Source organism: Hesperophylax consimilis, chromosome 16 (assembly GCF_061612785.1).
Source record: "Hesperophylax consimilis isolate HC1 chromosome 16, BYU_Hcon_1.0, whole genome shotgun sequence".
Lineage (NCBI taxonomy): Eukaryota > Metazoa > Arthropoda > Insecta > Trichoptera > Limnephilidae > Hesperophylax > Hesperophylax consimilis.
In genome coordinates this window covers 25112167-25165450 of record NC_142851.1, presented here as the reverse complement: position 1 = coordinate 25165450, position 53284 = coordinate 25112167, and the positions used below count along the sequence as shown (strand labels likewise).

The 53284-nt window shown below is 32.5% G+C and overlaps 2 protein-coding genes across 2 annotated transcripts; one reads left to right on the top strand and one right to left on the bottom strand.

Annotated features, from left to right (window-relative positions):
* Positions 1-647: 647 nt before the first annotated feature.
* On the bottom strand, positions 648-47135 carry LOC149416930 (1,5-anhydro-D-fructose reductase). Its single transcript, XM_089640691.1, has 6 exons — positions 46935-47135; positions 6856-7036; positions 4975-5162; positions 3046-3293; positions 2153-2303; positions 648-2002 (listed from the first exon to the last, which is right to left on the bottom strand). The coding sequence occupies exons 1-6, from the start codon at positions 47001-47003 to the stop codon at positions 1865-1867; spliced, it is 975 nt and encodes a 324-aa protein (XP_089496817.1). The 5' UTR covers positions 47004-47135; the 3' UTR covers positions 648-1864.
* On the top strand, positions 20367-21264 carry LOC149416931 (rhythmically expressed gene 2 protein-like). The gene has a single exon (XM_089640690.1). The coding sequence runs from the start codon at positions 20483-20485 to the stop codon at positions 21209-21211; it is 729 nt and encodes a 242-aa protein (XP_089496816.1). The 5' UTR covers positions 20367-20482; the 3' UTR covers positions 21212-21264.
* Positions 47136-53284: the final 6149 nt, after the last annotated feature.

Below are 53284 nucleotides of genomic sequence, written 5' to 3'. Positions count from 1 at the left end.
CAGTGAGAAATTTTTATTATTTCTAGTTTATACAACAGATAAACAACCCCTTTGACTTGATAAGCAATGTATATACCTATCTTATGTGTCGTTCGAAAAAATATTTTACCTTTTAATTAGTAAGTTTTTCGTGTACACGGTAGTTAATCAATTGAAAAAAAATTCACCCCGTTTTTTAGCAAGACCGTTAGTGTGAAAGTTATTAGAGACATCCATTTTCACAGTCAACTGAAGGAAATAATCAATTATAATATGTGATGATAACTTCAATGCAATGAACCACTCGAGCTATATATATATATATATATATATATATATACGAGTATATATACATTTGTCATATTATTTAATTAATACTATTCGTCGAAACATGAATTTGGAAACAAATGAAATCTGCTTAAAGCCAACGAAGCCAAAAATCGCTCCATTGGTAACCAAAACGCATAGTTACATTCAGTCAAAATCAAACAGTCATCCAAGGTCCGACTCTTGATATGATGACTGCAGGTCGGCAAAACAATTATTTATTAGAAAATTTGAGAAGCATTACAAAAGATTTCCTTCTGGCCTTCTGGTAAGAATCGTTGAAAATGTTTAAAGTGTCAAGGGTTTTATTAAAATAAAATTAAATGATTTTCCATATTTTTATTTTGCCACGTTTTTTTTCTTACCTAGTTTTTTTGTTCCACTATTGCGTGTAAATCAATTTATACTTAAAAATCACTGGTGGATTATAAGACATTTTATTTTCTGACAATAATTCAATTCAATGAATACTTTTTTTACACTTTTGAGAGAGGTAAAACATTGTGCGTACAATTATTGATAATCAAATAGACTACACAAAAATATGATTAAATCCACAATTCAAGAAAGTTCAACAATTGAAAAATGTGTAACTCCTTTTGGGTCGCACTTACTACTATTTAAATAGGTTTTATACATTCATAATACACATAACTACAAAATAAGAAATTATTCCTTTCTTCCTTAGGCCAAGTTGACAAGTTAAATTAATATTTCACACTCCACAGTTCATGATGGATTTTACAGTGCAACATAGTAGCGTTGACCTTAAAAAGTCCAGACAAAAAAAAACACAGTTTTAATAACACTAGAGCTCACAATTAGAGAATTACTTTGGGGAACATAAAGAACTTTTCTGCTTATATGGGTAGAGTCGGTGAATGTTTTATGTAAAACAAATAAAAGTGTTGTCGTTGACAAGTAAAACCACAATCTAATAATATCAGATTTGATATGAAAACACCTATTAACACACCAACTAAATGACTGTAATTAACAGTTATTTGTTTGGGATTTATGGTTTTAAACAATAAAATCAAGGAACATTTTTTTTTCACTGAAGACATGTGGAGTTAAAATAATCCAGAGAAGCTAGCTATCGGTTATTAGTCGACTTCCGCTAGCATAATTGAAAACTGATAAACATTATTCCTCAAATTTTACATGGAGTTAAAAATATTGGAATTTTTATGATTGGAAACAGATTATAACCTGATGAAACGAAGTTTCGGCAATTATTCAGCTATTGAATGAAAATCAATCAATTTTGCCATAAATAATTCATAAAATACGTTTTGATAATCAAATTCCATCATTGATTTTCACGATTCTAAACGACAAACAACACTTTTTTAGCCATCTATAAAATGTGACAGTGTTTCCTTGTATTTTATATCTTAGTGTATTGCATTGAGTCTGCTTAATTGTCAACGTGGCCATCCTAGACCTTCGAGTATTTATGCAAGTTTGTTTGTGGACGGTGTAAAGAAAATGATATTTTATAATGATTTGTTAGATAATATTGTTATTGGAAAGCGGGTGGATTGCTTTGGGGTGTTTAGAAGGGGAACTCGGGGTGCTTGTCCAGCCCCTTGAAGAAAGCGAAGTCGCACACGCGCCCATTTTCTCCTTGATCCAGGTTATCAATCTTCTCCATATCCTCGGGGGAAATTTCAAAATCAAATATTTCGATGTTCTGGAAAAATAAACAATCGTGTTAGTGTATTGTATCTTGTATCGTGATTACTTTATCATCTGCTTGGGATGAGTGGGACTACGGCATCCCTTGTGAAGCTGGAGGTAGTAGGAAATGGGACGAGATAATAAAGACAGTATTTTCGGTTACCTGTTTAATTCTATCAGCATTAGTACTTTTGGGGATCGCTGCGATCCCTCTCTGGATTGTGTGACGCAGGAGGATCTGTGCCGGTGTCTTCTCGTACTTCTTGCTCATGTCCAGAATCACCGCGTTGTTGTGGAGATCGGGAAGCTCGCGTCTAGAATACACAATATTACATTCATATTCGCAAAAAATATATTATAGTGATATTAATCATTGGTTAAACTGATTATTATGTGAAGGCCTCTGAGTTTGGCCGATTCTCAGTCGCACACAATAGGTTAGATACTTTAAACCTGACTGGCAAGACCTTGAGTACCAGGATGACGGTCCAGATTATTCACTGTTGCGATAGCTACCCAAATTTGGGTAGAGGATAGAAATCGAAATAGAAATCGATAATAATAGATGTCACTAAATTTCCTCTAGTGGAATAATTTCCAGTAAAACAAGACAACATGCATAAATAGTAATATTCAATATTGTCCAAAATAAATGAAAAAAACAATGAAATATAAATGGATTCATTGGCTTTGCCACAGAATCAGTGTATATATTTCCATATTAATATTCGGAGTTATGATTTTTAGGAATGATCGCAGCCGGATCCCAAAGAATCCCTTCTTTTAATATATTATCGGTCGTGTGGGTATGACGTAATTTGGTCACCAAAAATGTTTCACAATTTGTACGATTAAATGTTGCACACCGGCTGACCAAAATTTTAAGTACTACGTCCTTTCTCGCCCCAAAGTGGTTTCATATGTGTATCCGATTACGCCATAACGTAAGGTTATGGGAGGGAGACTCTATTAACATGGACTTTATATCACTTTACAGGACAAGACAACTGTGCATCACTGAACACTTATAATATTGTGCTTCAAATAGTTGCTTACTCGAACCCGAGCTTCTTCATGAAGGAGCCGAGCCCCCGGGAGCCCAGCGGGCTGTAGGCGGTGACGGTGATGTTGTGCTGCCGGCAGAAGTCGATCAGAGGCCTTTGCTGGAAGTACGCGTGCACCTCCACCTGCAGGTTGGCTGGCTTCACGCGGGAATTGTCGTGCACGCGCTTGATCTGCCGTTCGTTGAAGTTCGACAGGCCAATGGCTTTTGCCAAACCCTCGTCTGCGAGCTTCTCCATTTCCTAAAAATGTTATTATTTCTTGAATACAGTCAACTAGTGAACTTTATTATTCATTGACCGGTCAAATTGCACACACCACTTTGGAACTACGCTGGAAAATGGATGATACAAAAATATATATTTTTTTACAATAGCTTCAAACAGGAGGCCCTAGGGAAAATAATGGCTCATGCTATCTTTGGGGAAGCTATGTAGAGGGTCTTTTTAAGGAAATAAAGGAGAGGAAGTTCTGGGAAGGAAACAGGTATGAGACACATTTCAACACGTTTCTCCCAGGCGGTGCAAGGCGATGAGTCGATAAAGTCCTATTGGAGAGGTCAAAAGATCTCCCTCAACCAATCTCTCCGATTCAGCCCGCCACGCAGTAGGTGGGCAAATGCATCCATCGACAAGACCTACAAAAACTTCACCCCATGAACCCAAATGAAAATGATATCATTGTAAGGTTTTGTAGGTCCCAAAGAATGCCAGATGACAAAATTTATTAAAAAAATGACCAAGTGCCTCAGTGGAAGCAAACCCAGAGACAGGCTGTAAAAGAGATGGATTAGCTGCGTTAAAGAGGACCGGAGGCGAATGGCGATGGACCGCAGCAAGTGGAGATCATAAATATGTAGTGGAAGCCAAATCCTACCCAATGGGATGTAGGTACCTGATATGTAAAGTTTTTAGTGCACATTTGACTACAAATAATTTTTCTTAGCCCTTGGCTGCAACGCACGAAAAAAACGGTGACCGGATAAATCATCAAAATGATAATTCATCACATCTTTAAAAAGTTATATAATGTCATGGAAAATGTTGAAAAAAAAACTTTTAACTGGGTTAAGTAGGTTAGGTTATGTTAGGTTAAGTTAGGTTTAAATTTTATTTTTTTTCATCTTTCTATATCACTTTTTAAAGGTGTGTTGAATTGTCGATTTTTTTATTTTTATTTATCATGGAACCGAAAAAACACTTTGTTGGCTTGCGCCAAAGATATTAGAAGAACGAGATGTGCTATGCGCAGTTCGTACTGAGTGGAATTGTTTTGCCGAGTGTCGCCGGTTTTGTTCACCAATACTACTGCACACCTTCGCTTGCGCTAAGGTATCCGCACTAATAAATAGAACAGATTTCTGTGCGTACACGTCCCGATACCGTTCAAAGTACCCTAATTAGGTAGTACTCCGGCTACGGTCCGGCGGCCAACATAGCATATCTCGTTCTTCTAATATCTTTGGCTTGCGCGGATGCACATATCTACATAACTTTTTTTACCTTTTATCAATCATTAATTAATATATCTTTTTATATAAATTTATCTAAGAATATAAATAAGATTTATGTAGCGGCCGGCGGGCGGGTTTTTTTTATATATATTTTTAATAATGGGATTTTAACGTGCCCCGGCAAGGAAAGGGTCCTGGGTTATATATCTTTTTCTGATTTTTTGTTTCAGATTTTCGTTTAGGAACCGCTAATAATGTCTTCAATAATTAAATATTACAAATCTACAGTTTTATTCCGAGATTGATGAAATTTTGCAGATTTGACCTTCATAAACCAAAAGATCACTGTCTGAGTCTGATTTTGAAATGTTGGACATCAGCTAGTTCTAGCAAGTGAGGAACACTCAGTTTTTTTGTTTTCCATTATCTCTATGTTAATGATACCTAATAAACAGACTATACAATATTACCCTCCAGATGGCAATGTGGTCCGTGTTGGGGTCGATGAGGAACTCCCCGTCCTCGTTGGTGGGGTGCAGGTTGCCCTCGGTGTACTTGAAGGCCCAGGGGGTGTGCACCAGGTACAGGTCCAGGTACTCCAGCTGCAGGTCCGTAAGGGACTGCAGGAAGAACTTGCGCACCAGAGAAGGGTGGTTACCTGCAAACATCATTAAGTAGTTATCGACAATACTACAAAGAGGAAAATACCTACCCATGAAATAGACGGCCAGCGACCTAGCGACCATGGCCACACCAACAACTAAGCAGAATCTATACGACAAAGTAAACGGCTTAGCCATAAATATATAGATATAGCCAGCACGGCTGGCATTAATTCCTAAATAGATAAATTGTCAATATTAACAATGTCGGGGGGAAAAAACCTATACACCGACACATTTTAAAGTTGTTTGTTGTTTCGTAAAAAAATTATCATTTAATTAAAAATAATTATAGTAGGATCCGAACAGTCTCGATAAATAAGCAGATTTTAGTCGATGTGAGCTAAAAAACCTTTAACTTGAACTTGCTATTAATTCTAAGTACCTACTACGTCCCCAGGGGGTCTTGCACAAGATAACAATATTTGATCGATAGGCGTAACTACAAATGATTTTATACAGATTTTCCGAGCACGGTCGCAGTGTTGATGTCGAGACCGATTTTGATAACGCAATAAATCAGAAATCGATATAAGCTGGCAGCACTGCCGCATCTCTGGCTATGCCATACGTAGTAATGCAAAATCATGTGTTTTTGGTTTGAAAATTTGGTCGCCTAGAAATATTTCAGATGCTTTAAATAAATACCGCAAGTATAATACATCTTGGCCTTTGAAAAAATCGAGTATTTTTTAGATAAGTCTTTTTATAAGCCCAGAAAAAAATAACGTAAAGGCCTTTGAAAACTACTTTAAAGTTCAAAATCTCCTACTTACGAACCCATTTAGGTTATGGTTTTATTGTATAATGTGGCAAATTAAGTTATTTATAAAATGATCGGAAAACATTTAAACATTTATGCCTGAACATCCACAAAATAAAATAAAAGGCACTTTTTGGCCATGTTTTTTTCTTGCATAAATCAAAACAGGCGGATGGTGTTAAGCGGGAATTTAAACCTTATCGCCATCTACGTAAGGGTTGTTATTGATAGCGGCTCAATTTAATAATATTACACGACGTAGTGCATCGCCTTAAATTGACATTCTTAAATGTCAGACAGCTACGTAAAAGTTGAAAATACTAATAAATTGACAATTTCGAATTGAAATGTTAACTTTAATAAACATTGACAGTCCGCATGTACTTTTTGACAGTAAAAATCAAGTTAATTAGTCCATGACGTCACTAGTCATGTCATCACTAACAACTTTTAGTTTCTCTATCTTTAAAAAGCCAGATATTATATTTCATAACGAACGACATTATCCAAAAAGTTGGGCGTATTGAAAACCACACCTTCACACTTTGGAGACTGCGCTAAAGGCAAAGACGTTTGTTTCCCGACTATCAGAATCGTATTCATTACGTGCTCGCAAATATCACTAACTGACCATAGATGACGGATTTCATTTATGTCATAACGATATTGCATTTTATTGATCTACCGTCTAGATGGGTCATCAACCACTGTCACGACATAAATAATAAATTAGACCATGGAAATCGATACTAAAATATATTTGTGCTAAGATAACAGATTTACATTTATGCCTTTTGGTAATTTGTATCTTAGATCCGCGGTATAATCTTAGAAATGATAAGACATGATAAAAAAGTATTAAGGATTTAGACGCAAATATGGAGTGGAGAGCATCAGTGGCTACAAAATACAGTTTTGGTACTGACCTCCCGGAGGTAACTTAGTGACAATGAAGAGGTCCTCTCTCTTGACCTTTCCGGAGTCCAGCCACTTCTTGAGGACCTTCCCGATGGTGGCCTCATTCTCGTAAACGAGAGCCGTGTCAATGTGGCGGTATCCAGCTTCTAGCGCCTTTTCCAGGGCGGCTTCCAGCTCTTCATCCGTTGCCTGGAAATATCAAAAACACATATTTGTTTATGATCTATGATTGTACAGTCCTATCTTGTTATTTAGAAGGTGGTCAAAAGAAGAACTAAATACGCTATATTTTATTACCATCAATCCATTATTTGGCTGTTAAAAAAATTCATTTTGGTTTTTTTTCAAACATAATAATTTTTGTTTTTTTATAATATAAATCTCAAGGCTTTATCAATCATGGACCCGTTCATGGGGAAAAATTTTGGCTTTTTTTAGATATGTTTTTATGTAAATTTTACTTAGCTTTAAAACATTACATTTTCAATTTCCTATAAGTCTTAACTTGGTCTCGCAATACTCAATGTGTACTTAACAGTATTTTAATTCATTGCATTTTGATATTGTAATCAAAATTATTACTTTTAAAACATATAAATTTAAATATTTAAAGACAAAAAAGGGTAGGTATATAAATTAGGGGGCATCACTACCGTGTGAATATAGTGCAAAAGTGTGTTGTTTATATGTGCATACGCGCAGCACAAGAGTCCCAACAGCCCGCCAGTGGAACTGTGATATCCCTATTAATTGGGGTACGTGGAGTTTTAAAGCTGAAGGGAGTAGAGAGCGGAAAAATATTGTAGAGTAAAAGCGTAAAGGTTTTGTAAAAAGTAAATTGGCGACACCAGTTTTCATTCAAATCGGTAAAGATAACACTAACGGGTTAGTGCTAAATATATACAGTAGCGACGCCCCCGACTGCAAAGATAAGATCTGTTAGCGTTTTATCATTGTGTTCTGCTCTATTTATGATTAATGCAATAGGGATATTGAAATATCCAATTTTAAAACATTCCGATATACGAGGCCAATAATTAGTTGTTTTATTAATGAGTGTGGGTATTATTATCAATGTAATCAATTATTGAAGCGTGTATTATGCGAATGCTTCAGTTTTCAAGGTTTTCCGGGCAGGTGCTTAACCAAACGATCAAAAAAGTACGCACCTGTTGACATAAACTAGATTAAACTGGTAAATCCTAGGAAACTCACTACACCAAATAGGCACTGATATTTAAAACTTCAATTTATTGGCATAAATTATCGATGTTTATTCATTGTAATCATTCAAAAGGATGATATGAATGAAAACATCGAAAATAAAGAGATAAGTAAGGCTTACTAATAATGCCGTAGTATTTTATTTTCTCTGTCATCTGTTTTACATTTTCATTGTGGGTTGGTTGTTGATATTATCTTCTTCAATGAATAGAATTTGTCAATAATCGCAAATGCACTTGGTGGCATCATTTTAATTTTGAATAAAATATACATTTTTTATACACATTATTATTAAATAGTGATATTAATTCAAGTTACAATATCGACCCTCGATCGCAACGGAATCATTTTCAATTAATGTTATTTCTTCTCTTCTTTAAAAATGATTCATCTTTTTTCATTAATTTTTCTAACTAATAAATGCGAAAGTGTGTTTGTTTATTTGTTTGTCCTTCTTTCACGTAGCAACGGAGCGATCGATCAACGTGATTTTTTGCATGGCCACTGGAAAGTGACATAGGCTACTTTTCATTCCGGAAAAACAATTCGTTCTCGTGGGAAAATTCTTTGTACAGTAATTTCTATCAAATACTATGCTAGCGATGCAGCGGGTAAAAGCTAAGTACCATAATAAGCTATCATAACTTTTGTAAAATTATGGAATTCGATAATGGAGTTGTCAGATGCATGACTCGCAGTTAGAATAGGGGACTTAAGTTCCATTCTCAGATTTTTTTTCTATTTATTCTTTTATTTCATATTGTTTGAAATTACTCAGTTTTCTTTCAAATTGTAGCTAACAATTCTATTTATTTTTTGTTGAGTGATACACAAAATAAATGTACGTTTTCTGCGATGGCCAACACTATTTCAAAGAAAACATAGCAAATAAAAAATTTCTGCGATACGATGGCAGACACTATTAGCGATATTGGCCAAGTCGAGCGTTGAAGGTTGGTTCATTTTGTTTACAGTTTAAGCATGAACAAGGGCGAAAACTGAAAAAATTAAATTAATAATGATTCATAAAAGAGAAACTCGGTGCATGGTCGTTTTCTTGCCGGTGTACCCGGCAGAGTAACTGTATAAGTAGGTACACCTATAAAATGTGCACGCCATTAAGAATAGGTACTTAAAAAAACTCATGTTCATAACCAGTAGAAAAAATATAAGTGTAATTAGATATTTTCAATACTATAGCAACACCGATTTTAGAACAATAGTAGTGCAGTTACCTTCATAGTTCATTTCGAAGTGCGGTTATGAGAATTGAAATTAAGAGGAAGATTGTTAACCCTTAAATGCATACTGTTGCAAAACTGCAACATACCGTTCAAACCACCTTTAACTCTTTGGTGTATACTTAATGCATGCCGTCTTAGAATTATCAAGTTCACGGTAATATATTTTATCGAGTGGCATCACCTTTTTTTTCTTTCGCGAATGTCAAATGTCACTTTTTCTTTAACAAAGTTAAGATTCTCGAAAATTGGTTGGAGTTTAGAATTACAGTTTTGTTTTGCTGTTATTATTTAGATTTTCTTAGGTAAGTAGATACAATAATACAATACTTATATGTAAATAACTCGTATTTTTCCGGTACACTAATTAGTTTTGAGAATTTTTTTTTGCGTTTTTATTTTTTTTTTCATACGTAAATTATTGTTGAATGAATTAAATGGTGTTGTAAACCTGCAAAATTTTTTTTTAATCAAATATCATTAAAAAATTACAAAAAAATAAAATTCTTTATATTTCCTTGCATATGCATGTAAATATCTACAAAATATATTTTTTTCCAGAAAAATAAATAAATCATGCATTTAAGGGATAAGTGCGTTGCTATTCAGATCGAATAACTAAACACGGCTAAAGCCACTTCAAGCAACCAATAGTTTCTATTATGAATGGCGATATTTCATCAGGGCGAGCATACCACTTATTTTTATCAAGAATAAAAAAAACTTATTTCCTGGAAAAAAATATGTATATTTGGACGGGTTCTTTCAGAGATTTTTAATAATTCATCAAATTTCAAAGTCAATTTTCAAGTTCTGTGAAAGTTATTTCAAAGTTCTGTTACTATTTCACTTTTTTCAAGTAACTGTCCTGTAGTGATATAAAAACAGAACTTGAATAGGACATCCACAGAACTAGCAAATGAACGTTGAAATTTGATGAATTTTTCAAATTCTATGAAAGTTAGATTTGTAACGAGTTTCAACGTCACGTGCAAAATACAGAGGATAAGAGAAGAAATTTTTGAAAAAAAAATCACAGCATTTCCTGACAATTTTTTATGATTAAAGAACCTTTGTTCATAAATTCGACCCCATGCGAATTTTCCTTAAACCTCGGTAACTTTTATTGCTTTGTTTCCCAGAGAAAATTAGCGAAGCCTGTGCTATAAAATGAAGTATTAAAATCACACGGTATTGCGTCTGTCTGTTCCGAGTGCACGCCTGCACTCAATGCAATGGCGAAATTACTGGGAATAATTATACTTGTGCATTGTTTGCGGTAACGTTCAGAAATCGATGAAAACTTTCCGTTAAACCAACACTAATATTCTTCTACTTCGCGTCTTCTTGGCTCCAAAACGAGAAGTAGCGGGTTCGAAACCCGGCTGCGCCAAATCAAATCAAATTTTAATTTCTCGTTTTATTATTATTAAATATGTAATGATAGTTACAGTATTATAATGTACTTAATACACCTTTACCTCGTTCCAGAGCGGTAGATATGTATACTCGAAAATAGAGATGCTAGTTACTAGACTGATGATAGTGATATTTTTAAATGCCAGGTGTTGAACCTCTCCCTCATGAATCCTTTCAGTCTCAAAAATATCGAAATGGATATATGATAATATATATCCGCAGGTTCTGGTGCAGTTGGGACTCGTGTGCAGTGATCCCATAAACCACAAAATAATTTATTTTTTGTGGCAAAATAGAAATTTTAAAAAAATTCCAGAAAATTAGAATTAATGACATTTTTTTATTACAGCATAACTAAAATTAATTAAAAAATACTATACGCAGTTGTGTGTCTGTAACTCTAGAACTGAGAATGAATTCTATAACTCGGATTTACTTTGAATTTAAGTGTCATCATTATGAAAATTGGAAAGTGTTTGTAGAATTCAGACAAGCGATAAAATACCTACCCATAATATTATATTTTTAACATGAAAATATTTTAATTTCCATTTTCAATATTGGAACTGACTTGACAAAGATTAAGGACGGGTTGTTTCGGAGAATCTGAACAATTCATCAAATTTCAACGTTCATTTTCAAGTTCTGTGAAAGATTTTTTCAAGTTCTGTTTTTATTTCAGTTTTGTCAAGCAACTAGCCTACAATGATATAAAAACAGAACTTGAATAAGTCTTTCACAGAACTCGAAAATGAACGTTGAAATATGATGAATTGTTCAGATTCTCCGAAACAACCCGCCCTTAGTATTCACATGCTCCCATTTAGTCTGCGCTAGTAATTTATAAAAGGCAGTAAACTTTTCATAAAAATTGATCGGCGAAAGTCTCAATTTGCCAGTGGCCTAAAATGATTATTTGCACAATGTAAAGAAAGTTACGAAACGACATTTGAACACAATGGGGATTGGAATTGTATTCGGCCTTGGATTAAAAAGCTATAATACTAACGCCCAAGGACCCTGATACCTGAATAATAAAATATAAATTGTGTCAGGTCATGACTATATATATTTCCACGATCAAACGCTATAATTATTTATAATAATTGATTGCGTCCAGTTTACACGAGCACGGGATAATAAATATAATCTTGATAGTGTACATAATATTTTTAATATTAAACATATTACGTTGTAGTAACTAATAGTGTAAAAGAAAAACGAAAGTTTTCTAGAAAAGATTAATGGTTGTGTTTGAACAGACGCGAATATAAATTTTAAACTAAATAGATACCAAAATAATCGAGCTTATTTTTTACAGACATTTAGCCAAATAATATTCTAGCACTGAACCGTAAAAATTAGAGGATATTATAATTTTAGGATTTGCGAAGCTGAAAGTATTTAAAAGTATCTAAAAATTTAAATAAAATAAATACATATTTCAAATATTGAATTACGTATTAATTTGATACTTACTTTATCGCTAGTCTGAATTGTTCCCACAGTCAATTGTAATTATGAACACTCGGATCAAATCCCAGTTCTATTGTTAATTAATCCCGAGTTACACAGAGACACACCACCGAAATTATTATTTTTTTTTTATTTGACCTATCTACCGACCTACATCTAAGCATTCTATAAAAATTAACTAGTATAGGACGTTATACATACAGGGTGTATCGGCGCTAACCCGACAAACTTTAACCAGCTATTCCTTAGCACATTTGGAGTAAAAAATGTTATGGGCACTTTGCTGTCCGGTAGCATATTTTTTTTCAATTAAAAACCACAAAATTAGAAATTTCCACACTACATCACTGTCATTAGCATTGCTTTTCGTGTTCAACAGCTGTTATAAGCAAGTATGTCGAAAAGCGTCTTTGCTCTTTCGCACACACTAAATAATAATAATTAAAAATGAGACGAATGGTGCCGTGCCATTTCGTTGTGATTGTAAAAGCGCGCCAATATAGGTACACACGTACATTATTCAACGGAATTCGAATAAAATATTGCCAGATGGGTTTTCAAACTTTGACAAAGGATTAAACAGTGGTGACATGTGGTGAAAATATGAATAGTAATTTTGCCGATACACCCTGTATATGAAGTAGATGTAAGGGCAAGGAGAAAAAATGACTGATTTATTAAAATATTGTTAAGAACGTGATTGCAAACCTGTTCCTAGTAAAATATTGGTCTATTCAGAATATATCGGAACACGTGTTCAACCAGGTGCGCTTTTCTTGCTAAATATAATGACGACATGCCACAGGTTTATAATTTTTATGAACACGTGTTCTGACATCCTAATAACGTATTCATATTTTACCGACAGTTTATTAGGAAACCTGTCAATTCATGAAAATGTTTAGGTTAAAGTCCTGCAATCCTGTTTATAACAGGTATTCTTCATGCACTAATAGCGAAAACGGATTGATTAAACATAATCAATTCGAACCCCAATTGTAACTTTATGAAAAGACACCTTTAAAAATATCATCAACACATCTGTAAAATTATAAAAAGTACAACATTTGACACATAAGCTTTGCATTAGTACAAGCAACTAGCTATACAATTTTTTCCCCTCGTGGTGTATAGATACGTGACATACAAGGTACATAATGTAAACAGATTTAACAGATACATAGTACATATACATTACGGTCTTAATAAAAAACATGGTGTTTTTTTTTCAATTTATAAACGACCGTATATGTGAAATAAAACTTATATATATACATTGCTTATCCAGTCACAGGGGGTTGTTTGTCCGTTGTATAAATTTGAAATAATAATAATTTCTTATCGAATTTCGGAATTTCTGAATTTCTCCAAGGTGTTTTAAACGTTTAATTTATATTAAGGATGTTGTAAAAACGAATACCATTTTATAAACTAGATAAAATGACCTGCAAGAAAATTGTCACCTCACTTTTGCTCTCGTTCATAAAAAAAAATAATTTAAAAAAATTGAACTTGCTCTTAATTTTCTGAAAACAACATAAAAAAAAACTGAAATGTTTAACGCATTGCCTGCAAATTTTAAAAGGTTTATTTCTTCGATACCTGGTTACCAACACGTGCATTAGGCATTAAAATTATAATTTTAAAAAGTTCTTGTAAAATATAGACCATAAAATTCAATTTGAATTTCAATTAGCATACTACGACTAAAAATAACATAAACCAGTTGTAAATATGTTAAATTACACGAATATAATAGTAAATTGATTATTTTAAGGACAATACACGATCTGTGAAGATATTTCAAGAAGAAATAAAAACAGCTGTCAACCGCGGCTTCAGACGCAAAAAACATTGTCGCCAAATTTAAAAAACGGAGTTAAAACATTTTTTTATTGGTACCAATTCGAATCTTAACCTTCACATTCTTTATACAATGTGTAACAAAACACCGTTTAACGAATGTGAAGTGGTTTTTCTTTAGTAAGGCTGATAGTATTATTAAACACTTTTATGACATGTAAGCCATTTAATTAAACTTCCTTATCTGCAGACGTAACTACCTACTTACTTAGTTTTTTGCTTTACAAACTAACTATACATAAAAGAGGTAGGTACTATATTGTATTAATTTAACAGAGCTATTGATTTGATTTCCCTACTCTAAATAAAGGAGGTACCTACTAGGTATATTGTATAGGTTTAATAGAATTATTGATTTGATACCTACGAGTAAGTTCCAAATATAAATAAAGGAGGTACCTACTAGGTATATTGTATTAGTTTAATAGAGTTATTGATTTAATACCTACGAGTGTGTGCCTACTATTGAATCTAAATATTGGAGGTATATTTTATTAGCTAAGAGAGTTTTGTCAGTGGTATCTGTCTTATGTTTGTCTTTTGTCATTTTATTTACATTTCACCGATCTGATTAAAAAATAGGTCCACCGATTTTATCGATGGACCTATTTTTTAATCAGATTATTCTTCAATTATTATTTAAATAATTTTTATGTATTTTTTCACATTTATTGTAAAAAATATGCGGAATGGTTTATGCAACTCAGTAAATATGTCATTTGTAAAAAATATCTATAATACAAAATCTAAGTTAGGTAGTCAAATAATGGATAACGAGTAAAGTATAAAATGTAAACGATAATTTAATAGATCAAGTAAGTGTAAATACTTTACAGAGTGTTTGAATTAAAAATAATTCAGAGGTCAGTGTCACCCAAGACCGGTTTTATTAAAAATGGTGGAATGCGACTACTTATTTACTACTTGTTTAGAATCACTACCAAAAACTTAGCAAGGCAAAACCTGTTTTTAAAGCGGGATCCATCGTTGTTTTGTTGTTTATTTTCATAGTAATAAGAATGTACCTAATTAATAAATAATAAACGGACTAATATTATTGATGATGACTAATATCGTTTTTTTCGTGTCAGGATTAAATATTCAATATTTAATTTTTTTTAATAAAAGATAATTTTAATTAATTTAAGATTTTTTTCAATTTATATTTGTGTTTCAAGCAAATAATTATTGCTTATGCTAATTTGTTATAATTATTTATTGAAGTATTCCGTGCCCTCTAATTGGAAAAACTATGTTTTAACAGAAATAATTTTCTTTTAGAGTTAATTATTTGTCTTTCATAAAAATAACATTGTAGAATTGAATTGCGAGTGAGAATTTAAACCGATAGATATACGTCGCTACGTACCCAGTATCTTTTGGAATTTTCGGGGTAAGAGGGGACTGCGGGCGGTTGCTCAATTTTTATTTTATTTATTTTTAGTTTTGATGTGCACAAATACATTCAAATGTGTCCTTTTAAAAATGATTTGCATGTACCTACCTACCAATTCGTCGAAAGCATTTACTTTGTGGTTTGCGATAAAAATAGTAAAATATTGTTTCTATAAAGTTTTGTCATTTGTGTAGAATCATTAAATATTATTTCATTGGTGGGGCGAGAAGTGTAAAATTATTAATATTAATTAAAGCAATTTAAATGAATGCAGTGACTTAATTTTTTCTGCTTTTATTATTCTTTTAGACCAGAGGTTCCCAAACTTTTTTGTGTCGTAGACCCCTTGCCATGTTTTTCTGTTTTTGGTAGACCCCCTACTTACCTGATATTGATTTTTTGTAAATTTCTAACTGTAGTGAAGTTTAGTGTTAAAAACTTAAAGTAAAAACACATGTTCAGTTTTATACATTTATTAATTGAATTTAAATTAAAACTACTCAAAATAAAATTTTGTATCTGTTATATAAAATAAACTAAGCAATAAGTAAATGTTTTTAGTGGGAAGGATGAACCTGATGCTTTAATAATAAATTATCAACATTTGGCGTCAATTTTGTAAGGTTTAATCTTAAGTCTCCTCGGCTAATGATGTCCAGTCTGTTTCTTTTTTTCGTTAGGAGATTGGTAACAGCGCTGAACCCCCTTTCCACTAGGTATGACGATGGAAAGGAAATTAAAAATTTCCTCGCTATATTCCATAATACGGGATAAGTAACGAGTATGTTTTTTTGCAGCCAGAAGTGCTGATATCCGTGCTTAAACTGAACCTTAAGTTCTTCGTTTGTACTTATTTCAGTCAGTTCCTCTTGTTTTATGACATTCGTTTCTTCTATGTCACCATATGGGTTAATTATCCACGGTGGTATTACCATAGTCAAAACATCCTCAAACCTAGTTTCAAAATCTGAATAGAGGGCATTTAAATGTTGAACGTAAGTTGAAACGTCGTCTTCCTGGCAGTTTGTCTGTGACAAATTGGGGAACTGGTAAAATTCGCCTCGTCCAATATTTTGCTTCATTAGTTTAACTCTGGCAAGAAACGCTGATAAGATGGACTTTGTTTTAATCAAATTTAGACTGTCGCCTTGTAACTGCAAATTAACCATATTAAATTTTGTAAACAAATTTGTTAAATAGGCGATGTCTGTTTTCCACTTCATTAAATTGTCTTTTAAAATTTTATCTTTAGTATCCAGAAATTCTAAAATAGTCTCAAAAAGTGCAAAAAATCTTGTCAAACATAAGCCTTTCGACAGCCAGCGTACTTCAGTGTGAAGGAGTAATTGATGAAAGTGTTTGTCATTTTCTTCACACAACTGCGCAAATAACCGCGTATTCAACGCGTTGCTTCGGATGCGGTTTACTGCATCAATGACTAATTGAAGAGATTCATGTAATCTAACACTCAAATTTTTAGCAACTAAATGTTGTCGATGGATGACACAATGTATTGCTAACACCCCTGGGACATTTTGTTTTAAATAGCTTATAAATCCACGATAACGTCCAACCATGGCAGGTGCTCCATCTGTAGCTACTGACATTATATTTGATAAAGGGATTGCTTTTTCAATGAAGTAATCCTTCAAAACATGAAATATTGATTCACCTTTAGTGTCGGTTAAGTGTAAGTAAATAGGTACTATCAGTGTATGTTGAGATCCACTATCGTGGACCCCCATTTTCATTTCATGGACCCCCAATTTTTTTTTTCGCTGACGTAGACCCCTTGCAGGTTGTCATAGACCCCTGGGGGTCGATATAGACCACTTTGGGAATCACTGTTTTAGACTTTAGGTATGTACTTTATAGTTATTGTTTTAATTTTTGAATGCCATAAATCTTGGATTTGATACCAGGCGAGTAAAAGTGTGTCCATGAAGTGGACTTTTCAAAAGCTTTACATAAAATCAACCTTCGAATTGCCCGGTACACCGATCGTTTTTCGCCAATGAACAATATTTCCAAGAAATAATGTTGTTTATAGTGATATGAAAGAAACCTGACCTGCTTCACCTGCTTGCATCAAACCTTTTGACACTTATGGCCCCGTAGTAAGCGTTCCAAGATGGTTTGAAAAGGAAATTTGTATGTGAGAATGTTAGATGGAGCGCGCTAATGTTAAATACGATAATAATTAAGCGAAAATGGTGAAAATATTTAATTATACGCGACTCGTTTGAAATAAAGCAAACATCTTTAGTCAAACGCTTTAGCTGCATTTAAAGATACACTGTGAATTTTTTCATTCATAAAATTTTATAAAATGAAACATCGTAAAAAGATATTTTTATTTCATCTACGATAATTTTTTGTTTGCAAAAGTAAATCGGTCTTGTAATTTAAGTTAAAACCCATCAAAACGCTTTTTATTTTTTTTATTTGTTTCATAATATTTACAAAGATTTTTTTTTAATAATAATCTCACAAATAATTATCAAAACTCCTTATAAAATAATAAAAAATCGATTTCTTTAATGGCCTACGATATATAATTTAATAAGTAAACAAATAATTTAAATAGCTCGCACAGGTACTAGATGTTTTCTATACCTTTTGATTATTTAATTATTATAAAACATTGATATTGAAAAATATATGTATTCAGGTTGGTCGAGTATTTTAGCCTCAAATTCAAAGTTGTATATGAAAAAAGTCGCGCAGCCGTTCCTCTTAAGCTCACGATTGATTATCTATCTATCTATCTATATAGGCAAGAGCTAGTCTGTGATAGATGTTTGATTAATTTTACCAGAAGTAAGGAAAAATTGAGCTTACTTCGGACGCACAACGCACTTCTATTGGTTTATCTCTTCATTGAATGAAACAAGTGGCAAGGCTGACCACATTGTGGTGTAGGGCTGTCTGACAATCGAACCGTGAAATGATTATAACATTACAAGGTCGGACCTTCCGCAAAAAATCGATTCGAGGCATGATAGACATTCTCGCGTAAATGCGTTCAGAAATTTACCACGCGGTAACAACAAAGGCAAAGTAAACAAGTGTTTATTATAAAATGATTAACTTAGGAAATAAACTCATTAGCGGCCATTGGAAGGGACCCCACCACGTTACTAACGGCGTTATAAGGAAACCTATGGTTTATTACTCATTAGGGACCAGTACTTCAGTTTCTTCTATGGCTAGCTTTAGACTTGTAAGTTTTTTCGTAAATTTACAAGTCTAAAGCTAGCCTATGAGAAATCTTAACGTCCGTGATGTTGCTCTATGGTAGGGAAACCTGACAAGATAAACCGACTGACAATTCCCGCGTATACGGTATATTTATTTTATTTTTTATTTTAGTTATTCAAAACAGTAACTTGGCAAAAGGGGGTGTTTTAGTTACACATTTTATAAAGACTATACGATTTGGTACTAATAAAAAAAATCTTTATCTCTATTTGAATAATCCGGCAACGTTGCATTCAGCATCAGATCTGGCAACGATCTCCTATGCATGCACATTTTTGTTTGTTTCTTTCGCCAAAATTAGCAAAATGCGTTGTAAAATTGAGAGTTACAGCTTTTATAATGTCTTCTGTAATATTCAAATCGTGTCTTTGTTTATAAAATCATCAGTTAACATAAAATTCGTATAAATCACTTATTTGTGTTATTTTCCGTCAGTTGTATTCAAATAATTATACAATATTGTTATGTTGTAAATTATAGTTTCGTTTTATCTCAAAAAGTGGGGTTATACGGTTATTCCAATGGCATGTAATATTCAAATTGAATTTTATAAGAATTTCATGAATGTGATGGTTTTTTTATAACATACCTAGATACCTAATGCCATTTCTTGGTAAACGAGTAGGTATCCAAGAAATAAACGTTTTAAAATGTGCAAACAAAGCTTTCAAAATGTTAATTATTTGGTTTTTTTTTCTGAGAATTGAAAGCAACTTCAAAATAAAAATTATATGACATAATATAATGAACGACATATAAAGAGAAGCGACTGTTCTCTTGGAAATTCCTTAAATAAAAGGTATGGGTTATTTTTTTTCTGTTTTAGTCAAAATGTTTGTGGCAATCTTTTTTCAATTTTATAAGTCAATTTATATGTCAGAATACCTATATTTATATTTTCAATTTGTCGAATCCAGTTATAATGGATTTAAGAACTGAATGCATTCCCAAAGTAGATACTGAAAGATATTGCAGGTAGGTATGCATAATATTTACAATTTTCAAACTGTTTTTGGATTTTATTTTCTACGGTTTAATGAAAGCAAATAATAAAGGTTTCCACATTCTATAAGTTTTGGACTATGGGCAGTCATCTCGGTAATTTTTAGTAATGGTATCAGTTGCCTTATATATTATTATCTTGGCAAAGTTTCTACCAGAGAGCAACAGTATCTCTCTAATTTAATGTATTTCGGTAGTTTTTCGAGTTCGGCTTGAGAGATATTTTCGTCCCCGATAGTAACGTGATGAAGTAAATATCTCAAGCCTAAAAAAGCTACTGAAATACCGGCTCATAGCGAACATAAAGAGCGGAAATTCCGAACTTAGGTATACAAAACCCATTTCAGACTGTCAGTTGAAAAGAGTTGGTACTTGGGTAATGATAAGTACCTATGCAACCTTGGAGGAAATAATAAGCTATCAACAAAGATGAAAAATTAAAAACGGCGGTATTTCAAAAAATGAAAGAATGCGCTTTCAATTAATATGAAGTAGTAAATAGTACCAACCTACGTAAATAAAATGAGTTCTAAAAAACTCCGCCAACAACTGATATTATGTCATACATTTCGACCTGACAAGTTTGAAAACTATTGACTTGGGTGATTGCTGTGGTTGGTAGCGCGTGCGCGTACGCGTATGTTTCTGTCAAAGTGAAGGTTGACTGGTTTTTGATAAGAGTATTTATTTTTTTGTCATTCATAATCTCACTACATCCCCGTATATAATATATAGTTGTAAAAATCGATCAAAATGTTCCATAAGACAATTCGCCTCGTGACATTTGACGTAACTAACACACTGCTGCGTTTTCGAGTGACGCCGGGACAACAATACACTGAAGTTGCAGCGGACTGTGGAGTGCGGCTGGACGGGGAAGCGATGGCGCGAAAATTCGTAAACAACTACAAAGCAATGAACTCTCAACACCCCAATTTCGGCAAGAAATCCAACATGAACTGGGACGAATGGTGGAGAAAAGTCGTCCATAACACTTTAGCTACGCATGTCGATGATTCTAAAACACTGGAGAAGATAACAACACATCTTATAGAGTCTTATAAAACTAAAGAATACTGGCTTGTGAACGATGGAAGCGTAGACATTTTGATGTTTTTGAAAGAGCGCGGAGTAACTTTAGGCGTAATTTCAAACTTTGATCCTAGATTACATCAAGTTTTAGCTAATGTCGGATTGCGTAAATATTTTGATTTTGTGGTGATATCGTACGAGTCTGGGTTCCCCAAACCAGCTAAGGAGATATTTGAGAAAGCTTTGAAGGAGTCCAAAGTGAGCAAGATAGCGCCTTGTTCCGCCCTTCATGTTGGAGACAACGAGGAGCTAGATTACCGCGGGGCCCTGGCTGCAGGTTGGCAGGCTGCTTTGGTTCACTCCAAATCCTCGGTAAATCCCAACTCTTTCGCTGATCTTAAGCACTTGCATGACGCTCTTCTTGATAGTAAGGATATCTTTTCTTATTAATTTATAATATTTTTATAGTACGTACTTGTTTGTTATGTTAAAATATTTTTTTAATTATAAGAACTAAATACTTTTTAGAATAAACGACTTGATTAAAAATTCTTTTACATTATTTTTGTAACCTATGATCTATTTTTATCCGCAAGTGTCTAGGAGAAGGTACCTGCAATAGATTATTATGTAGATGATAGTTTTTCCCCAAAAATTGCTCTAATGCAATATAATTTACTTTTACTATGTAAAAGCCCTCTGGGCGTTAAATAAATAAATAAAATAATACTAATGAAACCATGTACGAGCTTAGATAGGAAGAACTGTTTCCACATTAGTGGCTTAGTGTGAGGGATTTAAATTTTACTTTGTTAGTTTGAAATATTTCTACCCGTTTAGGCATAAATGGCCGTAAAGATTGATATAAACATTGAGTTATATATACCTCAATGGATGCAAACATTGAGTTGTATATACCTCAAAGGATAAAAACCTATTTTCTAAAGTTTTTTGCATAAAGTTCCATTTTTCCGATCTGACTAGATATTACATTCAATAATAATTAATTACCCAATTGGATTCCAAGATAAAACATTTTAAAGTGGATGATTTCTAAGAGGATCACAAATTCCTACGAGCATATCAGCAGAATGAAACCTAGATGTTAAATAATCATCTTATGTAAGATACTAGTGTGTGTACTAGTTGTAAGCAGAGATGTGCAAAATGGGTACCCAAAACCATTTGAAATGCAAAATGGAAATGGGTCAAAACTTTTCCATTTGAAAATGCAAAATGCAAAATAGTTTTTAGAAAAGCATTTCAAATGCAAAATGCAAAATACCTATTTTCAAAATGCATTAAAAATGCAAAATGGTTTCTCAGGTCAAACAATTAAAATAATTAAAGAATTTAACAGTTTTGTCGATTAATAATGGACATCAATGTAGAACAAACAAATTACATGATGGTAAATCAAAAAATGCCACAACTACAGATTATGAACCACAAAAAATTTGCGCGGGACAAATGTTGCAAACTTAAAAACATAGAAACTGCAATCTAACATTTAATATTACAGCGTCATGGCCCCATGTTCAGTATTTGAATCAGTATTTTTTGTAATGGTATCACTCAATTGCCAGGGCTCCTACCAGGGAGCAACTTGACAAATGTAAATTATCTCTCATAGCGAGGTTGAGGACCGACTGATATTTGGGGCTTATGAAAAAAAGATGAGTAGGAAGAATTTTGCAAAAAAGCATTTAAAATGGAAAATTCATTGAGAAAAGCATTTAAAATGCAAAATGGAAAATACCCATTTTGCATTTTGCATTTCCATTTGAAATGGATTTATTTGAAATAAAGCACATCTCTGGTTGTAAGACAACCTACAAGATAATTAAACTAATGGATGTATTATTATACACGGTGTCCGAAAACTTGTAGTACATATAGATAATCAAAAAAATCGATCGAGGCATTTACACAATTTAAAAAAAATTACTTAAAATAAAACCTTAAATTTCGGACTCAATTTTCTCGAAAACGAAAGCTCTAATCAAAAAAAATTATTCTACAAAATCGGCTGCAAATGTATGTAGATTCATTAATTTCCCACATATACTACCAGTTTCCAAACACCGTGTATGAAGTGCCCGTGGAACGTGACATGTCCTGAATGTTTAACCTTGAATCATGCATAATACTTTTTATTTCATACTTCAACTAATCTAGGGATGAAAGGACTCGATATGCGATCAACGCAACTATCAAACAGCATTGTCGATCACAGATGCTCGGACGGGCTAGCTAACATCGACTAATCATCGATAATGTTGATAGCAACCTTACCTACGTTGACAATGCTAGTTCGTGCTAGTCCTGTACCTGCTATCTACGATTAGCTGCATTAACTCTCAATTGTTTTAGATGTAACTAAATAATTAATTATTCTGATAAACAAGTCCTTCTATTGTTGTGTTGCGCTTAGCCTATTTGCATTCAACGGCATTAATAATGTCATATTTGTGAAAAATCACGTCAAGGGCGATTTTATTACCATACCACTTTATATTAAGCGGTGGAGGTTGCGGTTTCGGCTACCGCAGTTTTGTGTGCAAATAAATATGTCTCAGCAAGAAGCCCATTGGCTTAGGACTCAGAGGTCGGGCTTCTTAACCAAATGGATTGTATGAGTAATTTCGTGTGCAATTTATTAACAGTAAGTCATGGACTATATAAAAAATGTTCTTCCTGATGAAAGAACACTGTTCAGTATCGAAGCATCGCTCGAAATGGCTTTAGCCGTGTTTAGTGATTGGATCTGAAAAGCCGAAAGTGAGAATTATCGTTTTCGGCGAGTTTAAGTTCCCAAGTAATTAACCTTATGTAATTACCTAATTACTTTTTTCTTATAGAACATTTTTAAAACATGAATATGGCAAGGCGCATACAAATATTAAATGTAAGTACATTTCAACAGTGGTGCACTGGTGCCGGAACACACCGGAACGCAAAAGTATGTAAACCATGTACGGTCCCGTACTGCTTTTGGGAGAGATAAAAATTGTCCTCTCATATGCTCTTCATTTTTCTGCAACACGTACACAAAAGTCACACTCACTAACCAATAGGATGCTTAATTTGGGCAACAAGTTTGGGGGTTGATATATTTACAGACTCCATTTATAGAATTATGCGTAATCTATACCTATAACAGCACTTTAAGCCTACAATCAATTGTACAAAGTCTAATTATAAAAATAATATTGAAAAAACCAAGAGATTATCCAACACACCTAATTTTTGAATAATTTAAAGTATTAAAATTTAATGATCTTGTCCAAAAAACATAATAACTCAAATAATAAAAGAAAAAGAAAATCACAGCTTTTTAACTGAAAGTCATACTCGTCAAAAATATATATTTCCAACCACAGACATAGGAATTAATAGACGAGAAGATAAAGGCGAGGGGTAAAATCAACTGTTGAAGAACGAAGGGAGTGAAGATGACTGTGATTCGTCAATAAATCAATCTGACAGTAAATAGGCATCTCGCATTATAATATCACCATTTACTTCTTAAAAGTAAAATCTGCTTTGAATGAATAGACATTTTTACATGGGAGCGCAAATTACTCGCCACGTTATGAACAAATTTGCGAAGTCCAAATTCGGCAAAGTAAGGCAGCTTCTATATTCAGAGTCGTAGTTAGTTCAGAGTATTTAGTTAAGACACTTTTATAAATGTTCATAATTTACTTCCCAGCAACCAACCAGCTTTGTGTTTCGCGTCCAGACGTTTCTCGATGTGATAGTAACAACTGATTCATATTATACGATGTGAATATGCTTAAAATAAAATAAAATAATGCTTATATATGGAATGTAATACGACAATTGGGTTTATTCTCTTTTTTCGCATCTATTTTTACCAGTTTTCATAGTACAAGTAAACATTTTGCCGTGTTATTTCGTAAAATGAACCGATGATGCCTCGACCATAGTTCGCACAAGAATGATGACGTCACGTTTTCAAATATCACTTGAGGCCGTACGCGAGCCCAGCCGGCTCAATGGAACCGGTATGGGAGTGGGGATAATACGCTTTTAATCACTTAGGGCAGGTCTACTAATATTCATATGTCTATGTTTCCAACACAAAAATGTAACACCACTTTTGCTCAACATCATTACATATATCTAAAAATACTTCAACAACCTACCCGAAAATATCAGAACAATAGAAAACGATAAACACCTACTAAAAGCAATTAAAGAGAAGTTCAATGTAAAAATACCAAAATGATGAAACTATCTTTGTAATTAATTATAAATTTTAATATTCATAATTACAAACACTAAATATTCTTCATCTTGATACTCACCACTCTTCTAGACACAAGCGCCAGCTTCTATAAAAGAGGAATATTAAAAATCAAACAAATTGTAGTAGAGTAGGTAATGTGGTTTTAGTTATTTGACATATAGTATCGTTTTAGTTTCTATCTTATTTTGTGTTACTGTTCCATTTTAATAACATTGTTTCATAATATTTAGTTTATCAAATTTACATTACTTCATATTACATTGCGTGTCCTTGTTAAAATCTGTAAAGCATTTTAACGGTGAGTTGGGAAGAGGAGGCGAGAAAGTGGACTTTAATGTTATACTAGCGGAGCCCGCAATTCTTCGCTACGCTAATGTATTTCTCGGGCGTCTTCGACTTCTTCCACCATTCACAACTGTATACTACAATGTTACTGTTTAAAATCTACATTACGTCCACTTTAAGACGATCTCATATTCCAGATGTCCTTCGAATTCGGAAGGGGCGCGGCCTATTGGCATGGGTTATAAAAAACTTGAGAACCAATAAAAGAAAGCCGAACCCCAGACTTAGGGGAAGGGAGGGCAAGATGGAAGGAGCGGGCAAGATGGAAACTATCTTCCTATCGCCAACCACGCGACAAAGTGCCCGTTTCTCTACGCACACAGATATAAGCGGCCATGTTGTATTTATGTCCGGTGACTCGGTTCGGCTCGCGCCACCAAGCGACTTGCACGCGGGTTTTGTATTTTCGCGACGAATTATTACAAAATCAGTGGACTTTAAAAGTGTGATTACTCATACAAAGTAAGTAATACTACAATTTTGTTTTTATAAACACTAACTATAAGGAATAGATTGTATGAATTGATATTTAAAGAGGAAAAAAATCAAAGGTTTTCCAAGAAATTGATATTATTATTGGCAGTTAGCTTGTGGGCAAGATGGAAAATTGCATTTTAGGGCAAGATGGAATAGTTTCCATTTTGCCCTCGTGCAATTATTTTGATTTCTGTTTTAATTTTTTTCAACTAATTGAGAATGATTCTCTTTATAGATGGTTAATTATATTAATGATTCCCTTTATGAAGTATATTACAATGAGAAACATAGGATCTTGAACTGAAGAAACAATGCAGATAGTGATGGACGAAGCTGTAACTACTACAATACGCGCAGCTTACAGCTACAAATATTTATTGAGAAAACAAGACCAACAGCAGATAGACCTATTTAATTAATTCCAGATAATCATGTTACTCATCAAAATCTAGAAGCTTTAAATTTAGCTCGAGAAAAATATATATTCATGGTCAGTATTCCCTCCCATCAAGCCACAAGCTGCAACCATTGGACGTCTCGGTTTACCGTTCATTCAAGCCCTAGACACTTTTCAAAAGAATCATCCTGGAAGAAGATTAAATCAGTTTGATATAGCTAGGCTAGTATGCATCGCCTATGAACAAAAGTGCTACTGTGCAAAATGCCACTAGTGTGTTCAGAAAGGCTGGCATCTTCCCATAATATAGAAATTTGCTTACAGATTTAGACATTGCACCGGCCACTGTTTATGAAAACGCTCCAGTAATTGAAGGCGAACAAAATTTCATTGTGACTGATGAAGGAGACAAAAATACCGACACAAATGATTATTCGTCAATATTGTAGACAATATTACCAATGAAACATCTACTGTCCATGATGGTTATGAAAAAAAAAACAGGATGAAGAAGTGTAACTTAATTTTGATAATACACAGAATACGATGTCAGAAGACAGTAAATTTAAAACAAGTTTAGGTGTTATTGATAGGAGTTTGGAACATCCATCCACCTTGTACTAAATTTCTCCAATTAAAATACTTCCATCACCAAAAGTTACTCCTACCATAAAGAAGCGAAAATTGAGATGTAAAAAATCAGAAATCATAAATAGTTCTTCATTCCAAGAAACTATTGAAAAAATAAGGAGCTGAAAGCGAAACCAAAATTAGTCCTTAATCCGGTCATCAACGGCAAGGAAAACAAAGGAAAGGGCAAAGGAAAGGGTAAGAGAAAGGGGAAAAGGACAGAAAAAGATGAGAACATACTACAACATGCGGAGCAGTCAACACAAGACGATTATTGTGACGTGTGTATTATGTGGAAAAGCATATGTGGAACCGCCCACAGAGAACTGGGTACAGTGTCCATAGTGTTGTGGTTGGGCACATGAACTATGTTCAGACATAGAAAACGGTTGTCTTTTATGTGTCAACTGTAAAATGTAAGGATATCCTATTCATTCCATCTTGCCCTTATAAGCTTTCCATCCTGCCCTCAGGGTTAGGGCAAGATGGAATTTTTCCTGTTTTTCTTTTATGAGTCCTAACAGATTTTATAGTCAATTTTAATTATTTTTAATAACTCAATTTTATAAGCATGTAAGATCTCTCTGAAGACTTGTTGAAATAAATGATTGATATTATGTTGTTATATTTTTTTTTACATCTTAAAGTTAAGCCTTCCATCCTGCCCTCCCTTCCCCTATATTTAACCAATTACGCCCATAAACGCACACTGGTAAAATTTGTCAAAAATCCGGTATAATATAATATCGGCATAATGCATAACTCTTCCATTTATCATATAAGGAGATGCACTACGTCGTGTCATATTTTAAATTGAGCCGCTACCAATAACAACCCTTACTTAGGTGGCGATAAGGTTTAAATTCCCGCTTAACACCATCCGCCTGTTTTGATTTATGCAAGAAAAAAACATGGCCAAAAAGTGCCTTTTATTTTATTTTGTGGATGTTCAGGCATAAATATTTGATTTTTTAAAATCATTTTATAAATAACTTCATTTGCCACATTATACAATAAAATCATGTACAAAAATAAGTTCGTAAGTAGGAGATTTTGATCTTTAAAGCAGTTTTCATAGGCCTCATACATTATTTTTTTTCTGGGCTTATAAAAAGATTGATCTAAAAAATACTCGATTATTTTAAAATTCAAGATGTATTCTACTCGCAGTATTTAATTAAAGCATCTGAAACATTTCTAGGCGACCAAATTTTCAAACAAAAAACACATGATTTTGCATTACTACGTATGGAATAAACTAAAAATCTCCAAGCCTGGAAATTTGTTGGATGAAATACTTACTCAAATTTAATTTAAAATAAACCAAATGCTACGCAAAGACAAATTATAAACATAAAAATGAAATAAAAGCCGATGTGAAGTAAATCACAATAATAAATGCCAATTGTCTCAAAATTTTATTTGGAAAGCAATAAATAATAATAATACTTGGATGACTTGTATAGCGCCGTTTTTGTGCAAAAACACCTCAAGGGCAATCAACTATGGTATCAATCTATCGATCAAAAGTTTGTCTTATTGGAGATTTACATCATTATTCTGGATAATTGTGATCCCTAAAAAAGTATCTAAGGACTCTCATGGTCTTTTTTAAGCCTTATAAATGAACTCACTCGAAAAATGAACAATTCCAAAACCTGCATTGACCATTTAGAATAAAACATAAAACACAAGCAATCTGTAATGCGTGAACTGACAATAATTGACCACTTTATAACAATCCTAGTAATAAACTTAACCCTTGGAACCTTTTAAGACTAAATACGTCCCAAATTTCGTTAAATTTTACCACTGTGCGTCGCTTCGGTACGCAGAAGCGCGCGAAATTTGAAATTGGTTTTACACTCTTTACTCTTTGTTTTGTTCAGGTGCGTTATTTACATATTTTGGGCAGAAAGAAGTAATAATAAATTATTGTATGGTTGTTTTTTAAATAGTATTATCATATAAATCGACTAAATTAAATAAATTACAATACCTAATTATATTTAGGAATTATTGAAACAGCAGTATTTTTTAATCTTTTTTAAGGAAAGATTGCGTAGAGGCCTGTAAAAAACATTTAGATAAGTATATTACAAAAGACATTGCATGCATCGAAAATTAAAAATTAATTCCTACTCCATGAGTATATCTTACCTAATAGTCTAATCGTGTTCGATAATTATAATCGATGATGACCGATTTATAATAATTTTTTTGTATATTTAAATAATGATCGTAATTTATTTTATTGTGCGTTCATTTTGCAATGTATATTTGTTATTATTCATTATATATACCTATCTGTTTGATTTCTAAACATAATAACATAAAATAAACAAATATTTCTTGCGTTATTGTTTTTAGGTACCTAATTATGAAAAAAATTATTTGAACTAACCCCAAATATTGAAGCATATTTTTGTATTTTGTTTTAGGCCACTGAGCGTACCCAGTTTTTTTATTATCTCTCCTCCCCATTGTATAAAACTAGGAATTTAAAAAAAAACGATTACACGTAAACTGATTTTAGTTGAAATAATTTCACAGAACAGAGCGGCACTAAGATAAAGAACGTCTTTACCCCGTCAGCGCCGGGCGGCAGGGATGTGATGCCCAAAAAAATTAATTCCCCAGAATTAGAGGTGAAATTTCCCTAGAATTCCCTAGATTCCGGGGGTACCACCTTGGCGAAATACGCCCGCAAATAATAATATAACACACGCGTCGGGGGGGGGGGGGGGTAGTCATTGAAATAAAGGTCTTTGAATATGGTATTTCTTTTATTTTCAAATATCACATTTAAGTCGTTAGTTATCTTACATGGAAATTTTTTATTTTGCTGTTGGCAATTTTTAATTGTTGTTTCTCAATGGCAACACCGGCTAACCAATCTGACAGCTGACAGATCTAGTGTGTCAAACCAATTTATGATTGTATGCATAATTACATTTATTTATTAATAAGAAGTATTTCTCTTCAATTTTGGTATGTGGCACTATATGTCATGAGATCTATGATGTTGCTAAAATTATTTCAATCATACAAGATTACAGGAAATACATTTCAGTCAGACAGGTACATCGTATAGAGGAGAGGTTATAAGATTAAATAATTATTTACAATTGGATACTAAGAAGAGGTAATTATTTACAATTCCGACACACTAAATAGCTAATTATTTTAACTGCATTACTTGCCTACTTTAGTTATTATTTATTACAGTTTAAATTGAAACGAAATACTGCTTTTGTTAACGATACCAGCGTGGCGGAATAGGCAATAATTTGGAAAAAACATAGTAAATTGTTAAGGTCAAATACTAGCAATATATAACCTAGCGATGCCTTCATCTGAAATTGTATACGTTTTACCGGGAAGTAGAAGATTACAATTCCAATAAAAAATGCGCTCATATCTAATTTCACAATAGTTTGACAGTAAATGAGTAGTTTTAATTTTTTCACTAAGTTAATCCTATCTTCTTTCCAAATGTGAATCCAATAGAGCTTTGAATTGGTTTGTATTAGTTGCATCGATGACATATTGTGGGAGTTTGTTCCAAGCATCCACCACCCTATTTGCATATGGTTACATAATTTGTATATAATTATAATGTATATAACATATGGTTATATAATTTGTATAACGCTGTTTTTCTGAAATACCATCTACAAATGTATGTCTGTTTTGCAGATTAAGGCATCGATAGGCTATATTCATTGTAATTGGCTTCTGTGATTATGGCTTCTGGTTATCCGCCGAAGATTTTAATTTAGATTTTAGCAAGGAACAAGAAGATTTGGATTGACAGTGTTATTAAAAGTAATAATTTTTGGATGATTTGTATAGCGCCGTTTCAGTGAAATATAACCTCAAGAGCGCTTTAAATTATTAGTACAGATTGAAGTTTGGCACTTGGAATGAATGATACAGAAGTGAAATGACGAGGACATAAAGCGGGCAAAAATCTGTACTGTTACATGCCGAACAAAACCCAGAAGTTTAGTTAATCATAAATACTATTATCCAATTTGTCAACCAATGTTTTCCCTATTTTGAAATCTAAGCAGGAATTTGTTGAGGAAATTAATGTTTTGTAATGCAATATTCCGGATAATGTTTTGGTTGACAAACGGTTTCTGATTTTCGTTTTATTTAGATTAATTATTGAAAATAATCTCTCTACTGTTGCACTTGAGTGCGGCAAACACAGGATTGTTAAAATAAATTTTGAAAGTCTAGGAAATTTGAGGGTATCATCGCCCAATTTGGTTTGAGTAATTCTCAACCAAAATTGTAGTATCGAATCGTCAGGCGATGGGTCAAAATCAAAACATTGCAACTCTCTCCACTCTCTGTCAAGGTCATTTAAATCTCTCTCTCCTACCAGATTTGGAAATAACATTGCCATAGGAGCGATCGACCTGCAATGTTGTGCCTTGACATTAACCGGATCTATTTCTTTTAAATGTTTTAAGATTTGAACTGTTTTGTCTTTAAAATTAAATCTTTTTAAAATTTGGCTAACGCCTTCAATGTAAAATTCTAAACATCGCTTTCTTAAATTATCTAGACTTTCAGAATCAACTTCAATTAGCCCGTTTGCTATTTTTCCAGTTAGCACACCACCCAAGTACACATGTTCTAATGTAAGAAAATATCGCAGATTGTTATGTTCAACATCTACTAGCTGGGTCCGGTTTAAATAATTCGGTTGTATATAACAACCTAAAAGAGTTTTTAGAGTTGATTCTACGCGGCTATATAGGAGATGGATTTTAATTTTTTCGGACTGCATCTCTAAATTGAGATCATTAAAAAAAGGTAATGCAAATTCTAAAAAATACAAATACATTTTGACTATGGGATCTCTGAGTTTGTCTAAGATAGAAGCGGCTGCTGGAATTTTTTCCTGAAGATGAGCATGGGTAAAGTATAAAACGAGTGCTTCGTATTGCTCTAGCAGCCTTTTCACCACTGCGATCAGGGATAACCACCTGGTTTGAGATGGGTGAAGAAGTTTGTGTGGTTTGAGCGACAAAAAATCCTGAAACTCGACTAACTCAGACTGTCGCTTATAACTGTTTTTTAAATAGGAATATACGTCCCTTGCTAAATCTTCCACGCCTGATGGAATCTTTTCACATGCATTGCTAGCACACAAGTGAAAAGAGTGACACACTCATTTCATAACAAAAAGACCTGGTATATCATTTTTTAAAAGAGCAGAAAGCGAATGCCTCGAACCCATCATCACAATGGCACCATCTGCAGCAAAGCCCACCATATGGGATATTATTTTTACAAAAAAAATCTTTAATTTCATTATACATACTATCAGCAGTTGCAGAAGGCACAGGAACTAAGTTCAAAAATACATCTACTATTTGGTTTATACTATTATCAAAAACTCTACTTATTAAGGCTAAATGTTTAATGCTGCTAATATCAGTGGACTCGTCGACAATTAATGAAAATTTATTGTCCCTTAACAACTTACAAACATTTTCAAACCCAACACTCCCCGTGACGTTGTTGACGATTGCTGTGCATTTCTTTCTGCCACAAGTCACCTTTTTGGAAATTTCAGAGTCCGGATAGAGAGCTTGGCCTAACTTGCTCAGATGGTCCATGGCTTTAAATGGAATGTTGTGTTCTACAGCAAAGGCGGCCAACCTGAAATTATAAATAAATAATTAACAATATAGTAGATACAATAAATTTAGAAATATGTAATAAGAATTGGGAAGATTTATTTCATAATAATATACTATAGATTAAACCTTATCATATTGTAAAATAAATTATAAGTACATTTTAAAATCAGTAGTGTAAAGATGTACCATACCTTATCTCAGCTTCTTTTATTTTTGCGGCTTCTGTCGTCAGTTGTTGCACTCTAGGCATTGATAACAGCGTGTGTTGGGAAGCGGCAGCTCTGATATTAGTAATATGTTTTGTTCCCTGGGCATGTTTTTGGATTTCAGATTTGCCACATACAAAATCTTTACTACAGGCATGGCAAAAAAAAAAAATGTTGGCCCCTTCTTACTTCTTTTCAGCCAGCCTTTGAAATTCTCCTCACATTCCCATTTTTCTTGGTATTTTTGGGCATATATTTTTTTAGGCTTCTTGGCTGAAGGAGCTTCTTCTGCATCCGAAAGGTTCCTCCTCGTGCCGGACGTTGAAGGAATATCCATCGTGGCCTGTAATAAATATTATATTATATTCAGGATGCACTTTACCAAACACATAATAGTATAAGTTGTGTTAAACACCGAATACATCAGTAAGTAGCTTAAGGAACTTGGTAGCTGAACATTGAACTTATAACTTATTCCTAATGCTATTACACTAGGTAATCCTGTAGTTTGCTGATTGTGTAACACTAATCCTGTTATATGTTTATTAATTGGAAAGATATACATCGATACTTAGTAATAATATGTAGGCTTATAATATTGTACTTTTCCAAATAAAACACTTTTTTCTTAGTAAAATAATAATATCAAAGTATGTATGTCACTTACCACTGAATTAGAAATGAAATTCCGAATAAAAATCACTTTTCAATATAAAAATCAAGCGCGATCACCTAATCACCTTTCAAAGCAACAGAAACTTCGAGAAAATTCCTTGTAATAAATAAACATGGATAAAAACGTAACCTGAAACCAATTTTTTTTTTTAAAGGATTCCCCATTCATCCTTTTAGATACATTTTGAGTTGTCAGTGTTAAAAACATTTCTTGTAAGTAAATCTACAATATTGATTCATGGAATGGGAATTTCTTTAAAAAAAAATTTGCGACTAGCAATACCAGTAGTATTGTCATATGTAAAAAAAAAATTTTGCCCGAGTTCTAAATTTCCCTAGATTTTGTGCTGATTTCCCTTTTCCCTAAAGAATATTTTTCTCCCCTAGATCTAGGGAAATTTCCCTAGACATCACATCGCTGCCGGGCGGTAACTAAATACAAAAGCGTGTAACCCTTACGTAGACGGCATAGAGTTTATTTCACAATGGCAAATTCAATGGTTACCTCCCCGAAAATCGATCAATATTCGTGTAAAAATGAACAACGCGAAAATACATATTTTGTTTTATTTTGTGAAGTTCTGGTACATATATGAAAATTTCCTTCGATTATCAAATAAAAAAATGAATTTCCCACATTATACAATAAAAAAATATCCGAAAATGGGTTTGTAAATGGGATATTTTGCACTAGACAGTTTTTTTTAGGCCTGATACTTTATTTTTTTTCTAGGCTTATAAAAGGTCTTATCAAAAAAATGATCGATTGCTGACAAGCCCAAGATGTGTTCTACTTGCAGTATTTAATTAAAGCATCAGATCTGTAGTATTTCTAAGCAATCAAATTTTCAAACCAAAAACATCTGATTTTGCATTACTTGGTATTGGATCGCCCCAGAGACATCGCGTTAAAACGAGACAATACCGTAAAATAAAGCCAGAATCGTAAGTGAAGCAGCCGTGCACAAAACATGCGACGCGCTGCCCTGGTGTATTGTACAGAAATGCGGCTGAATTGGCCCTATCAAAACTCTAAAATAAAGTGGGAATCGTAACGACGTAAGTGATGAAGTAGTGTAAAAACAATATTCAAATAAAAATCTATCTTTCCGTGGGGTTTATTTGAATTATATCTGATGAACGTATTACTAAAATCTCAGATGTTTCTAGAAGGTTAAAGTTACTAATTCATCGTCTAGAAAAACATAATCCGGTGCTTATCGCTAATTTTATAGTTGAACAACGTATTATAACATTTTCAAACCGTTTAACTTAAAATATTTTAACGGTAAGGTCCTGTTTTTAATAATCTTAAATATAATCATCTTACACCTATAGGGATCCCTCTAGAAACATTTGAGATTTTAGTAATACGTTCATCAGAAATAATTAAAATTTGAGCGTCGAGCAAACCCCTGCTATTAAAGTCTTATGTCACCTTAAGGATTCCTGGGGCGTCCCCGACTTATTCTAGCATTCAAACCACTCTCTAAATAATCCTGGCATTAATAAGAACAAACTTTGAAATTTTCAGCTATATTGGTAGTAATGAACTTTCGAAGATTTAAGATTTTGAACAAACGAACATTAGCAGTTTTATTTATATAGATAATAGTACATATACAAAAATTCTCCAGGGCATTTAAAAATAAATAAGTTAAAATGAATCCTGTAGGTTCTTATAATCGACAATGCCAATTAGCACTGTAGAATAAAATCATTATTATCTATTTAATGGCAACAAACAAACCTACTAACACTGCAATGCTTAACTATGTTGCATCATTGTATATAAGTATGTAATTAAGTATTCTCTTTGTAACTGATTCCGACAGATGCAAAAAGTGTTTTAGTAATCATTATTATGTTTGTACATCGCCATTCTTATTTCATCATATTATTATGGTTGGTTCAGTCCGACTAGTTTCATTTTTAGATTTCTCAAACATCTTTTTGTAAGCTTTTTTCAGTGTTGGATAATAAAAAATGGTTTGCGGTTCGCTATTTAAACTCGTGATAATATTTTATAAGATTGGCACCTACTGGCAATTTTGTTAATTATTATTGATGATGATGATAAACATGTGAATAAAATCATTAGTCATGTATGTTTAAAAAACATGCGTTATGTATGTATTATTATTTATCACGTGATTTGGTCATTCTCATCATGATTTCTTCCGATTTCTAAGTTATTCAATATGTTTTAATCCTTAAAACGTATTTTCAAAACCGTAGCCTGTTCATAAAATGTGACATCTTTAATACCTGTGAAATTGAAGCATTTCATACAAACTAGAAAGTGATCTTTAATTACGTTATTATAAAAACATATATTTATTGTAAACATGTTCACAATGTATTAATTATTCGCTATTAAAGCATTCAACAGTCTTCCACTTGAAACAAAAATTGAGGAAAATAAAAATAAATTCAAACACAAAATAAAAAAATGGATTAAAGAACAAAAAAGACAATATTTCCAAAATTCTATAACATAAAAGAATAAAACATATACACGCAACACAAAAAAATATATAAAACACGAAACACGCACAAACACATAAATCATTATAAATGCCGATTTCCATTCTCTTTTAATATTTTTATTTTAGTGTGAAAATTAAATTTTAATTTCTAATCTTTATTTTTAGTTTAAATTTATCTTTATTTTAATGTTGTTTTTTGTTTAAATGTATAAATTCGTATATTTTAAAATAGGGGCCTCAGCTCGGGTAAATAACCCAGTGAGGCCAACATTACTGAATTAAGATATGAAATACTGTAAAATAATGTATCAATAAAAAAAAAATAAAAAATAAAATGTTTAAAAATCGGGGGTAAGTTTTTTATTTTCACTGCCAGCTTCAATATTCACAAATTTTAACTTACAAATGGCCGAAATAAAGAGTATCTACTACAAATCTGGTGTTTTTTTCATAATTTATAGACGACACAAGCTTTTATCAATAATAACAGAGTGGAATTTTTTGGTTATTTTTCCGTTTTCAAAACAGATCAATAATAAAGTGGATCATTGTTATATGTACTAAATTATAGGTTATAGGTGCGAATTTAACTACTCGTCCGTTCCGAAGAAGATTAAAATAAAAATGGCGGGAAAGTGCGCGTACCTGGAAATAATATTGATTACCTACACCAAGTTTTTTCTTGTCTAATAATAATAATAACGAATAAATAATAAATTTATCTAATTACAAAAGTAATGCGATGAATTAATAATTTTACAGATCCGACGTGAGCCATGGCGGAACCGGATTCCATTTTATTATTTTATCGTGATTTACTTACAAGAATAATTAATACTAATTTTTCAACAGGATAATTAATTACATTTTTAGATTTCTTGCACTTTTTCTGTTAAATCGACCGTGATTTACAAAAATTTAATTTATTAATTTTTCAATGGCAATACATTATTATTATAATTGTCTCAACATGCTTAAACATTTTCATATAAGTCTTTCAAAGCTTAGCATTTTTTCGAATGGATATTAAAAATCGATCATCGTAGGTGCACACTACACAGAGTTTTGTTGTCCCTTTTTCGCTAATAACACTAAGTAGGCGTGTAATCGAGACAAAATGATCTTTCGGTTCTTTTCGCAAGGACATCGCTGTTGGAAGTGTATACAAATACATTTTGTTCAAAAAAACTTTAAAGCCCGTAGTAAGCTTTCAAAGATGGATTGAAATGGAGATATGTAAATACGAATGTTAGAGGGAGCGCGCTAACAAACGGTAATAATTAAGCGAAAATGGTGAAAATATTTAATAAAGCACGATTTGTTTGAAATAGAGCAAAAATCAGTTGCTTTTAAAGATACACTGTGAATTTTTTCATGCCTCTAACATACGAGTGTTAAATACAGAACATTTTTTTCTATCGAGAGAATTAAATATAATTAAAGTTTAGGCCTAAAAATTTATAGATATTATCTTCAAAAATAAAACATATTTTTTTGGAACTTAAAAACATAAAGAAATAAAGAAAAACTTGCTATAAATTGGTAGATATGGAATGCGGGGTCTTAATTGTGCGACCTAAACATACAAACAGTTTTATTTTATATATCTATTTATACCTACTACACATGTTACTGAGAAAACCTGTTTTTTTTATAATGTACCTAAGTATATTCTACGTCTAAACGCTATAAAGAAAATAATTATTCAATTTTGATGAGGGTTCTAATTTGGTCTCCGTCTTGCATTAATTATTCATTAATGGCGGTGTAATCAGCTTATAAAATACGAGCACTTCACTATGTCCATTTTTTATATGTCAACGTCAGAAAAATTTTCTGTCCGCCACTAATTGGTACTTGTAGGTAAGTACCAAAAACGGCCAGTCGATAAACAGATAAAAAATAATAAAACTGACAACTATTCCCTGAAATACGTAATATACATATAACTTCATGCTTCTTGCTCTCAGAAATTCGTAGAATGTGTGTGTATTTCCGCTTCTTAAGGCGATGCACTACGTCGTGTAATATTTTATATTGAGCCGCTATCAATAACAACCCTTACGTAGATGACGATAAGGTTTAAATTCCCGCTTAACACCATCCGCCTGTTTTGATTTTTTTATGTAATGGTTATCTTAAGGTACCTACTTTTTGTAGTAAATATGTAGATAGTTTTAGGAAGAAAGAAAATAATAATTTTTATTCTGGGATTCAGTTTGCCAGCATTTCTATGCAAAAAAAGAATAATCGAGTGGGATTTTTTATTTTTGGTATCGTTTAATGACGTTTTACATTCGTTTTTTATAGGAAAAAGCAACATATTGAATAGCCAAGATGTCTTCCAGAATAAGGAGCGAACTTTGGTGTCATTTTTCTGAAGTAGATGGAGGGATGCATTGCTCCACAATTTAGAAATGGCAGTTAAAAAATAAACATCCGACTATTCCTCTCCAGGTCCAGCGCCCTGCGCCTTCCCTGTCCTTTGCGTCACCCATTTCAACGATTTTATTAGTGACTTGTAAAATTACTTTTTATTTTGTTCGTAAAATAACATATTTATTAAAAAGTTTGTAAAATGTTTATTTTGTGGTACGACATATCTTTTTTTACTCCAAAGCTCTCCTCGCTTTAAGAACTCTGTGCTATAAAGTGTAAAGCTTACAAATACAGATTTTCTAAGTAAAGTTATAAATGTACTTCTGCAGTGTACAAAATAAATCCCTAAATTTGATTTTTTTGTGTTTATTTAAAATGTTTTTTTCAAAACGAACACATTTATTTGAATGCGAAAAAATGCTTCATTATTGCTTTCTTTAAGGTTCCTAAATGTGAGCAATCTAGGTACAAAACCAAAATGAAGTGTCGAATCAAGGAATTAAATGAATTAGTTCACTTGACTAGGTGAATAAGACTGAATTGATTCATTATTGTGAATGAATCTGCCCATGTCTACTCTACGGGTTAAGCTGTTTGTTCCCAAAACCGAACAAATTAGCACGAGGAGTTAAAAATGTTTAAGATGATATATTTATCACATTACATAAATATGTAGGATTCATGTAAAGTTGTAAAAACTAATACAAAAATTGTATGCCTACGTATATAGAGTTGAACAATGCCGCAGTTTCGTGAAAACGTCAATCGTGTAAATATAAGTATGTGGACACGTGTTGAATCCGCAAAGTGTAAAATCGTGTGTTCACATTGCGCGACGCGCGTGCCCAGTTTTGACATCAGGTCGCCACGGGGTGCCGGAGAAAAACTGCCACCAACTTTCTTCCTTCTTCTTTAAGGCGATGCACTACGTCGTGTAATATTTTTAATTTAGCCGCCATCAATAATAACCCTTACATAGATGGCAATAAGGTTTGAATTCCCGCTTAACACCATCCGCCTGTTTTGATTTATGCAAGAAAAAAACATGGCCAAAAAATCGCTTTTATTTTATTTTATGGATGTTCAGTCATAATTTTTTTTTCGATCATTTTATAAATAACTTAATTTGCCACATTATACAATAAAATCATAGTAATAAATTCGTAAGTAGGAGATTTTGAACTTTAAAGCAGTTTTCATAGGCCTTATACATTATTTTTTTCTGGGCTTATATTAAGACTAATCTAAAAAATACTCGATTATTTCAAAGGCCAAGATGTATTCTACTCGCAGTATTTAATTAAAGCATCTGAAGCATTTCTAGGCGACAAAATTTTCAAACCAAAAACACATGATTTTGCATTACTACGTATGGCATCGCCTTAAAACGAGACTTACACACTTAGAGGGCGCTGCTTTGTTACTTTGTTTTTTTTCTGGGTCAATTAAAATACATATAAGAGGCTCGTTGCGCCTACATAAGGTCGGCCCTATATCCATTTGTGCAGTCGATATGCCTTCCGGCCTTGAGTATTGATTCATATACATATTATTTATATAAAACATTGATTTTACTTGGGTTCATTCACCACAATATGAGAAAACGGGTTTTAGCTGACGATCGAACACTGATCCTCCAACTACGCGTGTGTGAAACGTGAAGAATTTGCTGTTTGTGGTTTCATTCAGAAACATAAATCAGAATACGCTACACACATTACAAAAATTTTTGGCAGTTGCAATAAGAATAGGTAAAATATACCAAGCGAAATCGTAGGCATATATGACCCGAGAAACAACAAACCGCTTGTCACAAGCAAAGTCAAGTCACAAAGTCAAGTTATTTATGAGATTAATATGTTTCGATTTGTACAGCCTATTACACACTTCGGTGACCAGATAACTCATCAAAATGACAATTCAACACACCTATAAAAAGTGTTATAAAGTTATGAAAAGTGATGAAACAAAAACTAGGTTAAATAGGTTGCATATGTAACTATTTAACCTAGTTTTTGTTTCATCACTTTGAATGACTTTGTCACTTTTTAAAGGTGCGTTGAATTGTCATTTTTAGGAGTTATCATGGAACCAACAAACCACGACCATGAAAACGTGTATTTTCAAAATATAGTTTTTTTTTATTATTTAACAACTTTTTTACGTCATTTTTCGAATTTCACAATTTTCTAAAATTTTTAAATAGTTGTTTTATGTGTGTTGAAATCATTCCATTATTTGAAAACAAACGATAGTACAAATCAATCATACATTTAACTCTTCTTGGTTTTTTGGTATTTTCTATTGTCTATTGTCTATATCCATGATATATTTTCTTAAAAACACATGATTTTTATGATAAATAATGGGCCATTGAGGTTTGAGGTTGTTATAATTATTTTTCCTGCCATCCGAGCACACAAATAAGTAATAAAATAAACATCACGTTCTTACGTTACTTAAAACCACGTTACGGCTTGACAATGTTAACTTTGCAGGCGACATCGACAATAAAAATAACTGAAAACGCCATGTTCTTGTTATTTGGCTGTCAAAACATTTTTATTTGGGTTTATACAAACCTAATAACTTTTGTATTTATGGTACCTATAGTAAATACTTGAAAACCTAAGAAAAAATGTACGAAACATAACCCTCAAGGTTTTGTGAAATGTTTAATAAGTCTAATCTCTAAGAATCTTTAAAAATTCGAGTAAATACCATGACAAGTTTTAGTTGAATTGTCAACTTTCCAGATATGAAAATAAATAAGTGTAAACCCTCAGTTTAAAAATTTGATTATTTTAATTTAAAATTTTTTTGTCTCTAAATAGTATAATATAAAGTTCGTGTGCCCGTTTGTGCGCTTATTTCTTCTGAACTACGCAACGTACTTTGATGGGGTTTTCCCTATAGAGATTTTTTTCCAGAAGGTTAAATATAAATACATGCATATTACATTTATAGAAAGTAGAGAATAGTCGACATTTAATATATATACATGCATATTACATTTATAGAAAGTAGAGAATAATCGATTTTTAATGTATGTGTTCGAGGAACGAACAAGGGTTGGAATAGCCGACTCAAGGGCTATTCCACACAGATAACAAATAAATTAATTATATGGCTTTTGACAGGCGAATGCGGAAACACAATGCGTAACGTTACTTCACAATCAACCGGTGAAATGATGGTGAAATCTGCATAAGCCTCATCTGTCAGCACTGGAACGGAATTGTGGTTCTTTAGCACTCGTTGTTTTAAAGTAAATTGCGATAAAAATACGTCTTATGATTATTCCGATTAGACAACCGGCGATCGAGATTTGACAGGACGAACGGTGATTTTGCAACTGGCTCGGCTCACGGCTCTCCGTCGTTTTAGCTGACTTGTGCGAACTTAAACTATACAGTTTAAATTCTGACGATACGATTAGTTATTACACAGCCTGTCAAAAGCAATCGGCGTTACGGAACAGTATGTATACATGCATATTACATTTAAAAAAGTAGAGAATAGTCGACGTTTAATATATATACATGCATATTACATGTATAGAAAGTAGAGAATAGTAGACGTTTAATATATATACATGCATATTACATTTATAGAAAGTATAGAATGGTCGACGTTTTTTATATTTCGAGTCGAAAAATATATTTTTAGGTGATTACATTCCTAACGCTAGTTAAACCTTATGAGATACATCAAAATAATGTACCACGGAATTGTATATCTTAAAAAGACCTACAGAAAAGTCTGAAATGTTATATGTCTACCTCCTAAGGATAACCTCCAAAAACCGGGTACACGTCAGCTAGTTAATTTGTAAACTTACGCTGATGATGTGCAGTGAATAAATAAATATACGAGTTATGATATATGTAGTTATGATTTATAAATCTTTATAATAATATTTTATTTAAAATTTGTATGGTGGTGAGGCCACCGACTACAAAGTTATCCGTGTCAAGTTTTAGTTATACTTGTTTACCTACCAGTTTATCTAGAAAAGTTTATCATACGAAAAATTAATTATATCTCAATTGAATATATAAATATAAACACTTAACTACTGATTTGACTTGTTAAGTGCATTCCAACAGTGGGTAAGCGAGTATTCATGGATATAAATCATTTAATTGCTTCAGAAATTTACGGAAATGGATTCCTACAATCGTAATTACAAATAAGGACGTAAAATAAATATTGTCTTATGATCTCCATTCATTACGAATCTTGAGTGCTTGGAATAGCTTTAGTTTGTTGACCAGATTTTAGCCAGAAATTCCCGACCTTCCTCTTTCCCATCTCCTTCCCTTCCCCATACCCTTAAGCCCCAAAACATACCCTAATCGGGTTTGATGTACTCCACTGACTTCGGACAGGTGTGACTTTTTGTGGCTTTCCCATAAAAAGGTGTACGGAAATTGGTTCCAGCCATTGTGATCACAAATACACAGGAATGTTAACTACACGTTTTAATAGGCGTTCATTGTCATCTTGCATAATATGATTTAATAGACAGGGTGTTAAGGAACGTACTTGACTTACTTTAACCAGTATTTCCTGACAGTATTTGAAGTGAAAAATGTAAATTAAATTTATCCGCTCCGGTGACATGTTTTTTTTCGGGTCCGGGTGAGGGTTTGAGCGGTTACTCTAATGTGAAAGATTTAAAAAAAAATCATCAAACATGTCAACGGAGACTAAAATTAGATTAACATTTTAAATCTAAATAATTCAAGTCGGGAATTAGTGGTTAAGGTAAGTAAAGTATGTAGGTTCCTTATTAGGTCCCTCAACACCCTGTATAGTAAAGTAGGTAGGTTCCTTATTAGGTCCCTCAACACCCTGTATAGTAAGTATCACGGATGTTAGTTTTGATTGTTCTAATATATAAATAATAGGTATCGGAGATAACCTTTTCAAATCCAGGTAAGCGATAAAGTATCAACCTGTAATATATATTTTACCGGGCGATTATTTTTTTTCTTCTATGTTTAAAACATGCAATATTTTTTGATTCCTTAGAATCTTTCTCATTTTTCATCTTAAGGCGATGCACTACGTCGTGTAATATTTTGAATACACCTTATGTAGATGGCGATAAGGCTTAAATTCCCGCTTAACACCATCCATCTGTTTTGATTTATGCAAGAAAAAAACATCGCCAAAAAGTGCCTTTTATTTTATTTTGTGGATGTTCAGGCACAAATATTTAAATGTTTTTCGATAATTTTATAAATAACTTAATTCGCCACATAATACAATAAAACCATAACCGAAAATGGGTTCTTAAGTAGGAGATTTTGAATTTTAAAGCAGTTTTCATATGCCTTATACATTTTTTTCTGGGCTTATAAAAAGACTTATCTAAAAAACACTCGATTATTTCAAAGGCCAGGATATATTCTACTCGCAGTATTTAATTAAAGCATCTGAAACATGTCTAGGCGACCAAATTTTCAAACCAAAACCACATGATTTTGCATTACTACGTATTGCATCGCAAAGTCAAGTTACCTATAAAATTCTATGATTTTTCACAGGATTTTTTCAAGTAATGTTGTTATAAAAGTGATTGTGTATTAATATGAACAGAAATCAAGCCTCCTGCCTTTTGAAACTAAAGCGGACGTGCATAAATTCGGCCATGAAACATAACGAATAACTCTGCGTGTTGTTTCAATTTTTTGTCGCCAATAAAAAGTATATAATTGGGGTTTTATATCATTTACATTACAGGTTTTCATCTAAAGAACAAAGGAGCTGTATTCTATCACTGAATACACAGACAGATAGAAGTGTAATTTTGCCTTGCTCGTGTACCTGAAATGAGCTCAATTTTTCCCTGCTTTTTGCAAAATTAATCAAACTTTTTTTTTCTTGGACAGAAACAGAACTTGCTTTGGAAATTGCATAATTCCGCCATACATTCCTTACGCAAATAAATAAAACTTGGTTTCAATTTTATTACAACAAATAATGACAACTCTTTTTTATTTATTTATTAAATTTAAAACAGTTCCACTTCAAACGTACATTTTAACATTTTCACTTTGCTGTTTGCTAAGTGCATCATGCCTTTATGAAGTAAATAATTTTCTATTTTTAATTTGTTCTTTTTTGGTCTAATATTTCCTTTTTGTCTTGTATGATGTGTGTGGAAGACTTTATTGTAATGTAGTTTATATCTGAAGTAAATTGTTAAAATCTTTGTGGTTAAAAAATAAAACTTTATTATTTTTTCATAGTAAATTCTTTGTTTAGTACGCATTATATCATTTCTGTATTTATTTCTACCATTTATGTCGGGGGAAATGTTAAAGATACAATAAAGTTTATTTTTTTCAATCAAAATTCAAAACTTCGTATCGACCACCGTGTTTTTTTTACATTGTCTGACGTTTGTCGTAGATTTGGAAATAAGTTTGAAGGTTGGGATATACGCAAAAAATATTCAAATAATCCAAACTAAGAACCTATTTTGTGCGTGTTTTTCAATCTCCCCGACGTAAATAGATGTTTCTTAAAGTAAAGTTGTTTTACTTTTTTTTATTGCGCACTAAGCACAGAGTATCGTCCACTCTCAGTACCTATACACTGAGAGTAGAATTTACTCTCAATACCTATACAAAATAGTATTCAAATAGTTGCATAAACCAAGAAGTTTTGCAAAATAGTCAAAAACTAATAATATTTTTATTTTGGAATCTAGTCTATATTTTATAGTTTATCGCACAATTTGCAAAATTTAAATAAAAATAGATACATTCACTGCATTATTGCTAAAGGTGAGATTATTAACCCTTCAGGTCCCTGATATATTGAGCGTTATATTTCTTAAAGAAGTTGTCAGAAAGTCGGAGAATTTGTGTTTATTTCGGCTTCTCAATAAAAACCAAATAAATGGAATATTTCTGAACGTATCCGAAAACTAAAAACTGTTTTTGAAAGATGATGAAATACACTTTCAAATTTTATTATTATAAATAAACATTATTTTCGTAATATAGTTTTAAAAATTTCTCGCCTTACGTTTTTTGTCTAAACACTGAACTAAAATTATGATACAAAAATAAACACATATTTCATTATACAGTGGTTATTAGCCACCTCACTTTTTTATCATTTTATATTAAAATAATTAATTTTAAAAAATCTCAAATTGCGGTCGGAACCTTTGGTTCGATAGAGGCTTACATTTTAAATATTCTGTGTTTATCTTCTATCCTTTTATTTAAAGCTTGGTGTTTTTTTTTAACACCGTTTACTTCACATTTCTAACTAATACGGTAAGTGAGACACAACGATTACTATGAGACCAAATGAGTTGTTCCCAAAAGCGAACAAATTTACTTTATTGGTAATAGCTGTTTGTTCCCAAAAGCGAACAAATTAGCCCGAGGAGTTAAAGAAATAAGGTAAGTACATATAATAGTAATTTCATGTAACGTTGTACATATTATTGTCAGATTTGAATACTACTCTTCCATGGAAGCATTAGCTTGTGTTTGTGAAAGGAGACAACAGTACATTAATGTAGTTATTTATAAGTAATTAATAAGTAGGTAGGTACATCTATTTAGAGATGTAGTAAGTACAGTGCAGTGAGAAAGTAAAAATAATTATATTACATGTTTTTTTTTAAATTTCACATAAGTGTAGGTAAGTAGTTGTTTTCATATCACGATATTGATTTTAATTGCTTCGTTTTTACATTATAAATTATAGTAAGCAATGGATCTATAAAGCAGTAACAATAATACGATTGTTAAATAACGTTTAAGCGATTATACTGATTAGATTCCAGCTAGAACCTTTCAAAGCGTTTTCTAAAATCGATTATTCCATTATCTAGGTAGGTACTTTTACCATAAATTTCATAGGGTCGACTTCTAATAAGAACCTCATAATAAATTTTGCTGAAGCTTTTTTTCGTTCTTCAAATCTTTGACTTTGAAAGCTGCATCATTAACAGATAAGCACGAATCTAACAAAACCAATTCGTCCCACGTCCAACATATATACTTTCGATAAAATTACAAAATTTACAAAAAATTATACGCTTATTATACATAACTCTTCGATGCAACTTAATTATTTTACAAGACGTTATTTACGTTGGGCGAGATGGAAATAACTTATATCTTTTTCGATCTCCCCGGCATAAATATTGCGTATTAAACATGTCCTTTTTTATTTATTTTTCTTATTCTGAAAAATTACCCTTTTTCATCGATGATTCAACATATGGAAATATTTTTTTTTTCAAAATTCAAAATCAGAAATCGGGAACTCTTAAAATACAAGATGACAAAACAAATTTTGAGTTTCGTAAAGCATTATTTATACTGTAAATACAGTAAACTGTGACATTGACGAGACCGTTTTAATTTTAACGTTAAACCACATGAAATTAATGTCAAACCTATAAACATTTGGTACATCGTTAATTTAGTAGTTTAAATCAAATAAATAAAGTTTATAATAAACACAAAACACCAAGTATCAATCAGCAATAATAATAAATAACTTATTATAATAATAATAATAAAAATTACAAATCAAGATACAATACTAAATAACATTTATTCAAGTTAGATTAACGAAACATTTGCATTAGTTACCTGCCACGTTCCAAAGCCTAAAGCAGGCATCTGGTCACCGTTCGTGAAAGTAACATTCATTTTCGACATGTTAACGTTCACTTGGAAGTATTTATAATAGTAAATAATATATTATGTGGTTTGACAGATCCGGAGCGACGCGCGTCGATCGGTTTGATATACCGCGCGGTGTGGTATCAACTGGGGAACTGGCCACAGCGATCGGAGCAGACCCAATTTACCTTTTCTACCTTGTAGTGTACCTGGGCAGTCGAACAGTCTGCTGTCGACTGCTTGTGGTTGGACTGCGCACAGTGAAGCAAACATATCATTTAGTAGGACACGAATACGTTTAGTAAACCTACAAGTTGTTTTCTGTTGTAATCTGCAGTGATTGCCATGATGATAAGCCCTTGAGGTGATTTTGCACAAAAACGGCGCTATACAAGTCATCCAATTATTATTATTTTATTATTATTATAACCATGCAACAAAATGCGACAAAATAATAACTTAATAAAATATATGTAAACCATTAATTTGTACATTAACAAACCGTCCTGACGTAATTTTTACAGTTCTGTCCCACGCTCTTTGAGCACTCGAGAAATTTTAATAAGTTGTGAAATGTTTTAGAAAATAATATACCGAGGTACGTTTATGAACATAATCCCTGAAGATATATATCTCAATTGTTCATATATCCCACTGTGCGGGTGCCACTACAAACGTCTAAATGGCCCCCGACGGCGAAAAAGTATTACAAATCGACATACATGCAATTAAAAATATTAAAGTTTTTAACGACGCTAATAGATGATGTTTATCGTGTAAACTGTAATTACTAATTAGACAAAGATATTATAAAAGTTATTTTCACTTCAATTTTGTTCGTTTAATATATTTATTAAAAAATTTGTAAGCTTCGACAAATATTTTCAAATGCTAAATGTTGTTTTATAAATTCTTTTGTAATTTTTGGGAGCGTTTATGGTAACTTTTTTAATGCAAACTTAAAGCGCGATATTCTCTCTTTCGAACACTGCTTAAATCATATTTATCTCCGTAATACAAAATGAGATAGCATAACTTTTATGGGACCGTGTCAGGCTGAATATATATCTCCCAAAAAGATTCTAAGGTTGTTTATCGACTGTGATGAATATCTCCCAAAATTGCCCAAGAGGTTGAACAAAATGTTTTTGAAATTACTTTTAAAAGTCCTAACGTTGCAATCTTCCCCACTGTGCGGCGGTGTCGGTAGTTGGCAGGTATCTACCCGGCGCGTGTAGTCTGTAGGCTGTACCGGCTTCTGAGACCTGTAATACGTAAAATTTAACCCACTGAGGAATTAATAAACTGGAAGTGTTGAGTTACTAGCTAGAGCTATAGGTAACTGTCATTGCATACCACCATACCAGGGTTACCCGCTGTTCAATGCTGCATAAAAGATATTTAACCCACTGAGGAATTAATAAACTGGAAGTGTTGAGTCACTAGCTATAGCTAGCTGTCATTACATACCACAAATATATTCCTAAGATCCACTGTAAATACATTATGATTATTCATGTCTCATCTTCCTGAAATATGAAATTATAGTAATTAGTTTTAAGGAAAATATGATGTGAACAAAAATCGAAGAAAGTGTTTTCCTTCGTCCTAGTGAGTGTTCTCGTACCACGATAGTAGAAACAGATATTTTTCGTATAAATCTATCGTTTTGTCAGCCCAAACATTTAAACCTCAGATCACGGATCTGAGATTTAACCCAATATATTTTTCCCTTCATTTATGATTTTTATCTCTGTGTTCTCAAAACGTGTTATTTACAAGTCTACACTCAACTTTCTTTTTTTCTTTAACTCGTTATGCTAATTTCGTTAGGAACGATTTTTTAAATATTTTATTCATACAAAAGTATGCCACGATATTATTATGCATACTATACCTATTAAAACTTCCGATTTTAAACATTTTCAGTGTATTCTCTTATTATTTTTTTTAAGTATATTGCTTAGGTATCATGTACACATTTTATAAGTACCTACCTATATTTTTCAAGTAACTGTATAACAATAATACCTATGGATACACTCCGCTTCCATGCACAAGCGCTGCAAAGAGGAGATATGCTTGGAAGAGGAAGAGAAACAACTTACAATACTAATACTAAATTAAACTAAATTTTACTGTGAATATAAACAATTTGAATAGTAAAAAAATACATAGATTTACAAACGAGAATCTGACTGGAATTCGAGTCCAATTTCATGTGGTTCCACCAGAAACGTTTTATAAAACTAAAAAAAGAAACGGTTTTCCGCCATATTTTTTTCCGCAATAATCCATGGTTGTGTCAGCCCTGATCGACAGTCGACAACGGGAAGGCTGTTGTTTTATAACAAAGCCACAATCTCTAGTGAACGAACTTTCCAATTATTATTGTGTCAGGCTCGAGATAATTAGCAAAAAACCTCTGTTATTTGCGCTAAAATATTTTTATTACAATTTGATTCATTTAACGACTTATCGCTAGACGCCTACTACCTACGTGATAGATTATCAGGACCTATGGTTAGATTTTTAAATATATAAATACATAATATTTCCGCAATGAAAAACGGGTAGGTACTTACGTGTGACAAATAAATTTAATTAAAAGGAAGGCGCTGCATTCGTTGAAATTGCTTTATGGAAACACCAAAATAGTTCAAATGTAAAAGAATGTAACTTTAAGAAAGAATTATGGCTCAAGTGAATATTTTCAGAATATGTACCTATATGTAAATAAGTCACACTACACACAGTGTTCATAAATAAGTACACACTTCACACAGTGTTCATAAACAAGTACTTACTTCACACAATGTTCATAAATAAGTACACACTTCACACAGTGTTTATAAATAAGTACACACTACATACAGTGTTCATAAATAGGTACATGTTACACACATTGTTCATAAATAGGTACACGTTACACACATTTTTCATAAATAGGTACACACTACACATAGTGTTCATAAATAGGTACACACAACACACAGTGTTCATAAATTAACCTGAGGAGACGATTTAATCATTTTCTTAAGTTTGGGTGCTTAACAAATAATTGTGGTCACCTGACAAGCTTAACAAATATCAATAAGTTATGTTTGAAAGCTGATCACAGGCTGAAACACACCAATAATCGGCGTTTAACGGGGACCATTCAAATTTCAAAATATACGATAAAGGCAATGTAATTTAGACAAAGTGTACCTAATAGTACATAAAAACATTATTAACTAAGTACCTACTTATAAACCTAAAAATTTTTGTTATAATACATGTTCATTTTTAGATTTGCTGTCAACTTTCACAAAAATAAATAACTAAATCAATCTAATTCAATCATTCTCACTGGTAGAATTCATTCTCACTGGTAGAATTGTGTATAGTTGTAGAGAAAAAACTTTATATTAATCTTGTCGAACTCCACTGCACGCTTAATACCCAAAACATATAAACAGCACTTGGTGTCAACATAATTACTAAAAGAAATAACTATTTATGTGATGGGAGATGATAAAAATTCATTAAACTTATATTTTTGCTCAATCAAAGTTAAGTTTGAATTATTAAAAATAACCCAAACAAAGCCCTAAAAACCTATTTTGTGCATGTTTATATGTGTGCGTGCTTAAACCCCCGAATTAAATAGTTGTCTCCGTTCGATATTTAACTTGAAATCAAGTGTTCTTTTTTTAAAGTGCCTTTGCATTTAGCGGAATTGGATAAGTTTACCAAATTAATTTATTCACAAAAATATACCAACAAATTAAAATAGATACATAAAAATATGTGTATTACTAATCCACAAAAACCTTGGAAAACCAGAACATGAATAATTGGAAAATTAATGAGGATTATATGAATACCTACTTTCCCGTTTTGGTTGAGTTTTATCATAAAAAACGCGGTGATAAAATAAAATTTCTTAGAATGAAAAAAACTCACTTACTTCCAACGTGTGTACTCATTCCATTTCTGGTTAGTTGATATTATATGGGAATTTAGCGGTATAAGGTATAAATGACAATACAGTGTACACTGTACACCTTACATACTTTAAAAGGAAGCTACAAGCCAAAAATGTGTATATTCTTGGCATACCTTATATTGTAGTTAATAGACATCAAAATCGCTTGACAAACGGAGTCTAGATTATTTTGTAAATAATTTTATAAGAAAGCAAAAATTTTAATCAAATGAAACTGTTGTTTCCTTTATGTGTTCATACATTTCTATTAAAAAAATGTTTTTTTAGTAGTTTACATTTATATTTTTTATTGAGTAATTTATTTTTTTATTTGTATTCTACTCAAGCGAAACGATAGTAAAACCTTCAATTTATCAAAAGCACTTTTTTTATTTATTGTTATTAAGTTTAATTTGTAGAACTCCATTTTATTTTTTTATTTTTTATATATACAATAATATTATTATTGGGTTTATAAAAACAGTTTATTTTTAAACAAGTTCTGCTGTGTAATTATTATTACGCGTGACAGCTGTTTCGCCCTCTGAAGGCATTTGTTTGTTCTCACAGTTTGATAATGCCTTCAGAGGGCGAAACAGCTGTCACGCGTAATAATAATTACACAGCAGAACTTGTTTAAAAATAAACTGTTTTTATAAACCCAATAATAATATTATTGTATATATAAAAAATAAAAAAAAAAATAAAAAAAAAAAAATAAAAAAATATCAAAAGCACATTTTTGGTATTCATAATGTACACCAATTCGTTTATTTATTTATTCTTGGCTAATTTATATAGCGCCGCTTTTGTGAGAGATCACCTCAGGGGCGCTTTGCAAAAAATATAAATATTACAAAAAGAAGAAGCTAAGTTAAGTAAAATGAAGTACAGGAACAGGTGACACGAAGATAGAAGATGGAGAGTGCAGCAAGAATCTTAGGTGGTGACGAAACTGGACATGCTGCTGCATCGAGAGAGACTACCGCGTCCACCAACAGTGCCAGCACGAGGTTCGTCATCCGTTCAGGTATGTGTCTGCTGCTGATAAAGCGCTGACACAATATCCTCAAATAGATCACAGACCGTGGCAGCACCGCTGTGACGTTCGATGAATACAGAAGATGGAGACTCCGCAGCAAGAATACTAGATGGTGAAGAAACTGGACCAGCTGCTGCAGCGAGAGAGACTCCACTGCGTCTACCAACAGTGTCAGAACGAGGTTCGTCATCCGTTTAGGTATGTGTCTGCTGATGATAAAGCGCTGACACAATATCCTCACATAGATAACAGACCTTGGCAGCACATAGATTTCATAAATGTCACCGTATTTTATTTTATATTTATAAAGATTAATCAAAATAGTAATTTAGCATTAAGCTTCGTCTTGTGATTCCTGGGGTATTGAAGAAAAAGTGCAGATTACATTTTGGTCATAAAAAAACACATAAATTCGTTGACCACTTAAATTTTTTTTAAACTTTACCGGTTGCAAAGGAACCCTTCCTTCATCAGGAGAATATTAAAAAACAGTTTTTAAATTAAATTTATATGTTTTTTATTGTCAATTATGACGAGCCACAAAGTTGATGCCATTTACAAAAAAAATGTTTTGTCATTTTTTGTATTATAAAGTTAGGGTGGGGGGTTGGGCGGTTACTGTCAGAGTGACCAGTGACGACACGAGAAAAAAAAATTGATTTTGAAAAAAAATATCGAAAAAAATTTACAATAAAAAAATTTCACCGAAGACCAAAACATTTTTCACTCCAAATATTTTCAGGTATCACTGGTTACAGTAAGCCCGCTGTCCCATGGTCCGGTGAGGAATGTACAATTGTACATTAAGGTGGAGTGAAATTATTTTTTTTTGAGAATTTCGAAATCGGCATAGTTGGAAAAGATGCTCCGTATATGAATAATTACAACAAAAATAATAAAAAAAATATATTCACAAAACCTGGACATCGCCAAAGCTTTATATTTTATCATTTTTACGATTTTACCTAAGTATTTATAGCTCATGTTCGCGAAATAAAACACACATAAAATTTGTATTTTACCATTTATTTTACAGATAATACATTCGTAGATTGTTAGAATGGAACAAATAGTGGAAATAAAAAATGTACATATATTATTTACCGCATTGAAAAACTTGAAAATTACAAAAGTTACTATTAACGGTACTGTTTTGGTGTTAAAAATAGGCATAAGGTGTCGTGACTCTAACCTTGTTTTCCATCTCGCCTCAAGGGTCCACAAACAACGGCTGAGGCTTCTGTTACAATTTTCACACATCTCTCTGTAGCTTGAGTGTGGCAAGGAAAATTCTTTATCATTGGT

Bases quoted from the DNA above. Each gene is read 5' to 3' on its own strand.
- LOC149416930 (XM_089640691.1), bottom strand. From the start codon at position 47,003: ATGTCGAAAATGAATGTTACTTTCACGAACGGTGACCAGATGCCTGCT. The intron at 5,163-6,855 runs GTCAGTACCAAA...TGATGTTTGCAG, and splicing joins CACTAAGTTACCTCCGGGAG to GTAACCACCCTTCTCTGGTG. The intron at 3,294-4,974 runs GTAATATTGTAT...TAACATTTTTAG, and splicing joins ACCACATTGCCATCTGGAGG to GAAATGGAGAAGCTCGCAGA.
- LOC149416931 (XM_089640690.1), top strand. From the start codon at position 20,483: ATGTTCCATAAGACAATTCGCCTCGTGACATTTGACGTAACTAACACA.